The 72,089-nt window shown below is 46.7% G+C and overlaps 1 protein-coding gene across 1 annotated transcript; it reads left to right on the forward strand.

Annotated features, from left to right (window-relative positions):
• The first annotated feature begins 7,703 nt into the window (after positions 1–7,703).
• Positions 7,704–42,257, forward strand: PLPPR4 (phospholipid phosphatase related 4). Its single transcript, XM_024570657.3, has 7 exons — positions 7,704–7,864; positions 25,826–26,011; positions 31,501–31,630; positions 33,820–34,015; positions 35,617–35,674; positions 36,420–36,593; positions 38,497–42,257. Exons 1-7 carry the CDS (start codon positions 7,787–7,789, stop codon positions 39,820–39,822), a joined length of 2,148 nt encoding a protein of 715 aa, XP_024426425.2. The 5' UTR covers positions 7,704–7,786; the 3' UTR covers positions 39,823–42,257.
• The last annotated feature ends 29,832 nt before the right edge of the window (positions 42,258–72,089 follow it).

Below are 72,089 nucleotides of genomic sequence, written 5' to 3' on the forward strand. Positions count from 1 at the left end.
GCGTACCTGTATATCCACCACATTCACCGTGTATTATTCAATATGTACACTTTCTTAATTTTATTTATTTTTAGTGAGAGGGGGAGGACGGGAGAAACAGGGAGAGAAACATCAATGTGTGGTTGCCTCTTGCACGCCCCCTACTGGGGACCTGGCCCACAACCCAGGCATGTGTCCTGACTGGGAATTGAACCGGTGACCCTTTGGTTCACAGGCCAGCACTCAATCCACTCAATCCACAACCGCCAGGGCTCTATATACATACTTTCAAAAAATGTGTTGTGTGGGGCAGCAATGAGTGACCGGTCAACAATGGAAACCATATTATTTTCATTAAATCAAGTCATTTTCCTTCGTAATCAATACAACAGCTGGTGATAGTGTTTAAATGACATCAAGACCAAGCTTCCATCTGGTTTTCCTGAAATATTGGTTAATTGACTCTAATTTTCATGTCATCCTAAATAACTCCGAAAGAACTTAGCACAGATTGAACAAATGAAAGATATTCGTATAATGTGGTTTTTGCCATTTTATGACATTTTTAAAGTTTAAAATTTTCTCTGAGTAACATTTGCAAAGGCAACTGGATGTCTGAAATTTAAATGTGGTATTAAAAATATTACTCTGTTGCATTTTATGGCATATTGGGGGGCTATTTTTAATTTCTGTCAAACTGTGGGTAAAAATAAACTTCAGACTCTAGTTTGTGTTTGTGTTATTCCTACGCGTTTGAGGTCACGTCAGAAAATCTCTGCTCACTGAATTCATGTCCTTAGAACAGGATGTTAGCAAGTCAGGCCCCAGACATCAGAGAAGGCGGAGCATGTCTGGGAGAGACTGGTGTGGAAGACCACACAAGCCACCCCATCCAGGCCCACGCCAGGGCCGCAGCTGGAGTTAGTGAGAATCAGGATGTGCACAGCCAAGGGCCAGCGTGGGAGCTGTCGTAGAGCAGGGGCCAGCCAAGTCTTCTGTAAAGGGCCTGAGAATACACAGTGTACGTTCTGTGAGCCATACACTCTATGTCACAGATCCTCGGCTGCCACCGCCACGTCCAAGCTGCCCTGAGCCCATAAGAAGACAGGGCGTGGTTGTGTGCCAACCACACTGGTTCTGACAGCAGCCTGGGCTGGGCCGACCCCTGCTCCGGATGGTCCACAAGCCCCGGCCTAACCACTGCCCAGAGGGTCCAGCCTGCACCCAAGGCCAGGATGGAGAGACTTCAAAGCTTCACTTCTCCCGAGGCATGGTGGCCCCATTTGCTGCCACCCCTGGTCCTCCAGCCAGTGCCAGTCCTCCTGAGGCTACTGTGGAGAGTCCCTCGGTGACTGGGAACCAGCTGGGCAGCAGAAGCTCTGCCATGGGGACCACCCCCAGGCCAGGACCAAAGCCTGAGGGGCTCCCCCTCAGTTACACATTCCTCCAGAACTGGCCCTTCCTAAACACCTTGTGGGTCCTGTTATTATGGGTCAGAGTCACCAAGCCTGCAAAGTTTTCCTTCCAGCAAGTTCCTCCTATGAGTCTGTCTGTCTCCTCCCACGAGAGACCTCTTGTTGAGGGCCATCCTAGGGCCCCTTGAGAGACTCCCTTAACTTCCATCCACCCCAACAGGGGTCAGAGTCATGGTCTCTTTCTTCCATAAACACCCTAGCTTTTTTGAGAAAAAAAGCTGATTCATCTCTCAATATACCAGCAGAAGATGCCCAAAATTCTCACGTTGGAGTAATTATTATACAAGTGTTACGTTATCCGCAGATAATCACAGAAGAATTGAGAGAACAGGAATCACCCTGGACTCATTAAAACAGGTTTCTCATTCACGTGGGGCCAATGCCCTTCACACCTCTCGTGAAAGTTGTGAGTGTTCTCAAAGCTTTGGGAGGAAGACAGAGAGCATTTATCCCAACAGATCCATGAATCACAGAGCCCTCACCTCGTAAGTGTTTACTCAGAATCTCAGAATCTCTGTTCCAGGGCTATCCTAACCCACTGTAAGAGAGAGTAGAACTTATAAAACGTATTTACTCAGTAAATAATCACCAAACTCTTCATGTGCACAAAATACTATGTGGAGGGTCAAAAAGATTGAAGAAAGATGAGTTACCCCTGGCTCCTACTTCCGAGAAGCAAAATACCTGGAGAAGAAAAACTAGGACAATCAAGGCAGAATGCAACATGCGACCTACAAAGAGAGTCCAAAGACAGTCCCAAAGAACCACAGAGGTGGGAAAGATGGAGGAGGCCCCACCAGCAAGTTGCTGTTAGTTGGAAACTTCCAGAACGGGAAAAGGAAGCACACACCAAAGGCTCCAGTGCATGAGAGAGAACGTGGCGTGTGTGATATCTCATGGGCCGGGGCATCTGCGGGCAGGGTGTGCACGGGGGAGAACGGGGAGCGAGGCGGGCAGACTGGTGAGGGCTGAACTACGGGAGCCCTAAACGCCGTGCCCGAGACCAAATGCAACTAGCTTCCTAGGCAATGGAGAGACCCAAGGGGCGTTATGGGGCCAACGAGTGACAAGATCAAAATTGTGGTTTAGGGGAAGGACCCTAATTTAGGGCAAATTAAAGCAGGGATCAGAAAGGGGAAGATTGGAGCCAGGAAAAACGTCCAGCAGGTCGTTATCATGTCGCAGAGATAATGAAGAAATAAGGAAAGTGATGAGAGCAGAAATGGAAAGTGGCGGGGTGGGTGGGGAGAGGGCAGAAGAGAAATGACCCGTGTCATCTCCCAAGTCACTCCTGATAGTTGGGAGAACAAGGTCAGAATAGAGCCAATGAAAGAGACAGCTCATGCCCCAGTGTGAGGGGCGTGGTGCAACAGAAGGGTTGCTGGTGCTCAGGGAGAGGTCCCCGACGGGGACAGAGAGGGGACAGCACAGGAGGGCCCTGGGGCTGAATGAACACGGGGCAAGCACGAGGCCATCGGAGGCAAGGACAGTCCGCAACGAGCTGCTACGTCATCAGTGATGAGGCCGCAGCTAGAACAACACCTTCCGTCTCCGGAACTCCCCTCATTTCCGTACTTCTGCTACTTCCCACATCTGCATATTCAGGTTTTTAAACCGCTCTCTTTTTAGAAAAATGCACTAAAATCTTACATAGTCTCCTGAAAAGGCTGTGGGGTGGGCTGATGTCTGCAAAAAGACATGACTAAATCAAATGCACATTCTTTTTTAGAACCTTAATAATAAGTGCCAGACAAATATCCTGAGGATGACTAGCTGCCAGGAAGCTGGAAAAGAGTTTGCACTGGTCTGACAACATGCAGAATAAGCCCAAACCCATACGTAGGAAGATGACTCCTTTCTTATCTCAGGGGTCTGACAGATTCAATGATGATGTCAAATGCATTTTCAGGCCCAGTATTTCCGGCTTATTGGCGCTGTGAAGTTCTCTGTCTTGCGAAATGTCAGCGTGCTCTCCGTGGGTGCCGTTCTCATTTGAATGCACAGACGCAGCATTTCCATGGAAAATGGTCAGGTTCTGTGAGGCACATGAAGTTGCTTTTAATGCCACTGTTCTCATGAGGACCTGCCAGGGGCACGTGTGAAGCAACACTCCACCCGCGAGGTCTGCCCTTGGCCTTGCTGTGGATTCCAAGGTGAAGGTGGGATAGCGCAGGCTCTCTAGTGCAGGGACGTCTCCGGGAGCCTCGGGGGGGCTTGGGTGGCAGCTCCTCCCAGGCCCTCCTGGGCCACTGTCTCAGCAGTGACGACGGCATCCTTGTCACTCCTTCAGCCGTGTGGACCCTAAGACAGTAGCAGACGTTTGTCAGAGAGGCAGAGTGTGTGGCCCTCACACTCACGCACTCGGAGCAGCCTGCCGGCTTCAAGTTCTCGGCTGCACCAGTCGTGCCTGCTGCCCTTGTGTACAAAACCCAACTGCCCTGAGCTCGGTTTTCCAGCTGAGAAATGGGACCCTTGCTGCTCGGTTCTTAACAAGGTGAGAAGAATTAAATGATGTTTATTTATTTATTTTTTTGAAACAGAGAAGGGGGAAGGGATGGAGAGAGAGAGAGGGAGAGAAACATTGATTGTTTGCCTCTTGCACGTGCCCTGACCAGGGACCCAACCCGCAACCCAGGTCTGTGCCCTGACCAGGAATCAAACCCATGACCTTTCTGTCTATGAGATGACGCTCAGCCAACCGACCCGCACCAGCCGGGGTATGCCAACCATTTTTAATAGAGCCGTGTCCACAGAGGTCCTCACGTGAGTGTTTTCTGTTGTCAGGACTGACTCAGTTCCCTGTCCCTCCCCTGGCCACCTGCCAGGGCCAGGACCACACCTCCCATAGTGGGGGGTCACTCAGCATTTGGAGGCTGAATGGATGGCCAGGGAGCGGAAGGACCAAACTGACGACTGACCAGGGCTGCCCCGTACACCGTCACCTGTGGTCTACAGAGCGTTGCTGCTGGCTGGTACAATGCTCCTCTCGTTAGGAAACAGGAGTCACCGAAGCGACTCGCTGCAGAGCGGGGTTCACACAGAGCAGATCCTGCATCTAGACTCGGGTTGTCAGGCTCCAGGGCCTCATTCCCCTCGGACTCAAGCTTTTGTTTCCTTTTTTCCACCTCTGAATCCCGTCCGCAGTATTTGCTGTATCACAGGGAAACCACATGGCCTGTTTGTCTCGCCGCTGGCAGCATCAAAAGTTAAAGTAGGTAAAATACATCGAACAGTTACCCCGGGGTAAGCTGTTGCTATTGTGTTCGCTATTTAGTGGAATGCATGAAGTAGCTTGATTGCTTTGTGAAATTATTTTAAATGGGGAAAACTATTTTCCCCATTTAAAGGAAAAAGGAGAGAAGAAAAATCAGGACAGGGGAGGGATAGAGGATTTACAGTCGGAATTGGTTCTGAATTCTGAAGCATTTCCTGATCCCCGACCACCTGGGGAGGCAAGGAGACACTTCTGTGATGTTCGACCATTTCCCGAATTTCTGAGGTGTGGTCCTGATATTTTATCATACATTCATCATACATCCTGATATCTTATCATACATTTTCAGCTCTTGGCTAATAAAATTAGGGAGCTATAGTTTTAGCCTTAAGTTTTACCTCCCTTTTCTATAGTAATCCTGAGTTTCTAGGATAATAAATTCAGAAATTTTCTAGCTTATTTTTTTACCTTGACCAAGAATTGTAAATTCTGTTGAGCTGGTAAGAAAGTTGAAAAAAAAAGAAAACAAACAAAAGTAACTTTGGTAGTAATATAGTTATTACTAGAGTTGTTGATAAATAGCATGATTAATGAGCAGAATCCACTAACATCTATTGAACATTTAATATGCGGACAAACCTATGTGACATGATTTTATATGCAACATTTAATTTAATTGATTCATTTCTTTCTTCAACAATATTTACTGTCCACCCACTATTTGTGAGGCACATTCCACTTACTAGACTTGTAATGATGGGAAAGTGCTTGAGTGCTTGACCTTGTAAAGCTTACATTTTAGTAAAAGAGGAGAGCAATGAAAAACTGACCAAGATATACTTGACAAACTATCAGATTGTGGTAAGCTCTATAAAGAAACATTATGTGAAAGAATAAACGGTGATGAAGGCTTGGGCTAATTGATGCTACTTAGATGAACAGACTGGTCCAAGAAACCTTCCTTGAAGAATTAAATTTGAGCCAAGGTATCAATTAAGTGAGAGGTTGGCGGAACAGTGTCCCTAGACAAAGGAACAGTAAGTGCAAAGTCCCTGAGGCAGTCAAAAGCTAGACTGGGTTGGCAGACCATGGGGGCAAGGGGTGAATGAGGTCTGTGGACCAGGCAGAGTCCTCAGGAAGGACCCCGAGGAAGTGATGGGCGTCTTGACTTTCTCCTGAAGGTGACAGGAAGCTCTTGGAGGGTTTGGGCTGAGAGATGACACAATTGGGCTTACTTTTCAAAAGATCCTTCTGGCCACTCTACAAGGGAGTGCTTTGTCGTTGCAGGCTTGGCAAGGTGGAAGCTGGTAAAACAGTTAGGAGGCTCCTGTGCCCGTCTAGGGATGAAGGGAAAGGACCTAGTTCCCCACTGATTGCTCCCATTTTGGGGGTGAAATAGGAGTTGAAGGCATTACTGGGAATGGCGAGAGGTAGAGAGAGAGGAGCAGGGGCGAGACTCCCCCAGAGGGTCAGAGATGGAACAGACTGTGGACTGGTGGGGCCGGTGTGGATCTAATGTGAGGCAAGCCCACGTGGCTGTGTGTTTTCTGCAGACACTGCAGGCTGCTCTGGTAAGGGTGCAGGGCTGGGTTTGGCCATGGGCATGCTGGGCAGTGGGGCAATGAGGAATGAGGCTGCTGGCTCTGGACCCCAAGCCTGGTAGACAGAGAGAGCAGGAGGCGGACTGGCGGTGCAATGTGGGTGTCGGTGGCTCTTCTGGAGTCTGCTGTGGACTGGGTGTCTGTGTCCCGGTCCCCAAATTCATGTGTTGGAACCCTAACCCCTGAGCGATAGCATTCACAGTTGGGGCCTTCCTCTGAGAGATACTTAGGTTCAGAGACAGTCATGGCGGGGACCCCTACTGGTGGGATTAGTGCCTTTCTAACAAGGCACCAGAAAAGTGTCTCTCTGTCTCTCTCTCCTTCTCCACCACCCAAGGAGAGAAAGCCACCACCTGCCAGCCGAGAAGAGAAACCACTCCGCAACCGGACCGCACCGGCACCCTGGTCACCAACTTCAGCCTCCAGACCTGTGAGAAACACTGCCTGTGGTAGAAAGCGCGGGGCGCTCGGTTTTGTTACAGCAGCGGGGGGCTAAGAGGCAGCATCGAGTGAAGAAGTGAGCTAGGAAGTGGGCTGGGAACTGGCGGAACTGGCTGTCACCGGCTTGAAATGGAGGATTTGCGGTCGCTGACAATGACCCACGCATGTGATTACGGGCAGTGTACAGTAAACTGTTTCACCTGTGCTGGCTGTTTTCCTCCTCTCGTCACTTGTGGGGTGCCACAATAATCACCGAGTTCGGATCAGCCACGCACCCTGCCAAAAAGTTGGAGGATTGGGTTTAGGTCGTTCCTGTGTGACGGAGGAAGGGCCTCCCGGTCCTGCGCGCATCACCCCCGTGCAGTTCTGGGACTGTGGGGGGTGAGGCTGCACCAGTCCTAGCCTCTGGGCTCCCTGCACACACCCACACACCTGCCACGCTTGATGCGGGGACCCTCCCCACTCCCCGACAGCAGCGGTTGGTGTCATGGGGAGTCCTCCGGACACAGAATCCTCAGAGGGGCGATCGTTCCTGGGTAGCAGCCAGCTGTCCAGGAGTCCCCACCACGGCCTACTTCTTAGGATCTGGGAAGAGGCTGGTTTTCAGACCGCAGGAGCCAGGCTGCCCAGCAATCCTGAAGTTCACGTTCCTAGAAGGACCCAGGAGGCTTCCCGGGGCGCGGGCGCCCCAGCTCGTCAGGCGCAGTGCTGCGGCATCCAGGGGTGCGTCCCCTTTTTCTGATTCTTGACCCCCAGGCCTCACAGGGGCAGTGGAGAGGGCGGGAGAGAAGAAGGGCGGCGGGGGGCGGGGACCATTCGTTGCAGCAACAGTTTGGAGGGGCAGCTGCAGGTCTCTCGGCGGAAAACCGGGGCGCTCGAGCAGAGCAGGGAGGGAGAGGACGGCGGGCGGCGCACCGAGGGGCGGGGACAGGCGCGGACCGCGGGGGCGCTGCACGCGGTGCCCGCGGGAATGTGACATCAGCGCGTGCGGGCGCAGGCGGCCGGAGGAGGCAGCTCGCTGGGCTGCGCTGTGCTCTCCTCGCCCGGGCGGAACGGGGACCCGGGCTGGCGGCGGGATGTCGGCGAAGGAGCGGCCAAAGGGCAAAGTGATCAAGGACAGCGTCACCCTCCTGCCCTGCTTCTATTTTGTCGAGGTAGGTTGGCCCGGCGCCTTGGCCCAATGCAGATCCTGCGGGCAGCGGGGGGACTCGGGTCCAGGACCGGGTGCCAGGGTGCGCGCCGCGGCCCCGTGTCCCCGACCCTCGCCTTCCCCAGCCTTTGGGGAGCTCCCCCGATTGCTCCTGGGACCACCTGCCAGCTAGGGGTGACCACCACTAGCCCTGTCGCTGCCCTGCTGGTGGCCCGCAGGGAAGAGATACCTGTGTGAGTGAGCGCGGGGCTAGTTCCCGGGCCCTCCTGTCGTGCCTGCTGTGAACACCGCGTCAGTGGCCCACGGGGGCCATGATGCTGATATTTCGGGATTTGTGTCTTCCCTCTGTGAGTGTGTTACCTAGAATTCTACCAGCATGTAAGAACTCAAATGCACACAGCCAAGCCTGGTTGCCGGGGGGAGTAAGGACGGCGGGGGGGGGGGGGGGGGGGGGGGATGTGTACATAGTATTAGGATTATTGATTGCTTTATTCTAAAAAAAAAATCCTCTCCTGTCATAATTGCTATGGTGTTCACATCTGCTTCTAAATTTGGGTCTGCACCTCCAGGCATCCATCTATTGGCCTTTTCACATGGTGAGCAAAAAATGATGTATATATACACACACACAGGCAGAGACCCCTGTATGTGTGCGTGCACAGACAGATGTATGTGTAACATAAGTGACATCGCCTGATTTTGCATGATTCGTACATGTGCCTTTATCCTGCGCTGAGCAGGATTGCAGATGAGCAGTGAACCTGCAGATATGCTCGGAACGAATCTCTAACTCACCGAAATGCAGCGTTGAAGGAGGAACAGTGTGTGGGAGGGCTTTGAAGATGGACAGGTACAGTGATTCTGTGCGCCGTGGTCTGGTACAGTAGGAAGACATTTTTAAGCGAGAGGTTTACTACATCACAGGTAGAAAAGAAAAGGACTGACTAGGTTGAGTGACATCAGATGGGCTCAGGCTTGAAACTGTGCTCTGTGCAGTCAGAGCCGGGGTTGCACAGAGAGCACTAAGACTGTTGCTGAATGATAAATACCCTTCCTCGGCCGTCTTCTCAGCCAAATATGGAGGCTGAGCCCTTGCAAGTGCAGAGGGTGGCTTCTGTGTTTTTCGATGGCGAGGCTTCTCTGTGCGGAGGGGTGCCCGCTCCCTTGCAACTTGCGGAAGGGCGCTGGCAGATGGTCTGCATGGACAGCAGTGTGTTCACAAGTTTCTCTTCAGAGTCCTAGATTGTCTTAAGTGGTTTCAGTTTTAGGAAAGATGAGTGTGATTTGCATAAGTCTCAGAGAAATGAAGGCTGGCTCCCTCATCCATGACCCACAGAAAAGGAGCAAAGAAATCGTCCTATTTATGTAAAGTAATTAATAGAGTCATTTATTGTCGCCCATCCCCTTTTCACAAGGGATTTTGAGGCCATGGTTTAGGTAGTTTTGTGAAAGATAATAGAGTTTTCTGAGGAAAAATGGGGGCAGCAGAAAAGTCCATGATGACAAGGGTGAAGGAACAGGAGATGGGGCGCCTGCTTCCAAGTGCACTCCGCACTCCTCTCAGGCCATTTGTCACACTGCTGACCCGCCGTTCTCTCTGTCTGGGAGAAATCAGTGGATGGCTTGGGTCCACCTCCAGGACAGTGCACAGCTGAGGTCAGCCGGCAGCTGACTACACAGATCACAGTCGCATGGCTTCAAGGAAAATACTTTCCCAGGAGAGGGTGCGAACCGGAGAACAAGGCTATGCCTTCAAAGAAGGCACGTGTGCCCTTCTGAGGTTCCTTTCACAGGAGTTCACGTCCCTTAATGTAAATTTTTAGAAGCAAAAATGCTTCCTAATGCATTTGAAATGCATCTCTAGGGACAAACATGTCGCCATGAGTGGGAATAGCCCAGAATTATGACATTCCCTCTGGCCCAGTCAGACCCCTCTAAGAACTCCTCAGCAGGGCCAGCTCTCGGATTCGAAGACAAGTCATGGAGCTTGTCTGGGGGGTAGTGGCCACAAATGACCTGCCTGAAACTTACGTGCATGGTGAGGGACTAAAGACCCTTAGGGAGCAGCGGCCAGGAGAAGACATTAGCACACCGACTAGTGAAAGGGTTGGCAGGCTGTGTCCCCAAGCTCCCTTGGAGTGACTCATTAGGAAGGCCCTGAGAGTGAGGGATGCCTCTCCTTAGGAGGATGAGAAATGCAGCATGGACTAACGTCAGGAAGATGCTGGAAAGCAGTGATGCTGCTTTCCAACACGGTCTCCCAAGACCTTGGTCCTTCAAATGGAAACGGGAAACAAGAGCGGATCTTCCATCACGTATCAGCCCAGGACACATATATGAGGCCTTCTCTGTTGCTTCGGATGATTAATTTAAGCAGCAAAATGAGGCCCAAAGGACCAGATTTTGAGGAGAAAGTCGCTGAGTCTCACCTCGGAGACATCAGAGACAGTTTAAATTGCTGTTCGTGATAGGAATGAGGTATGAAGAGACTTTAACCAGGAAACTGAGGGGCAACTCTCCTTCAGCCCAGAGGGTGCTGAGATCAGGTGGGACCAAATCACAGCAGAAGGAACAGCGGTGAGGTCTGCCGGGAACAGCCTGGGCCTTGCAGACGGGGGTGCCCACGCACCGCCCACGCCACATCCTACCCGGGTAATTCTGGCCGGGTCTCTTCTCTCAGCCTGTTCCTACATAACCAATGGAAACTAGATGCTAGACTGTGAGTATACATGTATAAAAGAAATTGTAATACCCGTATATTAGAAAACGAGGCGTGGAAGACACCACGTGCCAGGCCCAAGACAGAGCTGGTCCTCCCGGGACGCTAGCTCCTCTCCTCTCCCGACTGCCCACGAGTGGGTGGCTTGGCTTCTGGGCTGGCCTTCGGGGTCAAGTCTTGGCAACACCTAGCTCAGGGGCTCCCATTGTTGGGAAGAAGCCGCCCCCCACCCCAACCTGCCATGTCTAGAAATGGCTTGGGTTCCAGAATGTTCTTGACACTGACCTGTGCTCGTGGGGCCGAGTGGGGGAGTAAATATGAGTGCGGTTACTATTTGCACAATAACAATGGCACCGCTTCCGAAGCGCTTAGTATATGGAATGAGTAAAACTAAACGCGTTGCCAGCCCCGTCTTGCTCAGCCTGCAAAGGTTCTCGCTCAGAAAGAGGCCATTATCAATGTTTTCAGAAAGAAGAAACCCCAACTCCTAGAAGTGAAACAACGTGCCCAGGTCCACAAGGCCAGGCCCAGGGCACAGCTGGGCGCTGAGTAAGAGCACAGGCTCTAACCCAAGGCGGCGCCCGTCTCCCAGCCTGAGGAAAGAACGTCACCCGAGCAGTCACTTCCTGGGGCTTCCCACCGGGAACACCAGGGAGATGCAGTCCGAGTGGAGACACACTGACCAGCTGATGGGGTTGGCCTGACAGCAGCCCCCTTCCCAGCCCAGTTCCTCCTCCCCAGCGAGCCTCTGAGCACACAGTGGGTGGACAGCTTCTGCTCCCCAGGAGTCACGAGTTAGCAGCTGGTGTCCCCTCGCTATGGCCCCATGACTGGGTGCCGGGACAGAGCGGAGACACTGAGGCCCGCGTGCAGAGTGTCAGGGTCTCTCTCATTAAACGCCTGTGGGCACGAGGCTGACACATCCAGCCACTAAAGTGAAGTGGTGTTGTCCTAATTCACCACCATACTGATGTTAAGCAAGCATTAAGTCAATGCAGCCCTGGCCGGGTGGCTCAGTTGGTTGGAGTGGAACCCAAAAGGTCATGGGTTCCATCCCTGGTGGGGGCACATACCTAGGTTGTGGGTTTGATCCTCGGTCAGGGCAACTGACTCATGTTTCTCTCACATTGATGTTTCTCTCTCTAACTCCCTTTCCCTTCCTCTCTCTCTCTCTCAAAGCAATAGAAACATACCCTCAAATGAGGATTAAAAACTAAAAATCATGATGTTAATGGACAGAATTAACTTTCCTTACATTTGGTTTGTGCCGACTGCTGACAGAGAGGTCTGTGGTTGCCGGTCCTTAAATACGCCAGTGTCACAGGTGACCGGAAACCTAGGGGGTCTTTCCAGCACGGCCCTCACTCTGGGCGCGTGGCTGGCAATTCTGCTCTGCACCGCTCAGCTGGGGCAAGGAAAGGTCAGGGTGTGAAAGGGACTCTCGAAACGAGCGCATTGCAGGCCCTATCAGGTTGGACAGAGAAGCAGGTGAAAAGGAATGTTCCACTGAAGGAAAAGTGTCTCTTGCCTTCAAGTTGCACAGCCCTCCCCACAGGACCGGCGTATCACTTACGGTGGCAGCGGCGGCTGGCTGCACACCAGGCTCGGCGAAGGCCTCGCGAGCTGCCTGACCCAGCGCTCTCTGCGGCAGCCTGGTGTCTGTGTGCCTGAGTGAGTGAGCGTCCTCCAGGCCCAGAGTCCCCCGGGCTCACACTCACGCTTTCGCTCCCGTCCGTCACCCGGTCCAGAATCAGGACGACGCATCAACTCGGGATGCAGTACAAACAGATGACATGCTACCTTTTCATACACAAGTGGGGCAGATTCTGTCCATTTAAACGTTGGGCTTTATGACAGGCGTTTTCATCGCTCATCTCACAGTCGCCTTATGGAGCTAGACATCTGACCTGTATGCAAAGATGTTCTTATACGGCTGTGGACACAGATAGTGTCGACCTTTTACACACACACACCCTCCGATTATAGGCAGGTACAAGCTCAGAGGGAGTAAACATATCATAGCCCTCCCCAGGAAACACAAAACAGCACTGTCTGAGGCATTGCAGATTCAGAATACTTTACTCACAACTGACTTGCACTCACACGGGAAGTCTCCACTCATTTGACTGTGGTACTTAACGGTGGGTGTGCTCCCGGTGTGGTCAATGCAGGGTGGTCACGACGGGGCCAGCGGCTGGACAGTGCGTTCGGGAGTGGCAGCCTTGCTTCATCATTGCTGGCCTGCCTGGAGAAACTCGGAAAGCCTTTGTCGGAGCAAAGATACCCTGGGGGGCGTTCAATGGCTGGACATTGGGGTGTCTTAATGAGACCTTCATACAATTTTTGTCTCCTCCCCAGAGGAACGTGGCCCTGGAGCCCTCCTTAGCAAACCTCAATTCTCAAAGTCGCTGTTCTAGCTCATGTTCTCTGTGCAAATTATACAACTCACTTGATCTTCCTGCTGAGGAATGTAACTAGCTTGTTTCCTCTTACATAAACGTCAGCATCAGTGGAAAGCACACGAGGCTAAGATTCCTGCACTGCACGCCCCAAAGCAGAGGCTGCAGATTTTTCCCTTTCCTACATGGCGTAGAGATAGTCTGCTGAGTACTCCAAACCCCGCCAACACAGCCGAGCTGCTGATCCTTCCTCCTCTTGTAAAGTCACAATGCACAAAGTCCTTCGATGAAAAAGAAAGAAAAAAAAAATAGAGAACATAACAGACTCCTAAGTTTTAGAGAGACTAAATGAAAACCTTGGCACAGATAACATAACCAAATATTGAACATCAACCCTGCCCCTGGGGCATGTGACCTTATTCCTGGGTGCCACTACCAAGCCCCTCAAAATGTGCTCTGCCCTACGTTTCTCAAACGATAAACAAATACCGGCTTCTACCAACCTCCAGTTGAGATTATGGTAGTGATAACAACAGTAATAAAAAAAGAAAGTCTATTTCAAGCCTCCCGTGTGTGGCAGACCCCGTGGAGACACTGTCTCTGACCCCAAGGACCAGCCGGGAAGGTACTGTTAGTACTGTGTTCATGTAGCACCAAGGAGGCGTTACTGTCCTTATTTTTTAATCATCGAAGTGTAACTCAGAGAGCTAAACAGCTTTCTGGGGACACACCACAATTACGTGAAGGAGCCAGGGTCTGAGTGCTTGTCCGCCTCGCTCTTCACCAGCATGGCATGCCCTGGAGATGACGCGGGACTCAGTGGCCAAGTGGGTGGGACATGGCCTCCGCCATGGCTTGGCCAGCTCCGTGGAAGCTGAGGGATGCGCTTGGAAGGGGTCTGCGTGGGCGCCATCTGAGCTGCAAAATGCAGTTTTTCTCTTCACTCAGCTACTGAACTTGGCTTTGGTACCACCACCCCCTCCTTAGAGTAACTGATTGAACTGTGCCGTGGACATGTAGATGGCGTGATGACCGGCTCCCTAACAGGTGCTTCCTTTGGGACAGCACAGAGGGAGAAGAGTTGGAACTGAAGTCGAGTGTAGGACAGTAGATGCTGCAGGTCTAGGAGAGTGACAGAGCCTGGAGGGAAAGTTCCAGAGAGATTCCAGAAACCAAGAGGGGCCAGGCCCCGCAGGACTGGGAAGAGAAACCAGAGATGACAGATGCACAAGTGGGCACATATGGGGGTGGGTGGCAGGGACCCAATCTAGGAGCAAGCCAAGGAGACGGCTCCAGCACTGGGGTGGCCTCAACCGGCTTGTTAAATGACAAGGGTTTGAGGCACAGTTGTAACTGTTTCTGCTGGGAATGCATTACAACTATCACAAGAGGTTTCCTCTCAGTAAATGTATCCAGCACAAGCTATTTCTCAAGCAACCTCTCTTTAAAAAACTGAGGAACTGTCTCATTCATTAGAATGAAGTCTAATAAAATCGTGTACTCCAAGAACATCTGGTTTGAGTCTTTCTTCCATCACGAATGAGCAAATAACGGCGTGACCAGGTTAACACGTTACCTTAGGACCCATGGTTAACATCTCCGACGAGAGCTGTGCCTAACTACACCTATGTCTAGAATTCTTTACATTAGCCAGCTTCCCGCCGGATGGCAGCACCGAAAATGCAGGTCCTCCTCCTCTGCCTGTGACCAGATTGTGCTGCCCGTGTGAAGTGATGTCTACATACCTAGCACACGTATCTAGTGACATTGCAGGGCATTAAACAACACGTTACAGCTCACAGGAGTGGATCTACTCATCCCAGTCGTTAGCCTCTTTGAAAAGCATGGGTGTAGCCAAAGGTCAGGTCAGAAGCGATATCGTTCTTTCTCATGCCTAATTTCTCATCCCTGTCATTTCATAAGTCCTTCCTTTGACATGAGGTCCCGGACAGACAGGGAGGGAAAGAGGAAACGTTGGAACGATTAGGATGTAATGTACATCATTGGTTAATAAAATCACTTTGAATTTTCCATGACAGTTTCATCCAGTTCATTCACACACATTATCTCCCTTGGTCCCTCATGTACAACCGAGGGGTAGATACGAGCTCTGTGAACTAAGACGCCGGGAGGCCCGAGAAGCTGCCCCAAACCCAAGTGGTACCATTCTCCTCTATTGGCCACAAGAGAAAAAATGTATTTAAACGGTGAAATGCCTAATTATCAGCACCCCAGCTTCCTATGGTTTCCTCTGGAATTAACTAGCTGGGAAATGTACTTCCAGGTAACCGCAGAATGGAGTGATTCCCTCATGGCCAAGTGGATTTTGGAAGGTGGAAGCCAAGGACAGAAATGCCCCTTGTGATGCAATTAATGTTGAGGTGTTTTTCCTGCCAGTAATTAGACACTCATTTATGTTAATTGACATAAAGGAGGGTAATTGCCTCCCTCTTTGCTGTTCAGAAGATGGTTTCTGTACGTTCTCCTACAACTGGTATTAGACCAGCCAGCTATAAACTGAAAGGAAGGGAAATACAGCTAATGAAGATGGATGTATTGTGAGGAAAGGATGGACACGGTGTCTCTGGGGAGTGGGAACATGGAAATGTGGTGTCCTCACCACGAGCCTGTGCTCTCCCTCCCACTGGCTTCCAGTAAAAGTGCCACTTCACAAAGCCTGGACTGCCTCAGACACTGCCTCCTGCTGGTCGGAGTCCAGAACAAAGCAATCCCTCCCTGAGAGCTCTCCCAAAACACTACAGTTGGCGACTACTGTCACGACAGCTCATTTATCCAAGGAATAAACATTTGCCGGTTGCTGACTGTGTGCCTCTTGATAAATGAATGGAGATCATTACTGGCACGCTTCCTGGTCCACGGCGGGATGTCAGTGAAGTTTCCGTGAATGGATGGGAGGGAACAGGACGAATAACGAAGATCATAAATTTCCCTTAACTTTCTTTTTCCAGCCAGTGGAGACACTTTTATTTGTAAAGTAAGTGATGATGAATGTCCCATCAAAGACGCCGCTCTGCCTTGGGGAGAACAATTGAACGGGAAATCCATCTCCAAGGTTGGTGGGTCGCCGTGTCTTAGTTATATTACGCTCCTGCGTGATCCAGGCCACCCCTGTGGATTCTTTAAGATTTGAGGCCACACAGGGAAGCCTTGTTGAAACAAACAAGTTAGAGTTTCAATTTTCTTAGCGAACTATTTTAGTTACTTAAGGTACACATGCCAACTAAGGCCGTTTTTTTTGCGATGGTAGGACAAACCATTGGATACCTGCTTTTCACTCTTAGAAGATAACATAAATTTTTACTTGGTCTATTTATTACCTTTGTAGTCCTGGGTGCAGAATTCACTTCCTCCAAGCCTCAGTTTCCTCATTTGTAAAATGGGGAAAATATTGTGAGCATGCTAGTGTTTGTGACCCTCCAATTATATAAATATTACATAACATGGCTAATGATTTCTAATGCGAACCTAGTGCCTAGTAGATGAGTTTTATCTTTCCTTCTACCAACCTCCCCTTCTTGTCTAAAGTAAACTTTCTATGTGGCCTTAAACATCACTGGATTCCCTGGAAAGGAGTTTGTTTTCCTGATTTTATTCTTGTGTCATGCATTTAGGTATGTTTTACAGTGAAGTAATCTTCACCGAACTAATACAGTGGTCTGCACACAGTGAAGTAACTCGTTATGCTATTGTGTATAAATATATAAAAACAAATGCTTCTTGGAATGCAGGCTCATTTTTGATGGCGGTACACACCCACCCTCACAAAATAGAGACCACTGGCCTTAGGCCCACTCACTTGCCTTTTCAGTGGGAGAGAATTCCCACTCAGCATCTTCTATATATAGAAGATGTAATATCTATATTCTCCAAAAAATTGTGACTGATCCAATCTTGGGCGATAAGCAGCCTCATTTAGACTACTAGTTGAGTTCATTCAAATCTCTTTAAGGCAGCTGGAGGTGCCCTGAGGAATTCCAGGTGTTCACCCATTGAGTTATGATCAGGAGGTGCTTGTATTGTAGCAACTGAGATTTGAATGATTAAAACATGGAGACCTTCCAGCTAAAGATTTTGGTACAAGTCATCCGTCTTTCTCATGGGAAAAGCTTATAAAAAATGGACAGGAATCCGTTATAAACTCTATTATATAGAGAGACGAACTTCTGAAATTCTTCTACCCCAATTTTTATTTGGTTCCTGGCTTCCAGTTGCACTGCCCTCGTGTGAAGAAAAGTGATGCGATGATACTGGATTCTTCCATAGTTAGGTCTCACAGATGGATGACTACTTCCGGTCATCTCCCTGGGCCTCAGCTCCCTCACCTGTAGGATGGGGATAGTACCATCAAAGAGGGACTGTAAAGATGGTTTGAATTCAGACAGGTAAAGTGCTTTAAACGGTCCCTGGCAAATAGGGCAGCATTCAGTAACTATTAGTACCCATATTTTTAAAAGGCAGGTATCTGTTCTAAAGGAAAATGAATTACAGCTGGAAGAAAAGATGTACAAGCAATTACTTCTAGCAACTGAACTACAGGTGCCTGGCCGCAGGTCTCTGTCTATAATTTGGTTTAAAGAACAAAATGCTTTCCAAGATGAAGCACATACGTCAGTGTCTAGTTCTGTAAAAGGAACGAATCCCTGGGGCCTGAGGGGGAAGCTGGCAAGGACGAAGCTCACTGCACTGAGCCTAATGCTGGGTCAAATCCGGCAGTAAACCGGCCACAGGCCATTGGGTCACCGCGGGCCTGGAACCAGCCGTCGCAGAGCTGTGAAGATGTAGCTCCTATTCGGGCCGGAAGACATAGGACGGATTTTTGCCATCGGACCTCACATATGCACCAGGTCTGGGTGCTCTTCCCGAGTAATTACCACCGCAATTTGAAAGTGTCCTTTTGAGTTACTTCTGTCCTTTAATGTTTTTCAAAGAAATCATTACAATTTCAGAAATTCATAATAGAAGCACTTTCTGGTAGGAGTAAACACGGATTTTTAACTTGGGGGATTCATTTTTGGCATATTGCTAAAAAACAAAATTCGACTGAGAAGATGTAAAGGTCTAATCGGCTTCACTAAGCGGTTCATGAGGGGGAGCGCCCCATCCGGCACCCAGAAGGGCGCTCCGAGGGGCAGCATACAACGGCAGGTTTTCATAGGAAGAAGGGGGGCCAAGGGAGCTAATAACAAAGAAAAGAAAGGGTTATTTGGGGGCCGGGACATCTTTTCTTTGGGGGATGCAGAGGGCCCATGTGACAGATAACCCTACTGTTGCTTGACCAGAAAATTCCAGACTGGTTGATGAAGACCATATTTCCGGGAGAGGCTGCAACTTCGGTTAGCTCAGGGATTAAGTCTGAGTTGGGGATCATGGGCTTTTAGCGTGAGTGAGGCCATTTTGGGCCTGTACCAATATCAACCTCCTACAAAAGCTGTCTAACCATTCAACACGTCTTTTCAAATAATTCACCCACATCACTAATGTCCTCTGCATTGCAGACACCCAGGGCATCGGGTCCTCTCCAGGACCTTGTCCTTGGACAACACAGGAGAGGAATCCTGCCACCCCAGGTGACAGCTGGATGGCAGAGGCCTGTGTGAGCCCACATCTGTGCCCTCAGAGAAAGGGAGCCAAGGACACCCACCGACTAGAGCTTCAAATGTGCCCCATCCTGATTGTTCACATCAGAAGGCATTCCATAGAGAAGGCAGAAATGAAGTACAAGCAGCTTACTTCCCAGGCATAAGGAAGGGTTCTTCAGATAGGGCTAATAATAATAATAATAATGAAATGACACAGGAGAGCCCGCCCAGGGAAGAGTGGAGACCTTGGGCGATCAGGTCCCTGAGAGTAGGACTTGAAAGTGCCTGCTGCCCCCCACCCCTGGCACCACACAGACCCCTTGCGCAGATGGCCCCCCTCACGTCTGTCCTTCCAGCTGGCACGTCCACTGAAGCCCAGGGCTACTCATTCCTGGAAAGCGCCAAATGGTGCCAGATGGCGACATGTGCCCGAGGCAGCAGGCGGAGGGGGCTGTGCTTCAGGATTTAACGGGTCAGTTACCGGCCTGGACAGAGCGACCAGGAGGGCGGTTCGCTCGTCTGGAACAGAGTCTGCGTCTTAACATTGATGTTAAAAGGCCTAATGAGGTTGTAACTGTGAAACTGGATTATTGAGGGGGGCATGTCTAAATAACAACTCGACGCCTGCTCTTTTCTTTTAGGCAGGAGTAAGTGCTCAAAACTGAAAGTGAAATGAGCCCTGGAAGGGACAGACATTTGAGCAAAAGAAGCAAGTTCCTGTTTAAGTGATAAACACGAGGTCCATAGAAAAACCGAGTATATTTAAGAGTTAACGGCACCCAAGCAATGACACACTCTTCCCGTTCGGGAGTGGCAGCCATGGTAGCAATGTTGCGGAGAGAGCTGGCTGAGACCCCGAGTAAAGCAGTTCAGAGCTTGTTTCCTGGATTCAGGCACCTGGGTAAGACTCTGGGTGCTCCCCCAGGCCCCTGCTTGGTGACCCTTGCACAATTTAGGTAAAAATCTGTATCTGTCTCAGCCTTCACATCTGTAAACTGGGGACACCCGCTGGTACCTGATAAGGTGTGGCCTGACCGCACCGCACTGTTACAGGACTCAGTCCCGGCCCTGGCACCTAAACCCTCGGCACACGCTGGCTCTGTGAAGACACTGTCCGTGTTCTCTGTTTGTTTTTTAGTAGTAATATCCTGATTTCTTTGGATCACATTTAGCAAATATTTGCTGACCACCTACAACATTCGAAGCACCATGTGAGTTTCACAGGTCTCCCTTTTAACTCCTCGACCTCAAGACAAGGGCTGGTAACATACAAATAACCCCGATCCAAGGCCCGTGAACAGGTCGTACCACAAAGACGTGCATGGAGAACGTGAATTGGGTCTTCGGTTCTGAACGGAGCGCATGAGGAGGCTTTCAGAGAAAACATTACGTGACCTCAACCTTCATGAGGACGATTTCCGTGGGGGACAAGGGTGACAACGTAATGCAAAGCAGGGACTGGGACCTGCATTTGGGGGTGTAAGCGCAGTGGCACAGCTGTTGGAGCGTTGGGAGAGGGGAGAGTAGGGTCAGAGCAAAGTTAAACATGGAAGGCAGATTGAGGCTCTAATATCAAAGGTCCTGGGTGTCATGCGAGAAGATTGGCACGTTATTTTGTAAGTGGCAGACACCATGAAAAGCTGATCGCATGTGGATGCCAGGCAATTAGCCTGGAGGCTTCGAGGGGACTGGGACGGTGGGACAGACGCTGGGAGAGGAGAGGTGGCAAACCCCGCACGGTACCGGTGGCAGTGAGGTTGTGAGATAGATCACCACACACGGGGAATTATTTCAGGACTCGGTGGCAGCGGGAGAAACCCCCCACTTCACTGACACTGAAGGAGGCCCAGGAAGGCAAAGTGACTGGCTCCTGTCCCAGACGCTAGTGGAATAAATGACGGGTCCCCTCGAGTCACACTGCCCCACTTAATTTGTGTCCATGGGCATCACCTAAGCCCCAGCCCTGCGGTCTGTGAAGACTTGACCTAAACTAGCAGTCCAGGCACTCGATGACCACAGCCCTCTGTTTTCCCTTCTTTAGAGTAGATACACTGGTATTATAATTTTAAAACTTGCGTCTTCCTCGGCGAGAATGAGATCTTCATGAGAACAAGGGCTTGGTTTTATCACAGCTCTAGTCCAGCCCACAGATCAATGCCAGGAGGTAGGAGGCTTGAAGTAGATATTTGTTGAATGAATAAATAAGCGAGCCGTGAATATCCTAGATGCTTGTGGGCCCCTTGTGACTGTGATCTCTCCAGTTGAGGAGGGTCTCAGAGACTCTGAATTCACCATGGCTGTGAAAAAGGAAAAGAACGGAGTTGACCTGTATTATTCTAGACCGAGAGCAAAGTGAATTCTCTCAAAGGAGAAGTCGTCTTCCTTATTATCAACCAGCTAAAAATAAGCAAGCTATCTGACCTAGGTAAAAAGGCCTAGTAGATGCCAAAAACTGTTTCAGTATAATTGATATGCTCTGTAGATTTGGCTTTTTAAACTTGGTGTAAAAAAAATCAGTATTATCTAGTAAATGTAATCTTTTGGAACACATTTCTTTTATTTGCCCTGTTCTCTAAAACTGTTATAATTTTCTCTTTTAAAAGTACCCTATTATTATTACTCACAGGTTCCTTAGCAGATGATGATTACAAGAATCAATCTTTTCTCTTTGAAACCATTTTTCTAATCTTCAGGTAATTTCCCCCTTCTGTATTAATGCATAAAAATAGTGTGGTTCATACTTTTTTCTTGACTAAAGAAACATAACTCGAGAATAAAATTCCTAATTCATGATTATATAAACCTTTTTAAATCTTTTAAAATCTCATTTTAAGTGCATTCAAAAGATGTCTGTGTGATTTTATTATGTAGATATCTATGCCAAAATTAGCACATACCATCTGTTAAACTTCTTACATTCAAGAAAAGTTCTGGTTTTGAGCATTTCAAAGATGAAAGGTATTTTTGAAGATACATATGTTAGAAGTAAATTAAACATTGTGATTTAATTCATTACACTGTCCAGTATAGGAAAACAATGTATAAAATTATTTTTCCTGTATACTACAAATATTTTGTTCAAATAACTCTTAAAAACAAAATTGATGTAAAAGAGTAATAGATACTTTTTTTATATAATAATGGGTGTCTTTTTTTTTATTGTTATTCAATTACAGTTGTATGCCTTTTCTCCCCATCCCTCCACTCCACCCCAGGTGAACCCACCTCCCTCCCCCCCCTTCACCCTCCCCCTTGGTTTTGTCCATGTGTCCTTTATGTAGTTCCTGTAATCCCCTCCACCCACTGTCCCCGCCCCCACCCCCCACCCCCACCCTGGCTATTGTTAGATTGTTCTTAACTTCAATGTCTCTGGTTATATTTTGTTTGCTTTTTTTCTTCTATTGCTTATGTTCCAGTTAAAGGTGATATCATATGGTATTTGTCCCTCACCGCCTGGCTTATTTCACTTAGCATAATGCTCTCCAGTTCCATCCATGCTGTTGCAAAGGGTATAAGCTCCTTCTTTCTCTCTGCTGCGTAGAATTCCATTGTGTAAATATACCATAGTTTTTGGATCCACTCGTTTGCTGATGGGCACTTCGGTTGCTTCCAGTACTTGGCTATTGTAAATTGTGCTGCTATGAACATTGGGGTGCACAGATTCTTTGGGATTGGTGTTTCAGTGTTCTTAGGGTATAATCCCAGCAGCGGAATTACTAGTAATAGATACTTTTTTTAAAAAGTCAGAGAAACCAACATCAAAGAGGAGAAAAAAACACATGATTCCTAGTTGGAAAACAAATAAAAAGATGTTAACATATGGATAGAAAAATGGTGTAACTGGAAAAGTTGTCAGTTTGAAGAAACTAATGTCTAAAAGGATGAAGATGTATAAAATTAGTGAAGGAAATGCCTTGCACTCATATGTTAATTTATTATGTGTGCACATGCACATGTGTCTGGAAGTCACTCTGATGTATATTAATAGTGGAAATACAGAACCCAGCAAGATTAGGCCTGTGCCTTCAGGAGATTTTTTAGTTGGAAAGCGGAACAAAGACGATAACTAATCTACAACAGAGAACGCTGATAAAGAACCGCATACAATAATTTCCTCAAAGGAAGTGCTGGGGCATTAAGAGGAGGAAATAACTCTCAGAAGGAAGTGCCAGGTGAGGCACCACGAAACCGCGAGCATCTGACAAGCATGTTATCATTAACAGTTCCAGAAACAGCAACGACAACAATACCTCTGACACTGATAAACTCATCTTCCTTCCAGGTATTGGTGAGTGTTACTTGTAATACTTTATTCCTTTCAATGGCCCGTGATGATGGGGCCACCAATGTACCTACGTCACAGACAGGAAAACCGAGGCCTAAGAAACACATTTCCTCCATCACCCCGGTGGTAGCGAGGGGGAAAGCTGATGTTAGAACCTCCCAGGGGCCTTGAAAACCATGTGACCCACTGGTTTTGCTACAGTATTAGAATCTAATTGTCACCTCATTATACAAGATCCTGTTGGGAATAGAAGGCGTAATGCTGTCTCGTCGATCTATTTATTTTTAAGCCACATACCCAGAAATCATGGACGGTCAATCATGTCTTTATCTAAACAAACAAACAGAAAAAAAACATGCTCTGTTTTGTTAAATGTTGTATCCTCCCCTAGTAACAAAGCCTTCAACTAAACAATGTTTTCAGGGTCGTGAAGTCTACACTTCAGATGCTGCAAGGCCTAGCAGCACCGGAAAATGTATTCGCGGCATTTGCTCTTTAGCTGGAAGCCCATCTCTCACTAAGCTGATGATCCCTGACGGCCAAGCACCCACATAGCGCCCAGCAAGTGGTAGGTTGATTGGATGAGTAACTGATCCATAACACAAAGTGTAGAAGGTAAATCGTGTCTAGTTTAAGTTTACCACATAAACTAGTAAACATCCAGTGAAATTAGAATTTCAGATAAACAACAAATAATTTTTAGTATAAGTATCTCCCAAATAGTGTGTGGGACACACTCACACTAAAAATTATTCACTGCTTATCTTAAATTCTAATCTCACTCAATGACCAGTATTTTCATTTGCTAAATCTGGTAACTCTAGTCCAGTTATTGTTATACATTAAGATCTACTCATTTACTCAATCAGTCACTTATCAATAAGTATTTGTTGCTTCTTCAAATTATTAAATGATGTGCTGCATGGCTACCATGTGCCAGGAACAGCCCTGTGCCCGGGGATTCAGCCACCAATCACACGGGCAGACTGTCACTTCATGGAGCCTGCATGTCAGAGGGACAAGGAAGGAAGGAGAAATAATAAGTGAGGCATTACATCAGTGAGCTCCTCTTCATTAAGGATAAGTGCCCAGAGAAAATCGAGCAAGATGATAAGGGTAGAGAGGGGAGGATGGACCGAGGGCTACCTCGGACAGAGAGTGGGGAAGGTTCCCACTAAGTGATAAGAACAAGCCAGTCCTACAAAGAGCTAGGGGACCCACACACAAGAAAGAAGGAACAGCACACACAAAGGACCCTGGGCCGAAGTGAATTTGACTATTAGAGGAAGAGAGGAAAGGCCAGGGGAGTACACCAAATATTCTAAAAAGCTCTGCACCACAGGGGAAGCCACCAGCAAAGTGAGAAGGGGGCCTACCAAATGGGAGACAATATTTGTGAATCTGTATCTGAAAAGGGTTCATATCCAGAAGGTACAATGAACTCATATAACTCGATAGCAAAAAGCAATCCGATTAAAAAGTGGGCAGAGAATCTGAGCATTTTTCTGAAGAAGACACACAGACAATCAAAAGCTACATGAAAAGGATACTCAACATCACTCATCATCAGGGAGATGCAAATCGCAACCACAGTGCTAGACCACCTCCCACCGGTCAGAATGGCCGTTATCAGAAAGAGAAGAAATAAGTGTCGGTGAGGATCTGGAGAAAAGGGAGCCCTTGTGCGTTGTTGGTGGAAATGTAAATTGGTGCAGCCGTTGTGCAAAAGAATGGAAGGTTCTCAAAAAATTAAAAATCGAACTATGATATGATCCAGCAATCCCACTTCTAGGTATCTATACAAAGGAAACGAAAATACCAGCCGGAAAAGATCTGTATGTACCCCAGCATCTTCATCGCAGCATCTTCACAATACACAAGACGTGGAAACAACCCCGGGGTCCACTGACAGATAAGGTAATAAAGGAAGTGTGTCACACACACATAATCGAATATTATTAAGCCATGAAAAAGAAGGAAATCCTGCCATTTGCAACACTACAGACGGAAGCCAAGGCATTACAGGAAGTGCAGTAAGTCAGACCCAGAAAGGCAGGTATTGCGTGATGCTACTTACACGTGGAATCTGAAACCACAGCAACAAACCAAACTCACAGACACACAGAACAGATTGCTGGTTGCCAGTTGGGGGGGGTGGGGGGGGCAAAATGGGTGAAGGGGGTCGAAAGTTACAAACTTCCCGTTATAAGATAAACAAGTCCTGAGGATATAATGTACAGGATGGAGACTGTAGTTAATAACACTATATTATATATTTAAGGGAATAGAGCTTGAAGGTTCTTGTTGTACAGAAAAAAAGATTTATAACTCTGTGTAGTGATGGACGCTAGCTAAACTTATGGAGGTAATCATTTTGTAATATATACAAATATCAATCATATCGTGCATACCTGAACCTGATATAATGTTATGTGTCGATTGTATCTTGATATAAAAAAGAGCAAAGAGCACTTGACTGTAGTGGGCAGGGGGCTGCGGACTGGTATAAACTGGGGACATGAAGGTGGAAGAAAGTGAAGCTAGGGCCAGGTCATGCAGAAACTGGCATTCCACGGAGAGACATCCTGGCCAGAGTGGGAACCACTGGAGTGGGTAGGGTAGGACACGACTCTTCCACGATATTGTCAGAAGGCCCCTTGGGATGATGGGTAGAAATGGGTGGGGTGGGAGGGTAGGAGCAGAAGTGGAAGACCAGGTAGGAGCACTCCAAGAGCGAAGGTGAGTGAAAGCACGGGCTCATGGCAGCCTGGCGACCAAGGTGGGCGAACTGGAGGTGTGTTTTGAAGGCAGAAGCGACAATGCTAATGGATGATTTTAACTCTGAAACCGGCAAGAAGTGGTAAGAGCGGGGGGAAAACACACTGGTTTCCCACTCCGCAATGTTTGGATTCTGTGACGTGCGTGGAAGAATGACTCGCTCTTCCGTGTGCCTCCCCCTCAGCTGCCTATTCTGGCGTCATCCGTGGTCAGCCTGTATTTCCTCGAACTCACGGATGTCTTCAAGCCGGCGCACTCGGGATTCAGCTGCTATGACCGCAGCCTCAGCATGCCGTACATCGAACCCACCCAGGAGGCTATTCCGTTCCTCATGTTGCTCAGCTTGGCTTTTGCCGGGCCTGCAATTACGGTAAGAACTGCCCCCAAATTGTGTTTGTCTGTCAGACCCAGAAAACTGGGGAGGACCACGTTGGTGTCGTAAGTGGGTTAAAAGCAAACAAAGTGGACTCTGAGTCTTGGACCAGAAAAAATCATGTCTTTGGGATACTTTGACAGCATCACCTGGGGAATACGTCACAGTTTAAAATTGCTGGTGTGGATAGTTAAAGAAGATGATATGATCATAAAAATGATGGTTCTCTAATGTTTACTTTTATAAATCATTCTGGAAAAAAGTTTGTGGCTGCGTGATATTTGAGTGGCTCATAGGACATCCGTGGTCCACTTCCTCACAAACACAGTTTTCACATGCTCACGGGGTGTCTGGGTGTGGGAAACCGCGAGGAAAACAAATGCTTACATAGCCAACAGCCTCTTTGATCAAAAGTGCATGTTGCTATCTCTTCGTGTTTCAGTTTTTACTAGATTAGCGCTTTATATTGCTTCTAAGCACTGTGTATCAATGACTAGAAAGAGAGCGCAACTCACCTTCCACACACATGCACATGCACACAGAAAAAGAGAAAATACTTTTGATTCAGAAAAGGCACTTACATTTTAAAATACGTAGCATAAAGAAATGCCCTCACCTACTGGAACTGAATTGAAACCATAGTTCTTTTCAGTTTGCTAAGAGAAATGTCCTGAAGAACACACTTTTAGATAAATTCACTAAGAAAGTAGACTGGCCAACCCTTTCCACCATCTCTTGGGCCCCCAGAATCCTACCTCAAGGACAATATACTTGTTTCAAGGTCAATGCTATTTATTTCTAACAGAAGGAACTCTACTCTGCTTTTCTCATGCCCCTGAATGTCAGAAGAAGTGGTTATTCATCCAAAAGCTGTATCTGAACAGTGTTTTTACAAGATTCCTTGGTGAACCGGCCTGTTCGGGTTCAGACATCAGCGGCTTTGGAAGAGTCTGCGCAGAAACCTTCTAAAGTCCTTACTCGTAGGAGCTGCGGATTTCTTTTTTAAATTTTCCCCTATATTAAATAATCACAACACGCTATTTGTACTACAAATACATCATACCACATGCTCTCAGAAAATTAAATTAGAACTTAATTTTCCAAAGAACTTTATCATACTTAAAAGATCTCAAAATACTTGGAGAATTAGTAAGTGATTTGAGCTCCGCTTACTCTAGGGTGATTGGAACAACTCCTGCTGTCCTCAGACCAATAAAGCATACTTAAAGTGCCATATTGCTTGGAATAACAGCACTTTCCTGTCACTTCTTTAAAGACTTATGAAAAATCCATATCATCCAGCCCTTTTACAAGAGTAAAATGAATATATGCTTGTAGTCTATTACACCAGAAAGCCTTTCTCCTAGTCGGCGTGCAGTGGGCTAAATTATGGGTTTGCTTGAAACAAAATAAAATATAGCACGTGTGTTCATGAGGCTGCCGAAAAGCCCGGGTTGATGTTAACCATTGAAGTAACTGGGTTTATATATCCATAACCCTTTCCTCCCCGGGGTGTTGTGTTAAGTAGCTCGGAAAGCAGGTCTGGCTGCAGCGCTATTCATCTCACTACACATCCTGGGATGATGACCTTGGCCTTATCACCGTGTTCCTGCCTCACTGACCCCCTCATTCCCAGTAACAAAGTCTAAACACGCAGCTTAGCGATGTTTCCTGGGGAGTCCTGGGCCAGAGTTTTCTTTCTGGAGCCCTAAAGAAATGAAAGAAGTCTGTCATGGCCCCCTTACACCAACCCAACCTGGGGGGCTGCCCCAATCAGCTCCTGGCGCCGAGCCCCCTGAATGCATGCCTGGGTCCTTGTGGGGGGGCCTTCCTAGAGCAAGAGGAATCCTCAGGAAATATTTGCCCTCTGGGTCTCTCATTTTCCCCCGTGTCACCTAAAGCACCACCAAGCCCCACACTGGCTTCACAGGTTTGGGGTAAATAACTCGATAGCAAAACAAATTCTGACTTTTGCTGACATCACATCCTGTTTTTCACTCCAACCATGTATCACACTCCTTCTAGATTTCTCTCCAATCGCACCTTTGCCTGTGTGGAGGCCTTCTTTTGACACGTGCATTTCCTCAGCACAGGCCCTACAGTCTGTGGTCTTCCTGTTCTAGATCCACGTTCCGTCTCTAATTTTACTACACCTGTTACCGCTCCAGCCCCTCCCCCTACACACACGCTTCCTGAAAGCAAAGACAATAGACTCTAACCCTCCTGGTGACATCACCCTGCTCCCAGATGGAGAGGGAGGGCGGTGGAGAGAGGCCAGATGGGCCCTTCATTTGGAAATGGTGCTGAGGGCCCAGGTCAGGGAGGAGAGGCCCTTCCTACATAGGCCTGTCCACATGGGGACCTCTTGGCAGTGATGTCCTTTAAAAGGACCTTTGTAGGGGCAAAAGGAAGACCAGCTGGTGGTTTTGTGCAGGTATTTACACATCAATCATTTAGTGTTTGCTGCCCAGGTTTTTTCCTATGCTTTGAGGGATGTTTTAAAAATAACTTGTCTTCCTGATATTGCAAGACAAACTGTACAAATGCTTTTCATGTCTGTAAAATGCATGTTCTTATCTCTCTAAAATTGCCCTTAAAATTTCATGCTTAATATTCCATTTACTTCGGAGCGATAACGAAACAAGCATTTGGTTCAGTCCTCTGGGGATTATTTTGCAGGAAAAACAATGCAGACTCTCGGGGTTGAACAAGACTTTATGAAATCTACATGAACAGGAAAAAAATGTGCATGTTCTTTGCCCTGGAAGTAAAATTTTATTGCATGTTATTAAAGGATAAGTATATCTAATTTGAGAAGAGAATTCGATCAGAATTTGATTATGGTTCCTAGCTGTTAACCTTAGCTTTAGGAGTTGATACAATCAAAATGTAGAATACTTAACATGCGTTAGATTCCCAAAAGGCATTCGTTGCAAGCTTTCACACTAAAGGTACTCTGATGAATATAACACTTTTTGTTGCCTTCTTCCAGTGTATTCCCAAGAAAGACTTTCTGGGGTGTGAGACCTGCCACTGGTGGCCACTCCCAGGACGGGGCCTGTATAATAATGAGCCATCTAGTTCCCGGCTTCACCTGCCCCAAGGCGGAGTCACTTGGGACTCTCTCCCAGAAACCTGTCCATGATATTTGACATGCAAAAAATTCGTATTGTTTCTTTGCGGCTCTGTACAGCATAGATAGAATATTGTGGACAGGTCCTTGTCATAAATGGTTCCCCCTACCACTGTCAACGGCCCAACAGGTTGTTGGCTCATCAAAAGCACTCCCTGAGCCCATCCTGCAGGTGAGCTGCGCGCCATTCCCCTCGAGGAGATAGCAGGCATATCTGGAAATACACCAGGAGCATCTCCCCTAACCCCGAGGAGATGCTGCTTCCAAACCAAATTGCGTCCTTTTGAAAATTCATGCAGTGACCTAGTGATCAAGGTTGAAAGAGTAGAAGCGTGGGGAGAAAAGTGATGTGCCCCTGAGAGATGGACACTCGGGTGTGGTCAAAACACTGACCCATAAAACCCTCCACCTCGAATCAAGCCAGACGATGAGCAAGCACCCTGTTGACATAACCGTTATCCGTGTACTGAGTAACTAATAGAAAATTCCTGAAATCTCAAGGTCATTGGAGATAACCACCGCTGTGTTGGGTGATAAGACACCTTTTCCCAATGGCGCTGTACCAATAAATTCTTACATAACATAGCTTTCACTGATGAGAAGGAAATTAAGTAATTAATTAATTAAAAGAAGGAAACAAAATCACTCACAGAACTGTTATTGAGGATGCGAAGAGGAACTGGATCCCTTTTAGCCATGCGGCGATGCATTTCAGGAAGGAGCGGCCAATTTTCTTAGAACGATCAACTCGGGAGAACATTACACTACTCCGTGTGTGTGGTGTGTCAGGCCGAATGTAGAAACCTCTGTGTCTCCCTGCCCCACTGAGAGTGATAGTGTAGAATATTTTTCGAGGCACATAATTCACTCCATGTTCCATGATTTGGAAAAAAACTCCTTTTGATTACTCTACAATTGATCTTAAAAGCTTATCATGTATGCCACCTAATTTTCAACACGTACAATTATCGGTAGGGTTTCATTAAGAAAATCATTCTTTAAACAAATTAAGATTCTTTATAATTGTACACCTACCATACTACTTACACACAGCAGACAGAACATGTGAAACAGAAGGTCATAGGGTTCCTGCCATGAGTTTAAAAGTCTATCATTTTAAATGCTTCATAAGATAAATGTTAAGCTAGTACTGAGAACGGGGAGGTTTTGCCTGGAAAACCTGTTTTGGCCCTAAGCATGGCTATAATCTTTAAAAGCGACGTGACTGTTTATACTGAAGGGACTGCCAGCATCTCTGTAACCCTCCCTTTCTGCTTTCCACATGTCCATACCAATCAATTCTAATTTCACAACAATCTCTCAGGCACAGTAATCCCAAATATTTTAGATTTTTTACATAAATAAAACCCATGATTTCAGATCTCGCTTCTTTTATCCAGAGTGACTCACAGCCCGAACACCCAGGGCGAGCAGCCCACAGGAACCCCACAGGGATGGCGGTAGCTGCGAGTCCCGCAGTACCAGGCACTGTGCTGGACAGTGAGGGTAACCGGGGCCTCAGAGGGTCACGGCGAGCGGAAACGAGGTGGAGAGTCAACGTGCACTTTCATCACCTGTGCTGGAGGGAAGGACAGGTGCCGAGGGAGCCACAAACAAGGGGACATAATTAAATTCAGCCCAACTACATTGAGTTCCCTCCCTGATGTCCTACGTCATAGAATCCTCCAGCAAGTACACAGTCCCTTATCTCAGGAGAGTCTTTCTGACACTGCAGTCTGAATCTGTGTCCACTGCAAACACATTTTCTCCGTAGCTGACACCCAGGAAACACTATCCTGTACGAACAGGTAACTCATCAGAAATGACCTCAGCCATGACGGTGATTCCATTTTAATCGCCCCGAGGTGGTTCACCCACAAATTCCTGCACACCTAGACTCTCTCGTAAGACTCTCCCCAGTAAGATAGTTACTAGCCACATGTGGGGCTACTGCATTCTAAACCTAGATTGATATAAATTTTAAATCATGGAATATCAGGAAAGGAAATAAAAATTCAGCTCTTTAACTGCGGCAGCTGAATTTCAAGTGCTGAATGGGCACATGTGGGTTGTGGTTCCCACACAGTATGGGCAGAGAGGCAGAGGGCCAGAGGCTGGCTGCTGCCACCACATGAAAACCCCCGATGCCATCACACCCTTGACCAGGGGGAGGCGCTCCCAAGAGCCCACCCATGCCCTTCCCAGCGCCCTGTCTGCTTAGGAGAAAGGGATCACGTCTCTAATGCCGTGAAGAAAATCCATCTTTACCTGGTCGACTTGGTGGTGTGTTAAGAGATAACTCGTAACTCACTTGAACCCACTGAGCCCACTGTGAACCCTCTTGTCTTTGCAGATTATGGTAGGGGAAGGCATCCTCTACTGCTGCCTCTCCAAGCGAAGAAACGGGGTGGGGCTGGAGCCCAACATCAACGCCGGAGGCTGCAACTTCAATTCCTTCCTTCGGAGAGCCGTCAGATTCGTGGGTGGGTGTGGGAGCCACAAAGAAAGGAAACGTGTTTTTCAAACAGAAATGCTATGTTTAATTACAGAGATTAAGTCTTCAAAGCTATAATTTAGATGTGTGATTTCAGGTACATGATGAGTTTTACATTATACCAAAAAAAAAAAAAAAAGAAAGAAAGAAAGAAAAATCTGTTTCTACACCCAAATTGGGGCTTTGTATCTGAGCTGTGTTATTTGCGGTGATAGGCCTTGCTTTGAGAGCTAACACGCCGTGCATTTCAGTAGCTCTAGTGGAAGCATAAATCCACTTTAAAATGGTTCCATTGGGTCTGTGTTCACTTTTTAAAGTGGAGAATAAATGTCAGCCGGCCAGTAGGAATGGCTAACTCTTCAGAAATGATGTAGTCACATCCGTGGTTCCATTTCAATTGTCCTGGAACGTTCTCGTCCAGAAATTACTGCACATAAAATGTCACTTTATAGTACTGCATCACGGCTGTTTCTCCCGGTTAGCCCCTCTCAGTTTACCTCCCCTCTTTATAGAGCTGTAGGAAATCATAGGCCTGCTAACCGGCATCTGAATCAGCCAGTATCTAAACCTTCACCTTTTCCAGTTGGCATGGAAACATCTTAATGTTCTTGGAGTCACAGGCCTGTTTTGTTAAGTGCGTTGAGAAGCCCAGGGCATCACACCAACGTGTTTTCCATTCATTCTCAGTAAGTCAGTAAAACGGTATTCTGCCCGTCCCCTCTCATCTCCAAGGAATGGGTAGCTTCACCCAGTACCTAGTGGGTAATTAAATACAACTGTCTCTCCCACCAGAGGAGAAGTCTGGTCTAAACCGTGGCCTAGACTCTGCTCTGTCAGTGCGGCACAGTGGGACAATAAGACAAGAGTAGGCCCTTGGCAGGGTCATGAACTGAGGCAAGGAAATACATCTTCAGGACATAGAGCTGACCTCAGAGACAGTTTTCCCCAATGGAACAAAAGGCCATGGGGAAGGGGCATGGCATGCAACCTCTCTGAGAAGCCTCTAGCTGTAGGAGGATGGTCCACCTCCCCCTAGAGAACAGATCCTGGAGTCAGCCACCCAGCCTCCGTGGGTCTGGACAGTGCCACTCTCCAAAGGCAAAAATGGGCTGTTTCCCCCTTTTCCACACTCCTCTCTAAGACATTGCATGCAGCCAGGAACTGGGACGTAGAAACAAAGGTTCTGTGTCCAGAATGCCAGGTGAGTGTGTGGAGAAGGACTAGGTAGAGAGAGCGGTTGCTAGGTGACAGAAAGCAGAGAAGGAAAATTCAAAACCAGGCCACGTGCAGGTGGGCGATGTTGGCCTGGGCGAGCACCAATGAACCACCCTGGTCCCTCTCCGATCCTGAGAGCCCGGGACGGTGAGTCAGTGCGAACCCGGGGAGCTGCGACCTACTGAGATATGTAGAGGAAGCAGGTGCATTCAGATCGTGTCTGTGTGAGCAGAGCCAGACTCCCGTGGGTGAGGCCAGCAAGGGACTTGAAGCAGGAGTGGTGTCAAGTGTGTGAGTGTGCATCGGGGTGTGCGAGATGTGCTTCGAGTCTGGCCCTAGGAGATGAACGAAAGATAGAATTCAGACCAGGAGATACAAGAACATTGTCTCTGAATTCCAAATGTGCGGGAAGACTTCCCCCGGCCCTATGCCCGCGACGTCATTACTGTGTCCACGACAGGGACCCCTTGCCCTCTTCTCTGCTATGATCAGCCTTCCTGGTGTGACTACAGCTTGCAGGGAGTTGGAACCGATTCTGTGGGGTTTGGTGACTGTGATCAGAATTCGGGACTGCTGGGGAGACAGAGCCCTGGCCACTCAGACAGGCTGAGCAGTGTAAAATTATCTTTAACTTTGCTGCCTTCCCCACGTTTAATCCAGTTGGTCACCTTGACGTGTCCCAGGTGTTTGACAAGTGACTCGTGGTTAATAACATTGCAAACTGGCCTTGTTTAGCCAAACTGGCCAAAATACCTGAAACTACCACTTGGAAGACACTCATAGCCATTATATTGACCTTAGGTAGGTATCTGTTTAGAAGTTTGAGGATTTTCTCTGTTGTCTTCCAGACGTAAACTCAGAGAAGAGTATCATAGCAGGGTGGGGGGCCGTCCTGTTGCAGTATGGCCAGCAGGGCTGGTGGTGGCCCTCACCTGGTAACAGCTCCCTCCCCCTTGCTCACAGGTGTGCATGTGTTTGGGCTCTGCTCCACGGCCCTCATCACGGACATCATCCAGCTGTGCACTGGGTACCAGGCGCCGTACTTCCTGACGGTGTGCAAGCCCAACTACACCTCTCTGAACGTGTCCTGCAAAGAAAACTCCTACATCGTGGAAGACATCTGCTCGGGATCCGACCTCACGGTGATCAACAGCGGCAGGTTGGACACCGAGGTTTCAGAACGCTAGATCTCAGTGTTTGTGTTGGTCTTTGACAGCCGGAGGTGTCCCCTTAGGCAGACGTCTTTCCATCGTGATGAGTTTGGTTTTATTTTTCTTTTCAATTCAGTAATCTCTCTAGTAATTATACCATTGGTGGCTCATTCCAAATCTTCCTCTCCGTCTCCAATTTCAGCCTCACATTTTGCCTCTAAGCTTCCTACCACCAAACCTCACTCATGTTTGTGATCCGCCCTGTCCTCCTTATGGTTTTAGGTACCACAGTTGGTTTGCTTTAGGGTATTTACGGTCAGCCACGGCTTACAGTCAGTGGGCTTCCAGTATTGACTGAAGCAGAAGACTTAATATCTATGATATGTACATCTCCATTATATGTTTTACTTTTTTTAATCCTGTGAATGTTCCTTTTGGGAAATGTGTCTTCTATGAATAAACCCAGAAGATCTGAATAGCTTTTAGCCTTCCAGTTCAAACAACAGGAGGCAGAAAAACTCAAGAAACTGCCAATGCATGTAATTTTTTTCAATCAATAAAGTAAAAGATAACTTGTATGGCAAGAGGTATCTTAGAAGTTCAGGATAAATTATAGAAGGATGAATGGCAGTAGATGATTGTTAGAAGAATTTATTTGTCATTCAGTGAGTTCCCAGAGATCAATTTGAGAATCAAAAATAATAAGTACACTTGAAGAGTATCAGAGCCTGATATTATATAATTATACACATTCAAGTTCTCGTGGTCCATTCAATAATTTTGAACCTACACTTATGACCTATGTCCCCTATTCTTTCTCTATCCTTTTGTATTATCTGTCTTTATTACTTGACAATCCTCTTTACTGGGTACCAAATAATTAGGAGACATCATTATAACTGAAGTTTATTTTTCCATTTTTTTCTCAATTAAAAAAATCTCTGTTCCTCTTTTATTTGTCTTTTTCAGTGCCTCTCTCCCTATCCTGAGTTCCTCTCTCTCCCTGCTTCTTAAATTATATAACTGAAAAAGAAGCCCTGAGATTCTTGAGATGACATTTTTACAGTGGGATACACAGAGAAACATGTTGTTAAAATTAGATTTTTCTTACGCTTGGTAGAGTGTGAAAGACACATTTAGACCCATTGCTGTGAGAAAATGATTTTGTCTTAAAATTTTATGTAACTGAACATAAAATTCATATGTGAAGCCATATATTTAGGAGCATAGAAAAAACTGAAAGGTTTAAAATGCTGGATTTTATGAACTTTTACTTCAAACTGGCACAATTCTCACACCAAAGAACAATTAGGACGTCTTCCCGCCTGTTTCGACTTTCAACCATTACCCCAGGGCTGTAACGGAGGGATGCCGCAGAAGGCCCGCGTTTTCTATTGGAAAGCGCATCACTGCTAGTTTTTAACACTAATGGCGATTAGCGTGCTTATTTTATCACTCAGCTAATTCTCCAGAAAAGAAACCAGAAGTTAGTTACTGCTTCCTGCCTTGTGGCATTTCTGCTGAGGATTTTAACCACGCAGTGTTCCTGAGGTGACTGTCAGCAGTGTATCTGAAATAGAGGCATAATCTGACTGTCTTCCTTTGGCAGAAAATCATTCCCTTCTCAGCACGCGACCCTCGCTGCCTTTGCTGCTGTGTATGTTTCGGTGAGTAACTAGGTCTTTCTTGTCAGTCCGTGTCCTAGAGGAAGTCAGGAATGGCTCTGGTCTCCTACCAATTCCACCGTATAACCGGGTGATAACAGAACAGCAAACCTGAGCACAGCGGTCCTTCAATACCAGGCATGAGAATAAGGGAGCAGATGATACCATAAACACTGTAAGAGTAAAATAATTTTCCTACACAGTCCTGTACTTAGTGAGCCTGGTAACCCCTTAACGTAACAGCGCACTGCATGAGAGGGTGTTGTGAGCCACGTGAATGTCACACATTCTGAAACCGAAAGAATTGTGTTAAGTGTGCAGATACACACCCGCACAAGCTTTACCTTCAGTAGTTCAGTAACCGTGAGTTCTAGGTCAGGGTCAACTTGATCAATGCCATACAGTGAACTGTCGTCATGCCTGATCGACGCAACAGTTCATGAGATGTCACGTGAGACACATGAACAAAATATGACAAATAGCACGGGGACTAAACAGTTGCCTGCTAATTGTACTGCATCCATTTTTTTACACTTCCATGTACTTAAATGGGGTTATTTATTTGATGAGTTCTGTCTCGCATTTCCTTTTTCTCAAGGAGAGAATGTAGGAATTGCTGGGGAAGTGGAACAGTAAAATTGTCGTAGAGTGTATCCATTAGTCTGCTGAGTTCAACCTTTTATGTGGTGATGACTTAATAGTAAGACGACCTTCCTAACAGACTCAACCTATCTCTTCCGTCTGTAAGATGTACTTCAACTCCACACTGACGGACTCCTCCAAGCTCCTGAAACCCCTGCTGGTCTTCACGTTCATCATCTGCGGCATCATCTGCGGGCTGACCCGGATAACTCAGTACAAGAACCACCCCGTGGACGTCTACTGCGGCTTTTTGATAGGAGGAGGGATCGCCCTGTACTTGGTAACTAAGTTACTGTTACTAGTTGATGGACCACAGTGCAAAGTGGGAAACATGCACAGAATATTTTGCACTGTGATCATTTACTTAACATGTAGTTTATATTCACGAGAAAATCTCTGGCTACATCTCCGTTCTAAGCCAAAGCACGTACCTGACTTTCAGCCAAATGACTTAGAAAACTCTTACCCTAGGCCGGAAACTGTGATTTTAGAAGGATTGTTGCATTTCACCCTCACACACACAGCCCAGAAGGGTCAGGGACGAGTGCAATTTTACAGGTAATGGAAGTGAACGTCAGTGAAAGTGAAGGTTTGGCGGAAGGTCATAGAACTTGCCCGACAACACAAACGTGGCACCTGGTTACAACACACCCAGCTAATGTGGATTCTTCCACAGGGCTCTACTTTTAAGCCTGGTCTTTGTTGCCATCTCACTCATTCATTCTACGTGTACACAATATCCCATCTGTGCCAGGTACTACACTGAGAGTCAAAAGGGTGAGAAATAAGACCTGTCCTCAAGGAGTTCACAGTGCAAAGACTAATAAGAATACAGGGGCAGGCAAAAGTAGGTTTACGGTGGTGAGTACGTGAAATGGAGTTTATTTATTCTTACGTTATTATCTATTAATTATTGTATTCGTTTCCATACAAACAACTGAAAACTACTTTTGCCCCACCTTCTGCAGTTGCTTGCAGTCTGGTGGAGGATTTTCCTAAACTTACAAATTTAAATACAATTATGAATGTGACATTAAGTGGGGATTGCTTATCCTGTGAGCTCAGGCAGCAAAAATGTACACAGATATTAGTTAGAAGATTTGAACCAGGCGTCAAAGTAGCTGGAGAGGCAGAGGCCTGACTCCCCCCCATTCCTATCTGCGCCCTGTGCCCTGAAGTTGGAAATGTATCCGTTCTGGGACGATGCCGTTGTAAACTGTTAGGCTGCTCTATAAACGTTAAATCCACAGGATTCTTTTGGTGCTATTGGAAAGGGACACAGCAGCTACCATCGACAGAAATCAGCACACAAATGGGACTCCACACGTGCTCTCGTCTCGAGGCAAAGCACCCCAAACACTGAACGCCCAGCAGGGGTTGGACCCTCTGTGTGGGAAGGGTAGAGATTCTGAATCTGAATGTTGGCCTTTTCCAAACTTTTATCCCCCAAATCAAAAACAAGAAACCTGAACGTGAAGACAGTATTAAGTAAAATGTGGCTCCAAGGTCATGTAACAGCACTGAATTGGTCAGATATTCTTGCGCTGCCTAAGAGCAAGTGTAAGCCAGGAGAGAGCATGGGCCCCCACCCCGGCCCCGTTTCCGCCCTGTCTCCCGAGAACACTCCGTACAAAGCTGAACGCGTGGAGCTCTGCTCCATGGGAGTTGCAACTACACATTTCTGACCTTGTTGCAAAACCTGATATCATGTTTTATGAGGGATTTGTTGTCCTCTACTCTCCACACTTCTGCCACCCATCCTAAGGAATGATTGAAAATCCGAGGTGTCACTCAAGAAGAGAGTCCCAAACCCAGAAAACTGAATTGCTTTGAAAAGCAGAAGGATTTCCTATATCTCTCATTGTCTGACTTTTCTTTTGAAAGCACTCAGAGGATTAAATGTACAAAAAGCATCCAGTGGGACAGAGAAAGGAGAGAAAATCCAACTAATAATAAAAATCATGGGCTCCGAATTCCCCAACAGTCAGTCCCGTGACCTGTGATATAACTTACCAACTGTCTCCCCAGTCATGGAGGTTCTCGGGGTTTTATTATTTGTTTTAGCCAGCGCTCTTTAGCAAGCTTGTACCTTATTAATGGGGGGCGGCAGGGTCCTCAGGGTGGGGCCAGGGCCGAGCAAGCGCGTGTCCAGCGCGGTATTCATGGTCTGTCTTCCCCACCAGGGCCTGTACGCAGTGGGGAATTTTCTGCCCAGCGAGGAGAGCCTGTTCCAGCACAGAGAGGCCCTCCGGTCCCTGTCCGACCTCCATCAGGACCCCAGCCGGGTGCTGGCTGCTAAAAACAGCAGCAGCAGCGACGGAATCGCTCACACCGAGGGCATCCTCGCCCGAAACCCCCGGGACGCCAGCTCGCTGACCAACCTCAAGAGGGCGAACGCCGATGTGGAGATCATCACCCCACGCAGCCCTATGGGCAAGGAGAACATGGTGACCTTCAGCAACACCCTGCCCCGGGCCAGCACCCCCTCCGTGGAGGACCCCGTCCGCAGAAACGCCAGCATCCACGCCTCCATGGACTCCGCCCGGTCCAAGCAGCTCCTCACCCAGTGGAAGAACAAGAACGAAAGCCGGAAGCTGTCGCTGCAAGTCATAGAGACCGAGCCCGGGCAGTCGCCGCCCAGATCCATAGAAATGAGGTCCAGCTCAGAGCCGTCCAGGGTGGGGGTGAACGGAGACCCGCATGGCCCCGGTAGTCAGTACCTCAAGCTGCAGCCTGGCGCTGTCCCATGCAACAACAGCATGCCTGGGGGGGCCCGGGTGTCCATCCAGCCCCGGCCTGGGTCCTCGCAGTTAGTGCACATCCCCGAGGAGACCCAGGAGACCGTGGGCGCCTCGCCCAAAAGCAGCTCGGCCCGGGCCAAGTGGCTGAAAGCGGCGGAGAAGACCGTGGCGTGCAACCGCAGCAACAGCCAGCCGCGGATCATGCAGGTCATAGCCATGTCCAAGCAGCAGGGCGTCCTGCAGAGCAGCCCCAAGAACACCGAGGGCAGCACCGTCTCCTGCACCGGCTCCATCCGCTACAAGACCCTGACCGACCACGAGCCCGGCGGCATCGTCCGCGTGGAGGCCCATCCTGAGAACAACCGGCCCATCATCCAGATCCCGTCCACCGAGGGCGAGGGCAGCGGCTCCTGGAAGTGGAAAGCCCCCGAGAAGGGCAGCCTCCGCCAGACTTACGAGCTCAACGATCTCAACAGGGACTCGGAGAGCTGCGAGTCCCTGAAAGACGGCTTTGGTTCCGGAGACCGCAAGAGAAGCAACATCGATGGCAGCGAGCACCACCACCACCACGGGATCGCCACCATCCGCGTCACGCCGGTGGAGGGGAGCGAGATGGGCTCCGAGACGCTGTCCGTCTCTTCTTCGCGCGACTCCACGCTGCGGAGGAAAGGCAACATCATCCTGATTCCCGAGAGAAGCAACAGCCCTGAAAACACTAGGAATATCTTCTATAAGGGGACCTCCCCCACACGGGCTTACAAGGATTGAGCGGTGTCTGCTCAATCACTTGAGTGCGTCCGCTAAGAGACCACAGGTTGATTCTCCTTGTGTTCTGTTCCAACAAACTGGGGAAACCTCTTTTCCAACCAGATCACCCACTGTCAGCCCGGGGCTCCATGACTCCTGAGGAACTGAGACCACCACGCTTGTCCATGTCACATCAAGGGGAGGGCAAAGCACAATGCAAGACCCCCACTAACGTGCCAACAGGAAGACGCCTCTAAGACCTGTCTTCAGACTCAGAAGGTTGGCAGAGGGCAATCTCAAAAGACAGCGGTTTCCTTCCGTAGACACTCCTTTACTTCTTGAATGTGCCAACGTTAGGGATTTTTCTTTCTAATTCGCCGCGGGGATCCAGAGCAGGTGCCCCCTCGGCAGAGGCCATGCGGTTTTATATATCCGTTCTGCAGAATCGCGTGCACCTGGCACTCCACGTGGGTGGTGCTGGTTAGCATAGTTCATCCCCCATGTAAACTCCCCACTTCTATCTAGCTGTGAACTAGTGGTGTGTGCAATCCCTTGTCAGAGAAATGCTACTGTGTTAAGAAGACGCTGGCTGCTTCGTGGTAGAATAGGGCCCCACTCCCACCCCGGCAGCTTCCCCGTAGTGGCTCTGTCACAGCCCAAACACGAAAAGGTTTTGTGCGGGTTTTTTGTTTTTTTTGTTTTTTTCAAAATGATGCTTTCTTCGACAACAAAAATTGTGTAGGAATATTTTCAGTCGAAGGGAACAGCTAGTGCTTTTCTGCAGCTGTTGTTTCCTGCTTACTTTTTAGTTAAGCATAGGCACTGCTCATAAAGAATCTGGCTTTTAGTGGGTCAGTCTGCATAGCTTACAAACTAGATTGTTTTCAGAGAATCTTTTGAAATGGTCGCGATCATATTTTGTACATTATGGCTTCTACTTTATTTATGGAATTTTAAATTTGATGTTATAGATATGCTCTTCTATTTTTTAAGTGAAAATAGTAGTCAATATTCCTTGAGCAAAATGTATTGCTGTGAATTTATAAACACGAAATGTGAACCAAAACTTGACATCGTGGGTTACATCGCCAGCTTGCTTAGTTGCTACCTTAACAAGTAATCCAAAAACTTCATTTAGTTCCAGCTCATTAACTTTTTTTGACATGCTGATAACCAGTAAGTTAGAGCCACCATAGGTGGGTTTCACCTTCCTCCCTATTTTTGTTCATTGGACACCAACAGGTAGAATCTGAAGAATATGCAAATTGATCATAGAAGTATCTCACAGAATAAACAAAGAATGTATTTCTTCAAAATATCTCAATAGGCACAGTTTTAGTGCTTCGTGTGCAAACGACAGTTGTTGCTATTTATCCCGAGTGAAGCTTTGAGCCTAGATCAAAGGAAACAATATTTTCCATAAGAAGATGAAAACAAAACATTTTGAGGTGTCTCCAACTTAAAAATTTAGTTTAAGTAGGAAGAAGTATTTGCTTCTTGGAATTTAGCAGGAGACCTTTCCTACACCATTTCTTACGAATTCTAATCTATCCTTGAGGACGGCCAAGGGGATCAAAGGTCATGATGATGCTGGTTGATCCGGGTCTCAGTACAGTCTCCAGAGAGAACAGAAGGTGCTGTGTAGAGATGAGGGCACCCCATCATTTTCACTCCTGCAGGAAAGGGGCAGAGCTTTCTAGAGCAACCAACTTCCTCATTAGGGATTAGGGATTCAGCTGAAACCAGCAGAATTGAAAACTGGCAATAAAACACAGATTCAACCCCATCCCTTGTGGCAATCTCCTTCTCAGAGAGGGGGGTGGGACTGAAACGCCGCCTTCACCAGTTCCCCCCCCTGCCACCGCTGTCCTGCCGCGCCCGGCTCTGGCCGTCCCCAGAGAGAGAGGTGGGCTGGTTTTAGTACTCCGAAGAAAACCATACAGCTGCAGCATTTCCGGTGCAGTGTGATATTTCCTAATCTTTCCTATTTCTTAACAAAAGATTTTAAAGTACTTCTCTGGTCATTGACTTTTTTTTCCTTTACATAAATATTGATATATTCTTTTTCTACTCAAAGTGCCAAAGGCTACAGTTTTTAAAGACTTAAATTGTACCACATTGTTAAGGAAATAAAACGATAGTGGCTAGAACTCAGACCTCTGCATGTATATTTGATAACACATCTTTTGTAAAAAAAAAAGTAATTACGAAAAATTTGTTTACATTCCACTGGTACCTTAATTTAAACTTCAATGAGACTAATAGGTGGTATCTCTTCTTAGGGTTCTATTGATCGTATTTGCTTACGAGAGCACTTTTTCCTGTGTTAGGCTGTGCTTTACCGATAAAACCAAGTATTGAATAAAGAGAGTTAATTATCTTTTTAAAGTAAATAAAACTATGAAAGTATATATAATATATATAAAGTATCGTGTTTAATAAAATGTTGCGCAATGTTTTCCACACTGATAAAGTTTGTACAGTGCTATAATGTATTTTGTTAAGTACAGATCCAAGCTATTGTGTGAGTATATTGTGCTGACATCATAGAAATAAAGATTAGATTTCTTCATCAAAATTGGAACATTTGGGGTTTCTTTCTTACTTCACAGTGTGTATGAATGGATAACAATTTGGCTTAGAGGGAAACAGATGAAGAAATAAGAATGAACCAGAACTGATTATATTTATACTAATTTAGAAGAAAGAATTGTTGCACCGGGAAAAAAAGTTAGTCAAACCACGGCGTAATATGTCCTTAGCATTCAGAATCTTTATTGCATGCATATTAAAGGAGTTCTTTTGGGCTTATTCAGACATGAATTACTCGCATAGCAACACTGGAGAGTATAAGTGAAAATATGGGCAAGTCATGGTCAATTTTCCTGAATCGATATTTCACTAAGAGTAGCTGATGTACGAATTTTCCCAAACATTCTCACCCTCTGTGCCAGGTTTTCCTCAAAAGAATGCTTCACCGTTCCCCCCAGGACTGCTTCCCAGGCCAGGGTCCCCTGTCGTGTGAGTTGTGATGCTGACGCTTCACGCAGCTCCCTAGAAGGTGCTAACACAAGTCCTTAGCCCATGGCCAGGACTAACGCTTTACTCAGAGGATCCTTAAGTGGCTCACTGACTGGAACATGAAGTCACAGTTGCCCAATAAAGCCACCAAGTTCATACAATCGCCCAACAGCAGCCAAGTTCATGATCCCAGGCAACTGCATCTTAATGGCCACCTGGCCAAAGCCACTATAAGACGCCATGAACTAGGCAAAACATACTGGTTTTAGGGACATTCACAAGTGAGAAAGCCATGTGTATCTTATAGTGCTTGAAACACAATGTTCAGCCGCTCTGGGTCTTGAATTTTTGTCTCTAAAATGGGGGCAGTCAGCTATATCATCCTTTCTAAAGGATGTCCTGAAGTCTTTTCCGAATGTCTGTGGGTTACTACCGTGTCTTTGATGCAGAGGGTGAAATCTCTGTGTTCGAATTACATGCCGTCGAGTCGGCTCCGACTCCTGGTGCCCCTTCGAACGAGTGGTGTCCATGATGTCCTGTCCTCATCCCCGCTCAGCTCCCGGGGACTCACCCCTGTGGCTTCTTTTTGGGGTCAATCCATCTCATAGTTGGTCTTTTTCTTTTCCTGCTGCCTTCTATTTTCCCCAACAAAAAGTCACTGGTCTAAAACAAGTATTATCATCTCTTTGACCACAAAGGTAATGTGAGCAAGCCAATGGGGTTGCTCAAAGCCTGCATCAACCATTTTACTGCGTATTCTATCCAAACAGGTGATGGTACACAAGTACCCGGACCCTAGCACCTTCGTCAGGGTCAGGTCAGGGAGTGGATTCCGGGGTACAAACATAAGAACTATCATCAGGGGCCATGTCATTGCCGTTTTTTACAGGCCAGGTCTTTACTCGATATATGTGGGTCATTTTATATTATGCTTCAAAGGGGGTATGCAAATCCACGCACGGTTCAGAGAGTGATTTAATTAAAACACTGTAATTGAGGGACATCAAAAGAGAAGAAATGGTTTGATCTGAAGGGAAGGCGTGGCCTGGAAATCGGATTGCACTTTGTTTGTGACGGGATATTTCCCTTCCTCTGCTCACGATGTGTCTCCTGACTTGATTCCGTAGAAATCTTCTCAAGTGCGCTAGATCAAATGCTCCAGAAAATACAGACTTCCGGAATAGTATAAGTTATCACAGGCGAGACCCAAAAGGAGGAAATCCCTAGTGACCATGCTTGCTAATTATAAGAAAATGTCTAGATGAGCCCTCTGATATTGAAGTGACTTCCAGGCCCTGGCTGGGTAGCTAAGTCGGTTAGCGTATCATCCCCCAATACGCCAAGGTTGAGGGTGCCATCCCTGGTCAGGCCACATGCAAGAATCAACCAATGAATGCATCAGTAAGTAGAACAACACATCTGTCTCTCTCTCTCTCTCTCTCTCTCTCTCTCTCTCTCTCTCTCTCTGTGTCCCTGTCTCCATGCCCCCTCCCTTCCTTCCTCTCTAAAATCAATCAATAAATTTAAAATATTGTTTAAAAAGAAGTGAGTTTGATTTCTGTCCACACTATTGTAAGTCGATGAAAGCCCCTCCTTGTGTGCGTTTGTGCAGAGCAAGGAGAGGAGAGAAACTGTAGCTCTGCCACCAGTGCTACCCACCGAGCCTGCCGAGTGCCCGTGCTGCCTCCCTTGCTCCCCCTTCCTTCACATCCTCAGTCATCGCCTAGGAAAAATCCACCTAGACTCTGATGTTAGCTTTCAAAATAGTCCAGCCAACAAGCAGACTAATGAGTTTGAAGCAAAAATTACGACAATTGTACGTATATAAAATCTCCCTGTCTCTTAATCACTCAGAACGCTCTGTGCCCTTGAGAAAGAACACCAGATATCCTCATCCCACTCTTCTCCCTGTGTTACAATTTATATCTTCTAGCCTGTGACTTCCTCTGAGAAAAAAATGGCATCGTTGAGTGTTGGGAAAACCAAATTCATTGCATCCCCGGCTCAACCTTTCCCATTGTGCATCTAAATTATTTAATCAAAGATATTTTTACAGATATTTCTGAAGGCATAAAAAGTGGTATTTTCAAAAATAAAGTCCCAGTGAGTCAAGGACTTAAGTGTAAAGTCCTTGACTCACTTGAATCATAAAGAATCACTTTAGCTCATAAAAATTTCAGTGTAAACCTGCAATTTTTAGTAAAAAACATAGAAGAAAATCTGTGGGGCCTAGTACGAGGACTAGTTACAAGTCCTCGGTTGAATCTGTGGTCTTTAAATATTTTTTTCCTGGTTGTAGTTTATCCGTTCATCCTAGTAACACGGTCTTTCAAAGAGCAAATGTTTTAAATGTTGATGAGGACCAATTTATCTTTTCCCTTTACAGGCCATGTTTTCCAAGTTAAATTTAAAATATATTTTAAAATCCTCAAAACTCAACAGTAAAAAAACACAGGAAACAGTAAAGACTGAAATAGTAGGACAAAAAATGGACAACGATCTGAACATTTTATCAAAGCAGGCAAATGTCAGACAGGCCCGTGGATAGAGGCATCACTAGCTTTTGGGAAATGCAAATTAAAGGCACAATGAGCTCTCCCTGCACACCTACGAGAATGACTAAAATGCAAAACCGGTGATCACACCAAATGCCAGCAAGAGTGTGAAGAAACTGGATCACTCACACGTTGCTGGAGAATAGAAAATGGTATAATCCCCCAGGAAACAGGTTGGCAATTTCTTATTTTTTTTTAAAAAAAGGAGTAAACATACTCATATCTTTCACCCGGGAATTGTAGACTTGGACACTTATCCCACAGAAATGACAACGTATGTCTACCCCAAAAAATGGTGTCTATGTATGTAGTCATCTCAGCTTTACTAATAATGGACAAAACTGGAAACAATCGCGACGCCCCTCGTGGGGGACGGTTTAGCAAGCTCTCCCACAACCAGTCAGCAATGCTACTCAGCCCTGAAAAGAAGTAAGCTGCTGACAACTGCAACGGCTCTCTGAGGGCCGGAGCTGAGTGACAAGGCCAGTAGGGAAAGGTGACACCCTCCGTGATTCCACTTCACGTCACAGCGCAGCCTGAAGCTGCCCATGGCTGGAGAAGTGGAGTGACCACGTTTAACTCACGGCTTCCAAAATTTTTCTAGTTGTCACCGTTTCCCAGCAGGAGTGGGGGTGGGAGGGAGGAAGCCGAGGATGAAGCAGCTTTGCCTTTAATGCACCCAATTGGCCCAAACTACAGGGTGCTGCAGAAGTAGGGCCTGCTTGCGCGTGGTTGGTAGGGTTATCAGATGGGTGTAATGATATATAGTTTTAATTTGAACATTTCACCTGAAATGTCAGATGGTGTGCTTGAGTGTGATTATGTTATAAGATTACATGCTTATGATTTGGTAAGAAAAGATTTTGTAATACAAGTGGGGCTTTTTTTGTGCAGATCACCTGCCTGCAGAGAAACTAGGATGTCATCTCAGCTGAGGGGGCCCGGCTGAAACGTGGCATCTTCTTCAACTGGGTAGAGAGATGGGAATGGCTCCCGGGGCTGCTGGCCAGTCTCTGTCACACCATCCTCAAGGCCATTCACCATACGACCCCCAGACCTTCCCACTACTTCTTCATCCACACCGGCTGCTACGGCTTCGCTTCTTCGTGTGTCTGTGCATGCGGTTTATTTTTAACTCTCTTTCTGGAAAGTCTTCACACCCCTTTCTCAATCCCCTTTGTCCCCCAAGGCTAAATCTCCATCTACCCTTACACAGCTCTAGAGATGGGAGGCTTCGAGATATCATGCGTCCGTTCACATATAATCACTATAATTACTTATGTTTCACATGCGAGAAAACGAAGACACAGGAGAAGCAGCTCACTCAAAGTCACACAGTTGGCAGGTGTCAGGAGGGCACTGATGGCCGTAAAGAATGGCCTTCTCTTCATTTTTAAATCCCTGATACTGAGCACGTCACCTACCACAGCGGTTGGAAGTTCAATATACATTTAGAATGAGTGAATGAATAATATTCTGACCCCCAAATGGGTACATTTTTCATAAAAGGCTAACTCACTCTCCCTTTTGAGAATATTTATAGATCTTTGTTCCATATGACCAAAGTATCTCTTAATCATAAAGTTTGGACTATTTATCAACTTGACTAACGAGGCATTGAATATTTAACCCGCACTAAATTGTAAGTTCTAGATAAACAGCTCCTGGCCTAGTCAGGGCTCAGTAAATTCGAGAATTGAATGAAGACAGAATGTTCTATCTCTTAATGAGTGAAAACAAGTGAATAGCAGAATTTATTGCATAAAGGAAAGTATGAAGGATTTGGAAGAGAAGGAAATGGTTGTCTATTTGATTGTACCCTGAAGCTCCCTGGTTCTCAGAAATCCCCTCCAAGACTCTGAAGCCAAATTTATGTTCTTTGGGGTTATTTTCCCTTTTTCTTATTTGAAGTATCTTTTTACAACGTTGTCAAGGCGCAGGCCAGATTTTTCAGAACAAGCTGTCTCTTTACCACGGTTGTTTGTTTAAGGGCCTCGGCCCCCACTGTGGTCCCTGGAGGCAGCTGCCAATAAAAAGCACCGACTTAGTCTACTATTTAAAAACAGGCCTCTTTACAGTCAGCATTCACGGTTGTTTCCAAATTCAACATCAGATGCTACAGTCCAGGGACCCCAGCGAGCTCGTTATATCAGTGGCAAAGCCACTGGTCCGTGTTCCCACTAGAATTCTCCCACTAGAATTCTCCCCACTAGAATACCACCATTGCTTTCAGAGTTGTGCAAATTCTGCTGGCTTCTCTGCTGGCCACCACCAAGGATTCTGGGACACGGCGGCTGAGCACAGTACTGTCCCTTTCATACATGTTTAATGGGGAGGAAAATCGAGGCAAGGCGAAATTCCTGTTGCCGCTGCCTTCCATTGCTGTCCACACTCCCACATACGAGTCCATACAGACGTAGCCAAGTAACCACAGGAGGTTACTGATGTAGGAGGGAAGCGTATGAAAACCTGGTGCTCAAATTAACTTCCTATAACCAGAGAAAAAAGAATCTTGCAAGTGAAACTCTTCGCACTGTTCTATATCATCGATTACCTGTTTCTCACTTCACTTCCATTTTTTCAATAATTCGAAGCACTTCTCTTTCACTTCGCTGAGCAAACCTCTGACTCATCTCCCACGGACGCGAGCCGGCTCCCCCCCCCCCCCGCCCGCCCCCACCACACACCCTTCTTAGACTCTGTCTGGGTGTCAGAACAATGTCCTGGGAAGAGAGGTTCTCAGAGGAGCCTTCGGGGGACTTGGGCTGTCCAAGTTCCACCAAAAACACTTGAATTTGGGCTCTTCGATATTTCCCCACCAGAGTGAGTTGTAGCTCAGACCCTTAATCCTTCTATCGCTTAGTTACGGAATCGATCTCTCCTCCCTCGTCCCCCCCCCCCGCCCCCCCCCCCGACCCAGATTTCTGCCATCCTTCCTAAACACTGCTATTTCAGTTTTCACCCTGTTAGCTTTTCTTGTGACTCTAAATTTCATTATCTCTTCTTTGCAGAGACTTTTTATCTCTTGGTATTCAAAAACAAGTGTTTATTTGTTCGTTTTCATTATATTCACAACATTATTTTTCTTGGTGTAGTCCAAGGAAGACTACTTTAGATGTAGTCTTCGAGAAAAAAACCAACAAACAAGGGCATCCTCCAAAAATCATGACCGACCAGCCAGGGCACAATTCCTTTCAGTCTCCGCACTGAGCTTTTAGTCCATTTCTAGCCCAGTTGTTACTCTGTAGACGCCGGCAGCGCGGCAGGGGCCTGCTGTTCACATCGTCCCAGAGCTGACCGTCCCAGTCCGCCTCGTCGGGGCCAGCTCTGTTCTCCTCACCCTGTCCCCTTGCACACGCGCCTTGCGAGACCTCAGAAGGTCATCACTGCATTGCTCCATGACCAGGTCAGAGAAATTCTTTCAGTTCTCGCAGTCTGGAGTGGCGGGCATAACAAATACGTGGTGTGCACGACTGGGAATGTGGGTGCAGAACCTTTAAGAGAAAACATACACCTGTCAAGCCTTCTAAGTAGCTGCTGCAGGAATGTTTCGGGTTGCTCTCTGGCCATCCTGCAGCCTGTTGCTAACGGGCTAAAAAGACGGAGAGAGGAGAGGGCCAGGGAGGTGAGTTTCCACAGGAACAAATGTCACAACGGAAAAGCCCGCGAGAGCTGGAGGACTACCTGCAGGTGAGCTGAACTTGCACCACCGCTGCGTTCTAAACAGCACGTTGACCTAAGTTAATCTCATTTTCAAAGTTCGTCTCTGAAAACTCCATTGCTAATAAGTATTTCGTAATTTTTAAGTGTACAAACATGGACTATCTGGCCTCCGAAAATAAAAATATTTTAAATCAGAAATCAACTATATTTTTATTTGGATTGGTACTATTTGAATATGGGGGCAGCTAACACATAATTATTCAATGAGAAAATTAAGGTACTGCAAAATAATTACTCTTTCTTAAATATTAACTTTGTAGTACAATACATCTAATTGTAAAACAGAGAGCCTACAGAATCAAAAAGTAATCACAAAGTAATAAGCAACTTAAAAAACTTCTCTAAATTTACAAGATGAATTGATATGAAATAATTCAATTTAGAAGAAAAATTGGTAACTTGCAAATAACTTTTCATAACCAATATGGAGAAATGCAGTTAATCTATACTACAGGGGCCTGGGGAAAGAATTCCATTTTAGAAAAATCTATAATTCTTACGTAAACTCTAAAACTTCTGCTTTTAGCTTGTGAAGAGGAATTTAAGTTTTAAAATAGTGGCAACATCTAGAAGCCTCAGAATTATCTTTAAATCCTTCTTTCTCCTCTCTCCATGTCCAACTTGCCACAAAGCCCTGTGCCTGTCACCTGTCACCTCTCTTCCTCTCCCCCCCGCCCCCGCCCCACTCCCCTCCTCTGACCCCAGCTGCTCTAGGTCCCCGCCCTGCAAGCTTCCAATGCCCCAGAGCAGATGCCCCTTCCAGCCTGCATTCCCTTGCCCCCTCTCCAGATCCATTCTTGCATTGGCCAGAAGGGCCTGATTGAATTATTCTGCAACATAATGCTCATGAATGATGGGGAGGTCAGTGTGCTGAACTTCCCAGGCGATCTGCCTTTAAAAGGGAGCTGTATAACCCCAACACATTAATGAATTTGCTGATTCAAAGCTTTGGACGTGGGGGAAACAATTTTTTATCGAAGTAAGTAAACAAGTGAATACGCATAGGAAGGACAGATCTATGATATCAGAATTTCAGCAGCAGCCCAGCTGGAAACCCCAACAGTCTCTTAATCTGTGTCGTTTCGGCAACTAGCTCCCTCACACACAACCACCAGCTCTGTGACAAAGTTTTGGAAACTCGGGAGCACCCAATGTGTCTTTCACCACCTCCCCCACAGTGCTGAATTTGCAGCACCAGGTACCATTGCCGTGGAGATTATGGTGAGGTTACGAACTAAAGGCCCTTTAAGAGTTGGCAAGAGGCACCAGATATTCTATCTCATGGTCCCTTCCCGCCTGTGCAGGGGACCGAGGCTGTGCCCCTGACGTGGTGAGACAGAGGCTTCCTGAGGAGGGTAAGAGGTCTGACCCTCGGAAGCACACACCGCACCCTGGGGCAAGAACCCATAGCAAGGGCTCAGAGTCATGTGAAAGTTTATGCTGTAAATGGGTTTTGAAAACCCAGCTTCTTCCTGCAATGGGATCTCGGAATGATGTCAGGCAGGGTAACAATCTCCAGGTCAAAGAGTGAGAAATGCATTTCGAGGACTTTGTCTAGCACAAGAAAAAGAACTAGAGCTACTGCCACCAGTCCGTCCAGATGAACCACACCCAAGATCAATGACTCAGAAGACATCACAGGTCTTCGTGTGTGTGTGCCCTTATGCACAGAACTCCAAATACACAAAGCGAAAATGAACGGGACTCCAGGGAGAAATGAACACATCCACCGGTACCGATGTTAGCACCCTTTTCTTTGTAATTGGTAGGACAGGCAGAAAAATGTCACTACGAACTCTGAAGCTTTGAATGACACTACCCAACTCGACCTAACTGATGTTTACACGTCACACACCACTGCAGAACACAATGCATTGCTTGTCTCTCGGAACAAGTCTACGCTGAGCCATAACCCTCTGCCTCTCGGCCATGGAGATACCTGGTGTAATTTAGTATCTACTTCTTCCACTCCAACCATTTTTCTTTTCCTTTAGTAGACATAGCGGAACGCAATCACATGGTCCCTGGTTTGGCAAGTCAACTTTTGGGACATTTTTAACTAAATAAGGGCCATGTCTTTAAATTATAGAAATATGAATTATCTTGTGCTCTCTAGCAAATTATACACTTTCTTTGCTGTTTAGAAAGAGTGTAGTTCCTTGTATTGGTTTGTGTGAGGTTAAATTACAAGTCGCCTTGGAGTTTAGGGTGTAAACCGACATCAATTTTCTAAACAAAGGATCTTGACATTGACATTCTTTCTTACAGCTCCATTGTTATACCACTGAACACCCACAGGTGAGACAAATCCATTCATTAAACCACTTATCAATAGAACATTTTTTGTTTTACATTTTATGAATTAAAACATAGTTTTAAAGGGAAACTGAACCCATTCCCACCAGAATTAGCCGTAACACTGACTGCGACGTTATCAGTGAGGTGTGCACGCACGCGTTCGGGAATGAACGCATCGGCGAACCAAGTGTGCCCACGGAAATACCCACGCAAGTCATCCCCGTGGGCTTTTACCACTTTCCTGGCCACGTGTTCTGATTGCTGGCCTCTCCTTTGGTTTCCCCCAGTGGCCTTAACACAACGTAGTTAGAGAGGGTGTAGGTTTGAGTCGAGATACGTATCTGCCAAATCCAAGTGATTCAGACATTGCACTTGAGACAGGCCGAACACTGGAAATTTGGAGAGAGGAATAATAGTTGTTTGCCTTAGGGTATAGGCCTCTCCAAGTACACTAGAGCTTTCTATGGATCCAGTTTTCTTTTAAAAACCCGATTTCTTGACAGCATCTTAAAATGAGAGCATGCCTCGCTTCACTATTGCCGCACGAATTTATTCTAGGGGATAAACCATAGCTGTGAACTGGTTTTCCATCTGTTATCCTTTGAAAAAATCTATTTTGCATTTTTTCCAATAATTATGAGAAATTTTGAGTTTTATGGCTTTCTATTCATAATACTTACATCTTTACTTACACTTTCATGGTTTCTGAATTGATCGCTGTTTTAGTTTCTATGGTAACTCTGCCAGTTGTCTACTATATATAGATATTTTATAATAATAGCAGGTTTATAAAAGTTCAATCTTTGAATACTCTTCTGCAACAAAAAGAATCACGAGAAAAAAATAACACATGAGTCAAGGTTTAAGGAAACAGACTTCTTCTTCCTGTCAGGGCGCACCAATAGAAGACTGAATTTGAAAGCCTGTGTAGAGGCATGCTGGCCAGTCCACACGCAAAAAAGAATACGCAGGTATTTAAAAACAAAAATGGACAGGTGGGATATCCTTTTAATTTTACCCCCATTGGAAAAATTCATGGTATCTTTTTAAATAACAGTTATTAACCACATACGAACTGCATCTCTTTCACCGGCTCCTACTCACATCCAGGGTGGGGCACAAGCAGGCAAAAGTAGGCTTACAGTTGTTTGTAAGGAAAATAACACAATAATTAATAAATGAGGATAGAAGAATAAACTCTGTGTTCTGCATGCTCACAACTGGAAAACTACTTTCTCCTTACCTTGCACATGGATATTATTCTTTGGAGGAATATATATAATTTTTTGCACACAATATAATCTCCATGGAGCTGTGAGCTCCTTTACCTGTTTATTTATTCATCTGGGTCCCCAGCTCCCCCCAGGGGACTCACTCCATGTTGCTGAATCAATCAATCAGTCCTTATTACCCTGGTCACTTTCAGTCAGAAAAGGAAGTCCACAGCTTGATGGAAGCCTGTGGCACTTTACTATACTTTGAAAGAATTGCATTTTTATACCGCATGTGGCCTTATTCCTAAATGCTTTTTTATACCAGATGATTGTGGAGGTTTTCTTCACTTTAATCAGAACAAGAGGGCCACTTGGAGCTGGCTTACAAATGAGGGAGGGGACAGAAAGATCACAAACGACTATGCTCAAAAATCCTTATTTGTGTGGAAAAGAAATACTTGGAGCAAAATTCTAATATGCGAATACTGGTCAAATTTTTCTCTTCTGGAATTTGACGGTAAGTAGCATTAGCATTGTACATTCTGGGTGGATTCACGGCACAAATCGATACACTGTATTGCCTGTGCCCTTTTAATCTAGAAAATGCTTGTTAGCAGGGACAAACATATATCACTCCTGGCAGTTCGGACTCGCATTCATCACTCCTTTGGAGATTCCTCCTGAGAGTTATCGTAAAAGCATGAAGAAGCTGCAAGAAAGTAACTTGATTTTATTGCATTCAGTACAATGTTCCATTAATGGACTCGGTGTTTGCATTCATTTCAGGGCAGACCGTGTAATGAAATCTACATTAAACACTTAACATCTGTCAGATATTGAAGCTGCCTTGTATAAAGAAGCAGAAGTCGATCTTATCAGGTGCCTAATAAGTGAAGTAATTGTACCTTGTATTAATCAAAATATCTTCCATTATAACAAAAATTGGATTCAATTCCATAATGAAGCTATTATTTCTGATGCTCAGAGGCTTATGACTAAATACATATTTCTGATGCTAAAGAAGCCCAGCCGTTTCTTCAGTTATATTTGGCATGTCTTCAATATACAGTGCTTTTAAAATATATCATTGCCGTAAGTAGGAGAAAGAAAACATTGGGTCAAAAATCAAACATAGCAATGCCGTCCATTTCTTGGTCTACTCAGATAAGGGGAGTGTAGAGTGGAACTCGTTCCACCTGTCTCCACAACAGTGGGATTTTGTTTGACTAAATTACAAAAAAATGACGATTTTTTAAAAATGAGTTGTGATGTTGAAAAACAGCCCTTAGTATCTGTGAGGAATGGCTACTTCTAGAAACCAGATGTCGTATACGCGTTCATACCGTGAATCAGATTATTTTCCTGGTGTTCTAGTTCCATAAATGTTATCGCCGATGCCACACAAGCAGTATTTCAAGTTCAAGGCCTCCCTGCTGCTTTCTCTCAGTCCGCTTTCTGAGTGGCTGCGCCCTGCCCCGGGTCTGGGCACAGGCTGGTGTGAAGACCCTTTGGTAACTGAATTGCTTGCATTTCTTTTAAAGGTTGACAAACTCTCCTTGGTATATGGTCCAATTCCTTTTCTGTCTGAGAGTTTTAGAGTATGGGAATGTTCAATTCCCAGTGAAAATAACAGTATTCTCACAGGCACAAAAGTTGTTATTGTTGTTGTTGTTATTATTATTATTATTATTATCATATGCCCTAACAGGTCTTATCTAATGTCACACTATTTGCCTCTGATAAGGCCTGTAGGTCTTGGAAAGGTTACATCTTATCCTGTTTGTGTCTCTCCAAAGGCCACACTTGAGTTCCAAGATTTGTACCGCAGCCCTAGCGCCCAGCCCTCGTGTGCCATTGGTCCCCGACAGGACAGCTTTCCCGTCGTAGGCACCAGCATCCATCCTACAGCCCAGATTCCTTTGACCTTTCAGGTGTCCAGGCGGGGAGTACGGAAGGGAAGCCACAGGGCCAGTGGCCACGCTTCCCTCTGATGCCTGCAATCTGCCATCCTGTCCCCTCTTGCCCTGTGCTGCTTCTTCCTACAACAGTACTCACACTGCCTGCCCCCCCCCAACTTTGCAGTCAGGGCCCCTGACCACCCAGCTCTCTCAAGTTGTCCCCAGCCTTCTCGAAAACAGGGGCCTCCTGGCTCTGGCTGGATTCTGCCACTGCCAGTGTGTGGGCTCAGCAAGCTTTGCTGAGCCCGTCTTTCGGGTCAGCATTTCCCGTGGAACGCAGCACTGGTTACACGGTCTGAACTTGGACTCATGCTAAGTTCTGAGACCTCCTCACGTGGCTCACAGACCTGCTCTCGGACCCGTGCGTGACTTCCATTTCTGGGGTGCTCTCCCACCCCCGACTACCAGTCTTTTCCTATTCTTCCTATTCACGGAAAAACAGCAAGAATTTACTCCACAAACACCATGCCCCAAGAATGGACTTAATACAAGGAGTCGAAGACATGGCCCCTACCCCCAAGTAGCTGAATTTTCAAAACTTGTGTTTCCTTGGAGCATTCTGAAGTCCACTTTGCGTATGTCTGAAGGACCAGTATAACAGAGAAGGGAATGGGGAAGGGTGAGCCGACAATTTTTTTTTTAAGTACAACTATCATGTACCGGAAGACTGAAATTTTGGAATGATGGACCATTCAAGTACTTAGAAGATTTGGGAGGTAAAGTATTTATTTTTAGATCACATGAAAGAAGCAGAACTTCTTGTCCATAAACTTATCATCTAAAACCGTAACTAATTTTACTGAATTTCAAGCTACTGTTTAATGAGTCTGAGTATTAGGTAAGCCTCTGGGTACACTGAGAGGCATTATGTAGGAGGGAAAATCAGAAGCTGCCCGCCTCAGAAGCTCCAGGAATATTAACAACTTGTAAAAGCAACAGGAGAGTCTAGAAACACTACACATTACAACCCAAAGAAATCACGGAAAGCCTTCCGGGTAAGAGATTCACGACCAAGCAAGCAAAACAAGGCCAGTGTGCTTCCAGCCCCCATTAGGGACGCCATACGGGACAACTCTAAATTTCTCAGCAGCTCTTACTGAGTGTGGGCATTCAGGAGAGGTTCGCCTGCACAAACAAGAGAACTTGGAATAATGGTGATATCTCTTTACACGTGGGAAGCACTTTTTAACAGAGTCACATTTCTCACGGCACCCTTACAAGAATTTTAACGGGAAGCCCTGTGTCCCAGCATCCATCCTCTAAGATCTGATGAGGAAACATGGACAGAAAAAGGCTTTGACGGAGAATGGAGGTAACTTCTCCAACTCCACACCTGTGTAACCAGAGGTTGCCCACTTGCAGTAGAATTATAGGGGGGCCTTTCATAGGTGCCCTTGAAGCCAAGGGAAATACCAGTGCAGACCAGAGGGTGCTCTGGACGAGGGGAACTTCTGCATGGGCTTTTTAGACATTTATACATAATGAATGCCTAATACTTGCTCAACTAGTTAACGCACATGTCCCTAATACGCAGAGTGCGTTTATACAGTTGATCCTGTGAGGAATTATTGCTCGCCACATTTTAAGGAAAAGACGACAGAGGCAGCAAAGGCAGGGTAGCCTGTCCAGAGTCACCCTAGCACTGATAGGTGGAAGGAGCAGGTAAACCCAGGGACCTGGCCTTGAAAGTCAAGCATTTTGCTGCTCTGCCAGGGACTGGTAAGAAAACACAGAAGTTGTGTTAGGTTCATAGCCCTGTGAACACGTGATTCATTGAACGGTTTCTCAAGTCAAAGAGTCATGAGATTAATTTTCTTAGTGCCCCAATAATAGAATTAGTTGAGTCTATAGTTTGAACTCTTTTCTCAGGGCTGCATTGTTGTTTTATTATTTAAGCAATAATGCCAATAGCAAAGCCCCACAATATCTTTAGAATTGACTAAAAATGTCCACTTACTTCGCTAATAATTCTCTCACTTTGGTATCTCTTCGTTATTTCATTGTATTTTGTTTTCCCTTGGCTTCAAATCTAGTCTTCCAGTTCTATTATAGACAGTTTAGCAATTTTTTGCTCCAAAACAGAGTATTGAGGGAACTATATAAATAACCCCCGTCCTGGTCTGTTGCCTCCTTGGGGAACCTTCACTAAGCTAGGAGACCCTCGTTCCTCTTTATGCTGCAGTCAATGGAAACACCAATGTGGCTTTTCCTTAGTCACCTTCCCCCTTTTCCTGAGAGCCACTGGCAAACCCTCAAGCCCCAGCTGTGCTATTAACCAGCTGTCAGACCCAGGACAGGAGATTTTACTTTGAACTGCCTTTCTGATCATTGACATGAGAGCAGAACCCGGAAAGAATAGGCCCTCTTAGCCCTAGTTACGAGGGCTTTTCTCTCTCTCTGGGACACCATCCTGAGCTCCTCCCACCAGTCCCGTTTCTCACCCTCGACCGGCAGCACTTTCATGGTGTCCCAGCCCTTATTCGAGGTGCCGGGGACACGGCACACGTCCCTAAATGGTCTGGGAGGACTTCGCAGACAACCTTCTACTGCATGAACAGGTGACACGTGAGAAGGAGAATATTAGCTTTTTGAGCTTTAAGAGGACAGATCCAATTTTCTCACCTCTACTCCTCGTGTGATTGCTTTGGCAGAGAAACGAAATGGCATATTAATCGTAATGAGGACAATTCTTCAGGTCCTACACGGACACGGTCAGTTGGCTCAGGTTCCAGGATGACAAGCCCTTCATCACGGGCCCAGCTGTTTCCTGTCCCTTCACCTCTGTCTGCATCACCTTGTGCCTGTCACAGACTAAAGCTGACGGTGCAGATGGGAGTCACACTGAGCACAGTGTGTGGGGCCGCCGAGTTTCATTAAAGAGTTTTAAAAATCATGGTATCGGTGAAGAGAACTTACGGAAGGTGATGTATGGCCGATCACAAGCACAACTTGTCCTGCCCCAACTTGTTTTCTGAAATGCGTTCGCAGCATCTCTGCACAATCAGATCTGCCTATTGGCAGTATTCCACAGGGAAACGCCTCACACTCTCCGAGCACAGGGTGCGTCTGGAGGGGCCCAGGGGCGACGGCTGCTGGAGTTTAAGCCCAGGGCCCCTCTTCACGGCTCCCGGGACCCTGAGTGCACTCACGGACACAGTGTGCCTTTGTTGGCTGCAGTGCCAACCTCAGGTCTTTAAGGTCAATAAATTCCTCTTTCCAGTATATTCTAAAGCATCTAGAATATACATCAATATACGCTTAAGCATATCTCTCTCTATAATGGTATCCAAAGAAGTTTTTACTTTTCCTGTGGGCCAGACTCTGGTGACCTTGTATTCATGCCACAGACTCCGGGTGCATTTGTAACATCTGTGCTAGAAGCTGTTGCGGGGAAGCCCAGATAAAATGAAGTGATTGTTCAAATGGTGAAATGAATTCCAGTTTCAGCCTCCCATATGCCTGACAAAAGACCCAAACGTTTCCATCGTTTGCATCATGAAATAGCATTTTAAGTACCACGAGCCCAGCTAACAAGATCCCCCAAATGAGACTCGAATCTAAAACTTTTTATGCCAGTAAACCATCGCTGAGGTTCAGAGGCCCAAGAACACCGACTGCTGGAGATTCCCCACGTGGGAGATGGAGAGAACATTGCACGATTGTGGCCAACTTCAAAGGCCCGCAGGCAAAAATCAGCAAAGCCATTCTGACTCCCTGAAGGAAACAGAAAATAGTTCATCCGTTTTGTACTTGGAATCTCTAACACACTTCGGGGAAACAAACAAAACGCTCCTTTGATAGAGGGTGTGTTTCTTCTTTACTTAAAAGAAATTCTCACTTGCAGAATCCAAGCCAACGTGTAAATGCAACCCTCTGAATTGGGGGGTTCATTCTCCTTGACCTGTGGAGATCTGAGACCAAAGAAGGGACACTGTGTTCGCATCTGTGGATAAATTATATGTTTCAGCCTAATTTTGAGCTGTCTTCTTGCTATCTTGCACTTAAGAAAGACAAATCCAATATTAATTTTTGTGACAAAATACGTTTTGTTTCCCTATTATTTCTATCTGTGCTTCACGTTCTATGCAAACAAGCGTGTGGCTTAACATACATCTACACGTTGTCCTTACCAACTCCAACCAACTGTCCCCTCCCCCGTTCCTCTGGTCCCAGTCTCTTCTCCATCTCGGCCGCACTGGGGGCCCCTGGCCTCTCTCGGGCTCACTATGGACTATCCTTCCAGGGCTGGGCCTGGGCTCTGGGAGCTCCTTCCCCGTGTCACAGCACGCCCCCCTATTTCATTCTCTCTCTACTCATTTTTCAGCAACACACTACTTTCTCTTTTCGATCGCTGACGGTATCATGATTTCTGCCACTGCACTGAAAGTGAATCTCTTTAAGCAAAGAATGAGAGGTGGGTTTCAAAGGACTTTGAATTCTCCGAGCGCCTCCCGGCAGGCACGGACTGCCAATCACCTGCTCGGGAATGCACCTGTTGTCCTCTCCTGCGACTGGAAGGTGAAGGCTTGGAGACAAAGCAAGGCTTTTAAGTGTCACCAGGCTGGACTCACGTCCAGCAGCATCGCCAGCTGGCATCCCAATCAAAACGCCCCAAGGCTATTCAAGGGAAGCACCTATTGTTCTCGCACAGACTGTCTGTCCGGACGTTGAACCTGGCACAGTCAAGCAAAGAAAAACGTCCCTCTTTTTCCCCTGACATCAGGTAAAGCCCAAAACAGGAAAGAGTGCTCTTCTAGACTAGCTTTTCTGCCCTTTCTGTGACCATGTTCTTCAAGGTGCTGACCCCGGGGCCGTAAATCCTGACACCTCTTGTTTTGCAGGGGAAGTGTTTTGCTTCTCGCTTTTGAATTGAAGGAGCTCCTGATCTTAAAATAGACTGAATGAGAAGGAAGCAGCTTCCCGTTGTTCTTTCCATTCATTCCCACAAGGTCCCAGGAAAATACCAAGTGTGGCCTGTATCGGTGTTAGCAATTTGGTTTGTACTCATATGTTCCATACGAGAGGACTTTGAGACACAGAAACTGCTTCTTTCTAAATCTTTTCTTAGTGGTTAATGGAGATGGACAAGCACAGGCAAACAGCTCAATCCTGTCAAAGGGTGGCGTGGGCCAAAAGCTACCTATTTTTCTTGGGTTTCCCTCGTTCTGATTCCAAATAGTTTGCCAAGAGTGAAATGTAGTGAGAGAGCGGCTTTCCCCAGAGACCTGGCATTCAACTAGATGAGGATGGCGAAGCAAATTAACCGCCTCGTGGCCTGGGAGCATCGTTCCGCTCCTGTTAATTAACTACTCAATGGATTGGTTACAAGAAGATAAAGGGAAAATAAAGACTTCTGTTTTTCATATTTTGTCATCCGTGGGCTTTAGAAAAACGACAAACGACTGAACCTGATCTGAATGCAAACCTAAAATATCTACATTTCTGAATGATGAATGCCAAGGTCAGGATGATGCCGCCCGTTGACGGGTGGAGTGTGTGGTGCGATCTGAGGGACAGCACAAATTCTCTCGATGCCACACCTGCCGCCCACCAGCCCTCTGTGACCTTGCCTATTATGGTTATATTTATATTACAGCATCAACACGCCTGGCACTTTCTCTAGAATAAATCCTTGAAGCTCAAGCCAAATGCTCCCTTCCTTCTATGTGTTCCCAGAGAACTTTTCATTGTCCCACTTATTTATGCATTCCCTGGTTGATTCTTGCACGTGCCCTCACTGGGGATGGAACTGCGACCTTGGCGAGTATTGGAACAGCACTCTAACCCACTGAGCCACCTGGCCGGGGCCTATGGAATATATCTTATGGCTGCAACTATTGATTTCAGACCTATCAATTCCTCTCTGACCACGCTAACCAGAATAGGAGCTTGTAAAGGGCAGAATTTATGCTGTTCATGTCTCTGTGTTATTTAAACCTTACTGTAGTTTTAAAATAGTGCTTGGAATGTAATGGTTCCCTAATGCATTATTGGATGAACGATGGAGGGACCAGTGGGCTTAATTAGGCAGCAGCTTCCGTTTTCAGTATCCCGAGTTCTCTCGGTCTGGCCGTTCTCATCAGTGCCACCCGACCAAGTGCTTCAAGTGATCTGATGCGCTTGAGTCACCCCAGTAGCCCTCACCTGCAGAAAGGGCCACCCCTAAAGGCTTTCAGAGAAAACATATAAAAGAGCGGCATCACCTAAAGCAATCATGTATTGGACCCCGATCAGCTTCCCTCTGCAGATTTCTGACTAGTAGCCAAGATCAAAGCCTTCAGAACCAAGTAAACTTGAACTCAAAACACACCTCCAACACATACTAAGCTGCAGCAATCTTGAGAAAGTTCCCTAACCTCTCCAAACTTCACTCTCCTCGTTTAGGGAAACACAGCTTATAAACACCAACCTCCGTAAAATGTTAGGGGAATTTGGGGTGTGACATAATTATCATCGTATCGGGGACACAGTAGGCACTAACTCATTGTTAGCCATATACATTATTAGTATTGTAACATATTCGTCAAGGAGGAATGCGTAGAGATGAATGCTGTGAAGACACATTTTTACAGACCATGGACACATATTCAAAGCACATATGCATATCATTTGGATATGAAAATTGTACCTATTCCTTAATTATGTATCAAAATTAAATAGTACCGTGGGTAACCCGAGGTCAGCGAGCAAAACGCCCTTATCACCTGCCGCCATCACCTTGGCTCCCTCCCCTTGGAGGACACAGGGGCACCACGTCATTAATTCTTCTCCTTTTCATGATTGGTGAGTGAAGTCTGATGCTCCCTCTTTACTAATAAACTCAAGTACAATAGTTCATAATTACTTGCCAAAAAAATAGGTGTTAAAAGACCATGGCTACTCCTGAAAGAAGAAGAATACTAAAAGGGCACAGCTCACCGGGGTCTGACCAACGGATGAGTCTCTGACATACAGCATTTTAGAATCAACAAGCCCCACCATTCTTTGGCTGGGGTGGGTGGTCCAGGCACATCTGCCCTGAAGGTGCAGGTAACCTAATGAGTGATTACGTTATTTTTAGCTGCATAATTGGCTGATAATTAATTAGCCAATTAGACCTCAAGAATATCTCATACAGTCAGTCATTAGCCGCATTTGCAATTTTAAAATTAAGCATGACTTTATTTGAATACTATGTTTGCAGTATCGATTTTTTTTCCTTCTAAACTAAGGATAGTTTTTTAAAAAGCATACTGAAATTATAGCACAGAGTATAAAGACATCTTTCTACTGGCTCACACACTGGAGAGCTTCCTGCATGAAATCTGAAACTGGGCCTCATCCACAGAGGGCAGGGAGTGACCAAAGAGGCAAGCAGACCCCTCCGGAATGGTAGGTGGAAGTTTTAAAAAGCAAGGGAACTTCCTTACCAGGCTGGTCTTGGGCAGCTGCAAGATGCATAGCTCTTCACACCTGCCGGCCAGCTTCTAGAAGCTTTATGTAGAGAGGCCTTAACTGGGGTCAGCCGTGCACACCTGCCAGGTGGGCTCAGCCACACCAGGCCGAGCCCGTGAGGGTGGCTCTCACGTAGGACCAGTGGGCAGAGCGCACGCTCCACGGACGGGGCGGGGGCGAGGGTCAACCAGCAACCACGTCCTCTCCGCAAGCTCCTCGGTCACCTGCCCTCTGAGAAGCTGACAAATACCACTGCCACCAAAGAAGAGACTTTCTGAATGACCTAAGTAAATCAAGAGCAACCTGAAATCAAGTGACTGCCACGGGAAAGGCAGATGACACGTTTTCCTTTCTGCTCATGTTTAAGGCATTAGCCTGGGTGTCCCGTAGTGATGGATTGGCACATCTGTCTTCTTGCCCTGCATTTCCCCCAGCCCCCCACTCGGGTAGAGTTCGGGTTGAAAGCACACTCTCCATTTGGATGGAGCATGCTGAAGGGGTGGGAATCTAACTGGTATGTCCTTCACACTGTGCCGAGTACCTGAGGATGTACTGGGAGCAAGAACAGTGAAGACCTTTTATTTAGCACCTACTAAATAGAAAGAATTGTAATTATACATGTTAAATTCATAGCCCATAAAAGAATCCCATGAGGTACGAAATATAAAACCCATTTCACAAATGATAGAGCTAATGCTCAGAGAGATGCATTCATTCATTTGCCCAAAATCACCCCTGTGATAAACCCCCAGCAGAGCTAGGATTCAAAGCCCAATAGGTCTGATTCCAAACCTCACGTTCCTGCCGCACTGGCCCCCTTTAGTGAATCCATTGTGCCCAGCAGCTCATACTTCTGAGAAATATCTTTCTGTTCTGAGAAAGTGAAAATGTACACTAATTTCAGGTAGACAAAAACGTATTTCAAGCCCTACATGTCTTGACATGCACCAAAAAAAGGATTATCTCCATTGTCGGTACATGTGAATATGCCCATTATCACTCAATAAATATTGATAACAGTCCCTGCGGAGAATAGGGCTAAGCTCTAGAGACTCATTACTGAGCAAAACTCCCTGCTTTTGAAGACCGGAGAGCCCAGTAGAGGAGATCATGGAGAAATTAAACAAATGCAAAATTAAAATAAGCGTGAGTGCCATAAAAGAGTTGCCCGGAGCTGGGAGAGTGCAGAGAGGCCGTGGCCACGGGTGGCTGAGCTGACATTTGAAGGAAGAACGGAAGTTGATTGGATGACAAGGAGACAGAAGGTTTTCCAGACAGGAGAAAAGCAAGGGCAAAGGGCCAGTGTGGGAGGCAGAGAGTACAGTCGGTGGGAGGGACTGAGGGGCGGCCAAGGCCACTACAGCGGTGAGAGTGGGAGGTGGGACTGCTGGAGAGGGAGACGGGCCTTGCAACTTATGTTTAATCATTTATTTTTGAGCCTTCAAATAATTATAAAGCACTGGAGGGTTTTAAGAAGGAGAATGGCACCATTCAGCTTGTACAGCAGAAGGGTGGCTGTCAGGCTGGGGTGTGCACAGGAGTTAGAGATGGTCCAACAATCAGGCAGGTGACTGGTGAAAAGGCCACTTTATTTAGAGCTCTCTCCTAGGCAACAGGCCACGGCAGCTGGGACCAAGGTGGGGGTGGGCGCAGAAGGAGCATATATTTAGATGCTTAGTAGGCCTTTAAGAGATGCTGGATGGGATGTGGAAGTAAGGAGGCAGGAAGTATTAAGGTTAACCATAAGTTTTTGCCCAAGAGCTGAGTGGGTGATGTCCCTTCTCACAAAGAGAAACGGGGACAAGATTATTTAGGGAATTAAATCATTAGTTTTGGGTGCTGTGATTGAGACCCAGAAGAGAGGCCAAGGGGACAAGCTGCACACATGGGCTTTTATCCCAAAATAAAGGAATAAATGAGCCACAGTTTTTGGAAAGACAATGCAAAGCTGGAAAGTTATCTTAATACATGTGTTTAGGAAACAAGGCCTTCATGTCAAGAAACATTTATTTGTGTACCTAACATAAAATGCACTCTATTCTTTTCAAGTTGGTTTCGTTGAAGAGCCTTGGGGGCACATTTAGTCCAGGGCGCTTGTCCCTCTTCACCCATCACCCCCTCTTCCTGTCTTCCCCAAAACATCTCAGCTCGGTCCAAAGGTGATCACACTGACTTTCACCTACATTAGGTTTTCACACGCAGCCACTTAATCTTCCCGGCCAGCCGTTCATCCTCTTTTGTACCCCCATGTTGTGAGCAGACGTTCTGATGGCCTGTTCCTGTTTTTCCTTAGTCCCGTCCTGCACAGGCCGGAAGGGAGTTGATGGCTACAGCATGCAGTACTTCTCGGCCCCCTGCGGTATTGCGCCCGCAGTGAATCAGCTGCCGTGACTACAAGAACAAGATGATAATAAAACACACCCAGAACCTCATGAATACTTAGCGAGCTCTAACATTTTGGTATCAGCTGCAAGAAAAACTGCTGCAACACAGACCTGAACATTCTGGAATAAAGTTGTCACATACAACGCCCTTAAACTTCACAGACATGGTGGCTTCTGTTTAGAATAATCAATCTATCTCCTTTGTCAGAAAAATGTTTCTGGCCTTCAGGACCCTGGGTGATCAAAATAATTCAGAGTTAGGATCCCATTGGTATATCACACACATGGGGTGGTTTCCAGTGTAAGCAATTTAATAAATAATGCCGCCCTGCTGATGAGCTAAATACTACTGATCACAGAATATGCTATCATTTCAACATATGAGCATTTTCATGTAATGAATTACCCACTTTCAACCAAGTTTTTCTTTTTCTCTGTCTCAATACATTATTAATTGATCTAATGTTGCTCCTGAAAAGAAAGCTGAATGGTAGAACAACAAAAAAAACCCACAAAGTCTTTTTTTAATTTTTTTATTTATTTTTAATTAAATATTTTTTTATTGCTGTTCAATTGTCTGCATTTTCTCCCCACCCCTCCACCCCACCCCAGCTGAACCCACCTCCCTCCCCCAACTCCACACTCCCCCTTGGTTTTGTTCCTGTGTCCTTTATAGCAATTCCTGTAATCCCCTCTCCCCACTCTCCCCTCCCCACTCCCCTCTGGCTATTGTTAGATTGTTCTTAACTTCACTGTCTCTGGTTATATTTTGTTTGCTTTTTTCTTTTGTTGATTAGGTTCCAGTTAAAGGTGAGATCATATGGTATTTGTCCCTCACCGCCTGGCTTATTTCACTTAGCATAATGTCTCCAGTTCCATCCATGCTGTCGCAAAGGGTATAAGCTCCTTCTTTCTCTCTGCTGCGTAGAATTCCATTGTGTAAATGTACCATAGTTTTTTGATCCACTAAAATCACAAATTCTAAGGTGTTAAAATTACTGCAGACTCAAAAATAACACTTTTCCTTAAAGACAGTTTAAAATAATAATGAAAATGACCATCACATTACTACCAAAGATAACTGTTCATTCACACAATGTATTTTTCCGTGGTCCAATTCTGGGCTAGGTATTGGGACACCAATATCAATAAATCACAGCCCCTGATCCCTAGGAGATTAGGGGTTTCCAGGTAAGTCAAAAGCGTAAAGTAAACGAGCAGTTACAATGCAAAGGCCTCCTCATCAACTTAAAACCAAAATAGGAATAAGAAGGAAAAAAAAAACTATATTTGCTCTCAGAAATCAACACAATCTATCAGAGCAAACCGTCTTATTTAAGTACAATAAAATCAGCAAGATGTGCTGATTAGACAAGACAGGCCAGCCATTTTAATACAGAGAGAAAAAGAGAGTCACGTATGGACACAGAGTGGTAGTTCTTGTCCAAACGCTAGCCCTCGGAGGAGCTTTACTGGGCGCACAGGCCCACCTGCTCAGAAACCCGCTCAGCCCGCAGCTGAGACTGTTTCTAGTTAACGCAACCTGATGCAATAAAGGACTCGAGTTACACAATGTCCATAAATCCCCGTGTTCTGTTCCACGTGAGCATCTCCCTGATAATTCGGTTTTCTCACAGCTTATCTACAGAGAGCAAATGTACTTACACAGACAGGGATGGCAAGCCGGCCGCACAGAAGTGTCTCAATTTAAATGAGAAAAATGGCCTCAGGGAGGTCTGTTAGCATCTTTATGTCTGATTATTCTTACTAACTGAGACCGGGCTGAGGCTCGTTTCTGAGCACACCAGGCTGAGTAGGAGCCTGGAGGTCTCCGGGCAGGCGAGTAAATAAAGACCACCTTGTGGCAGCCTGGCTCGGTGACTAATGGGCCTTCCATAGGAAGACACGTCTCCATTCTCATTGCCATGGTCCCGGAATCCTCTAAGGCAACCAGGCCCGAGTCGGAGGTGCACAGGCGGCCCACCTGTCGCGGCCTGGAGTGCACCACGGGGATGAGAGAGTGGCAGCCAGCCCCCCCCACCCCCCGCGGAGCCTTGGCTTTGCCAGGCAGCTACCAGAGGGAGCACTCTCCAGGAAGACAGTGCTGCCTTGCGAGGGGCTGCCCATGTTGGGAAACCGCGGACGCACAGAGCCAGAATGCCTGAAACGCAGAGGATGCTCTGGGGAGGGATGAGAGGGGACAATGAAAAATGCAGCCCTGGGGATGTTGTGCCTCTCTCCTGTCAATCACACTACGTATTCAGGGCTCACCTGTGCCCTGTTACGGGCCTTTGGGACCCGTCACGGAAAGGGAGGCTGTGCCTGACAGTGAAGTTAATGGAAACGAGCAAACAAACAAAACCACAAAAGCCGCGCCGCATGGGGCATGCAGACATTCTAGTAGACGGTGGCATCAGAAACCATGAATAACGGAAACTGTCCGTCTCCTCCCCAAAAACGTAACAGCGGCTTCAACGAAGCCAGGTGCATTTCACACAGATAACAAGCGGTTATGGGTAGGAAACCCAGGGTGAATTTGGTAACTCTTCGTTGTCCCGGGGAAGCCGGACTCATTCTGTTTCACCAGCCCGTCCGTGTTTGCTTTCGTGTCTCTGGTTACCGCCCTACAAGGAGGTGGGTGCTTCCATCGGGCACCGAGTTCCCGGCCTGCAAGAGAGAAAAGGGAGCTTTGCCCAGTCAGTTCTGCCTCCACCCCAGCAGCCGGCACAGCCTGCAGGAACACTGGAGAGTGTGGTACTTCGTCCAGATGCAGCGTGGTAACCTAAGCAAAACTGGGGGCAAAAATGTTAAGAAAGACAACAGACAGACACAGGGCAGGCAGCCTGCAGCTCCGACAGTGGGGGCAGGGCAGCTGCTCCGTGCCCCCTCAGGAGCCAGGGGCAGAGGGCGGACACCCACCCACCCTCATTCCTCATCCACCTGGGCAGACTTTGTTCTCCACAACTTCATCAGCAGCCTTTGTATAAACCTTATACTTATCAAGCGCTAGTTTTGTAATGTAAGGAATTGACAGCTGACGTTTATTTAGTGCACACTGTGCGTCAGGCACTGTACCTAACAGCTTCTATGACCCTTAACACATCCCCATTGGTGAAAAGTGATTGTATTTCTCTCTGTTCTGTTGGCCACAGGACTTGTGACAGAGCCCAGAAATGTCCCAGTAAATCTCTGTGGAGTGAACGAACCCGCATTTTGCAAACTAGACATTTGAAGCCCAAATAAGCATGAACCGTATAACATCTAATTTTAGCAAACGGCAGATCCAAAAAGTAACCCTTGTTGTCTGCCTCCAGGACATATGTCCCTGTCACTGTGGCAGCTGATCTCAAGTAGGGAAATGCGATTTTCTGAGGTTGAGGACCTTGGTTTACCTGTCTGTTAGCACCCTCAGTTTCTAACACAGCACCCGAAATATCTTAGGCACCACTGTACCCTCTTTTCTTTCTTTATGGACTTTATTGGGATGCCGTTGGTTAATAAAATCATATAGGTTTCAGGGGAACTGTTCTATAGTGCATCATCTGTGTATCGTATTGTGTGCTCACCACCCGAAGGCGAGTCTCCTTCCATCCCCATTTACCCCGCCTTTACCCTCTCCTGCCTCCCCCACCCCCATTTCCCTCTGGTAACCACCATGTTGTTGTCTGTGTTTACAACTTTATTTTCTTTTTTTGGCTTAATCCCTTCACCTTTTTCACCCTACCCCCTCCCCTCTGACAGCCGTCAGTCTGTTCTCTGTATCTACAAGTCTGTTTCTATCTTGTTTGTTGGTTTATTTTGCTCATTAGATTCCACATATAAGTGAAACCATATGGTACTGGTCTTTCTCTGCCTGGCTTATGTCACTCAGCATAATGCTCTCCAGGTCCATCCACGCTGTTTGAAAAGGTGAGATTTCCTTCTTTTTTGTGACTGAGTAGCGCTCCATTCTGTAAATGGACCACAGCTTTTGTTATCCACTCGTCTACTTTCAGGGACCGAGGCTCGGCAGAGGAGCGGGCAGTGCCTGGGAGACCCACAAGTCCCAGCCTCGTGTCAGCTCGGGGACAATGCGACAGGCCTGGCAAAGCCAGACAGATTCTTACAAACACGCAACCTAATCTTAGCAATCTCCAAGGAGAACGTGCTTCAGTCCCTTCGCATAAAGCTTTCCCTTGCTGCATTGCAAAACTTCTCTTTCAAAACCTGAACAGGACAAAAAACCTAATGAAACATTTAAAAACAGTGAAGGAGCAGGAACTACGACTTGAGCTAAGTTTTGAGACAAAATCTTACTAGTTCAGGCCTTGACGTTGGAGCTGAAACACGTGTGTGACTCGTCCTCCTACCACAGATCTCTGCTCAAATCTCATACCCTCAGAGACACTGTCCCTGACCCTCCAGAGACCTGAAAGAGTCCCTTCCACCCCCAAGTCACTTGATTTCTTTTCCTTCCCGACACACAGTGGAACTGGACAGTATATTTCTTTTGTTGTTGTTGTTAAGATTTTTTTAATATATTTATTGATTATGCTATATGCTATTACAGTTGTCCCATTCCCCCCCCACTCCACTCCATCCTGCCCACCCCCTCCCTCCCACATTCCCCCCTATAGTTCATGTCCATGGGTCATACTTATAAGTTCTTTGACTTCTACATTTCCTACACTATTTTTACCCTCCCCCTGTCTATTTTCCACCTATCATCTATGCTACTTATTCTCTGTACCTTTCCCCCCCTCTCCCCCTCTCACTCCCCTATTGACAACCCTCCATGTGATCTCCATCTCTATGGTTCTGTTCCTGTTCTAGTTGTTTGCCTAGTTTGCTCTTGTTTTTGTTTTAGGTGTGGTCGTTAATAACTGTGAGTTTGCTGTCATTTTTACTGTTCCTATTTTTGATCTTCTTTTTCTTAGGTAACTCCCTTTAACATTTCATATAATAAGGGCTTGGTGATGATGAGCTTCTTTAACTTGACCTTATCTGAGAAGCACTTTATCTTCCCTTCCATTCTAAGTGATAGCTTTGCTGGATACAGTAATCTTGGATGTAGGTCCTTGCGTTTAATCTTGGGTAATGTAATGATGATGTGCCTTGGCGTGTTCCTCCTTGGGTCCAGCTTCTTTGGGGCTCTCTGAGCTTCCTGGACTTCCTGGAAGTCTATTTCCTTTGCCAGATTAGGGAATTTCTCCTTCATTATTTGTTCAAATAAGTTTTCAATTTTTTGTTCTTCCTCTTCTCCTTCTGGCACCCCTATAATTCGGATGTTGGAACGTTTCAAGAGGTCCTGGAGGTTCCTAAGCCTCTCATTTTTCCGAGTTCTTGTTTCTTCATTCTTTTCTGGTTGGATGTTTCTTTCTTCCTTCTGGTACACACCGTTGATTTGAGTCCCAGTTTCCTTCGCATCACTATTGGTTCCCTGTACATTTTCCTTTGTTTCTCTTAGCATAGGCTTCATTTTTTCATCTGGTTTTCGAACAGATTCAACCAATTCTGTGAGCATCTTGATAACCAGTGTTTTGAACTGTGCATCCGATAGGTTGGCTATCTCTTCCTCACTTAGTTGTATTTTTTCTGGAGCTTTGAAGTGTTCTGTCATTTGGGCCATTTTTTTTTTTTTTGTCTTGCACGTCTGTTACTTTAAGGGACGGAGCCTTAGGTGTTCACCGGGGTGGGGTAACGCTGGTTGCTGGGCTGTGAGGCTGTACGTGGGGGAGGGGCCGAGAGGGAGCAATGGCGCCTGCCTCACTCTCCTCTGTATTTCAATCTTTCACTCCGACACCCACAATCAAACTGGGCCACTCTGGTGCTGGTTCCCGAGTGGGTGGGCCTGTGCACACTCTAGGCCCCTGTGGGTCTCTCCAACGACCTCTCCCGTGAGGCTGGGAGTCTCTCCTGCTGCCACCCCAACCCCCACGGGCGTTTTCAGTCAGAGGTTTGAGGCTTTTTCCCTGAGCTGGAGCCCTGGGTTGCGCGGTCTGCTTAGCTCCCCGCTGTTCGTCCCAGTTTATCTATGCGCGAATGTGGGGCCGCGGGGTGCTACCCACTGCTCAGCCTGCCCCGTTCTCTGCCACTCTGAGTCCGGCCCTCTCGGTTTATCTGTGCAAATGTGAGGCCGCAGGGTCCTCTAGTGCTCAGACTGCCTGCCCCATTTGTCCCACACTCCGCCAGTCTCGGTCCCACCACGGCAACGCGAGTCCTCTCCACCCCGGTGCCTGTCTCCGCCCCTCCTACCGATCTGGTTGAATGTTTATTTTGTATTTCCTTGGTGTCGGACCCCCTTGCCGTTCGATTTTCTGTCAGTTCTGGTTGTGCGAGGAGGTGCAGTGTGTCTACCTACATCGCCATCTTGGTTCTCCCCTGGACAGTATATTTCATATTCATTTCCGCACTCATCTTCCCACGCACGGCGTGAGTCCTGGCGTAGGGCCTTTGTCTGCCACTGGGCACTGGGACACTGGGCTGCCACCATGCCCCCGGAGCCAAAAACTGTGCCTGTCTGCCACACTGGTCATCGACACAGGGCATAAGTGAGCCGGCGACATTGAGTCTCACGTGGCAGGAGAGAAAGCGGGCAGGCACCAGTGCAGCGTCCTCGTAAGAAAATGACTTACGCCACCTACGAAGATGACTACACCGATGTCAACACCCCTCACAGCAATGACAGCGAATGCGCTTTGATTCTTATCCTAAAAGAAACTTCTTGTGTGTGCCCTCTCCTCCTGTGGAGGAAGAGGTGTATGTAGTTCTGGGATTTATCCTGCGGGTGCCAGGGCAACAGCAAGCCTTCTGCAATCGGTTGTCCAATTTAAGCAAATTTCAAAGGCTGCCTAGAAGAACCAGCCTGCAGGGGCCCTCACTGGGGTTACGGGTGGTTTTACACACAGTCCCGGGAATCATGCAGTTGAGTATTACAAACACAAGGAGGAGTGGAGGTCTTGGTAGGAGCTTCTGGAAATGAAATCGTGCTACACCAATCACTCACTCCCTGACAGTTCAGAAGAGAGTGTAAGTGTCGAATTAAACTGAGAGTTTAATTTCACCAATTTGAAGATTTATCAGTAGACATAAGCAAGAAGCTACAGACTCTAAAAGAAGAATTATCACTTCAGCGGTTGTTAAATATTTAAAATGGGGGTTTGACTCTGAAATAAAGAACAAATGGACAGTAACCAGAAGGGAATGGGGAGAGGGATAATGGAGGGAAATAAAGGAAGGTCCATCAAGGAACATATATAAAGGACACAAGGACAAAGCCAAAGGGGGTAGGTTCCAGGGTGGGAGTCAGGGATGGGCAGGGTGGGGGGCCATGGTGGGGTGAAAATGGAGATACCTGTGCTGGAACAACCATAAAAAATAAATAAATAAAATGGGTTTTTAATCCCGTTAGGGAAATGTAGACGCAGCCACATCTTACTGAGGGGTCGAACCACGCGACCTCTGTAGACACAGTTGCAGACTGAATTGTGTCCCCAGAATTCATGTGTGGAAGCCCTACCCCATGATATGACCCAGGTTTGCCCGTATGGCAGTGTCATGACCCGTATAGCGGTAGTGTGACAGTAGGGTTTCAAGAGAAAAGGCAGAAGCAAGCAGGACCTGAGGCTTAAGCTCAGACGGGGCACAATGACACTTCTGCTACATTCGATTGGCCAAAGCAAGTCACAGGCCAGCCCAGACTCACAGCACAAGGAAACTGCC

Source organism: Desmodus rotundus, chromosome 12 (assembly GCF_022682495.2).
Source record: "Desmodus rotundus isolate HL8 chromosome 12, HLdesRot8A.1, whole genome shotgun sequence".
Classification (NCBI taxonomy): Eukaryota; Metazoa; Chordata; class Mammalia; order Chiroptera; family Phyllostomidae; genus Desmodus; species Desmodus rotundus.

Coding starts and splice junctions, on each gene's coding strand:
- PLPPR4 (XM_024570657.3), top strand. CDS start 7,787: ATGTCGGCGAAGGAGCGGCCAAAGGGCAAAGTGATCAAGGACAGCGTC. Junction 7,865..25,825: donor CCTGCTTCTATTTTGTCGAG/GTAGGTTGGCCC, acceptor CCTCCCCCTCAG/CTGCCTATTCTGGCGTCATC. Junction 34,016..35,616: donor ACGGTGATCAACAGCGGCAG/GTTGGACACCGA, acceptor TTCCTTTGGCAG/AAAATCATTCCCTTCTCAGC.